A 72,089-nucleotide genomic window follows, 5' to 3' on the forward strand; every position below is an offset into this window, starting at 1 on the left:
TCCCGACCTCGGCAATTCGGACATTCGGAAGTACCCGAATGTCCGAATTGCCCGAAATTCGTCCGAATTCATGTTCGGACCAAAACGAATTGCACATGTCTACTGTGTGTCATTTCCCATTGGAAAGACCCTTCAAGCAGTCAGCCACCTACACCTACATTACATGCTCAGTTACTCCATCTTAACTATGTGTACAATGAATATATAACTGTTAAAGCATATAGAAAACCTGTTGTGACAATCACACTACAAAACAAACACAATTTCAAATCATACTGGAGGACCTTAGGTGTACTCAGCACATTGCATTATGGTATTCCCCCATAGAAAATGATCATCCAAATGTTATTGAAAAAATATGCTAATGCTATATCTGTACCCTACCCCCAATGTCAGTCCACATTGTTAAACTTCAAACACAAGCCGTTGAGAATCGACAAGGCATGGCTCCTTGCAATGCAAAACAGAGAGTAGTTACACCTAACACAGGTCCAGAGGAAACTACCAGACAAAGGAAGTGTATCTTTTTGTTGCAATACAATGTATTTGTCACGACTACTAGTGTGCTCACGCATGCAGAAACTATGTAAACATATACATATACAAGTAAAGGAAAATAAAAGGACAGAGCGTAAACCGGACCTTATAATGGGCGGACTAATACGCTAGAGACAGAGAATGGTCAAAGGGAAAGCCGAGGTCAAGGAAGCCAGAAAATACACAATACCGTTTACACAAGCCAAGTCAGGGAAACCAGAAATTCGGAATAACCAGGGAAAAGCCAAGATCAGGATACCAGGAAATCAGATTCACAAATATAAAGCACTCTCAGGAAACCAGGAACAGGAAACCACGACAGGGCAAGGTACTGGGGTGAGTTAGGGATTTAAATATCCCTCTCTATGCTCTGATTGGTCAGAGGGCGACCTCTGACCCCAAAACGTGCGTGTGCGTTGACGTTGTGACGTTGTGACGTTGTGACGTCATGCACACGTTAGTATAATTTTCGGGGGCGGAGCTAGAGATGGAAGCGACCACGCGGTCAGCGCCATCTTGGATTTGGGCGCGATGCCCGGAAGACCTGGGGAAGTGGTTGCCGGCTCGCCGACGAGCAGGTAAGCTCATGCTGTCGGCGAGGCTGTGCCGGTCGGGCATGGCCCTGTGACGCGGCGGGCCAGCGACCGCAACAGTATTGCTTGTTTGAAAAATGATTAGCCCCTGGCATTCCTCTTTCTTTTCTGTACCCCGGAAAATGTAATACAAATTGTCAAATTGAAAAAAGAAAAAATATGCTAATTTTTTATTTTTGATAACGACACCCAGGACATTTTTTTCACAAACCTACGATTCACACAGCTAACTCTAAATTATTTTAATAGGTTACTTAGACTGCTTCAAGTTTTCTCAGTTGATGGGTGGCTATTCCAGGGATCTACTACCATTTTTGTAACTTAGTGCTTTTACATATTACCTCTTAGTTTTCCAACCTCAAAAAAAAAATTTCCTACTCTACTGGACTCTTCTTTTTTAAAAAATGAATAAAAGCAACCAGACACCACAGTATGGTCAGGTCACCGGTGTGAAAGAATGCTGTATGAGCACATTCTTTGACATGATATCATCACATACATAGAATCCCTACTTACTATACACAGCTACACAGCTAAAACTGAACAGGAAGGCAGGAAAGCATTGTGTAAGGAATGAATACTATCACTGCATTTACAAGAAATTATTTAATTCCCGTTATGTGAATACAATCTACTTTTGGTTTTATGTATGGGTTTTTTCGGGGAGTTTTATTTTTATTTTTTATTTTCTTTATGTATCTGATGTCTGGGAGAAAACAGGATGCGGAAAATATAAGATTTCTCAAAATAGTATTTCCAAGTATTTCACTGACAATAAAAATTTGATACAATATATAGAGAGAAAGGTTATTGATTTAAAAAGATTCACTGGTAATATTCTGCAAAACACTCGTAGTTCCATATGGATTTAGATATATTATCAAAAAAGAATAAAGCTATGTTTAAACAAGGCATACTGACTTTAAAGATTATAATAGCTAGGAAATGGTGCAAACCTGATATTATAAAAACTAAGGTGATAATTAATCAAATTAGACATCAGGCTCAAATGGAAAAGGGGTATTATTCTGCCCAGCAGCAGTATAAAAATTTCTGATGTATATGGCAATGTTGGTTACTAAAGTTTCCAACATAATTGAGCCCTCTTTTCTTTGTTAAGGCAATAGATATTGTTTTGGCTGTTCTGCATCCCCCGTCGTGCACAACTCAATATGTCTTGGTCCAGTATGTATAAGTAAGTATTGTATCGTGGTATGCATTGTTATGCTAGATATTAAACTATATTGTTGATGGTTAACATATTATCATGTCTAACACAACGTTGTTCCTCGCTGTTCTCATCAGCATCCGATGTCTGAAATTCAGCTAGAGGAAGCATGGATGCCGCTGATTGGCTCAGAGCGGTAATTTGACAATCTAAGCCAATCAGTAGCTCCCCGTTTATAAAAAAAAGGTACTTAATGAATGGTTTAACCCCTACGGGTAACAAGCACCCGGGACCTTCTGGTGCTTCATGTAAATGAGGTTGGTATGCTACCAAGTGTTCTTTTAATGTCTACATTTAAAAAAAAAAAAAAAAAGTATCAACTAATTAGATATGTTGTTGTGTTTCACCCCACTGGGGCGAGTTTGGGGAGGGAGGTATTGGGTTGTTATACACAAGGAAAAAAGCATTCACCAGGAAATACCACATTATAAACTACTTACTTACAGTAAGCGATGTCTAGCTCATTCATTTACAGTTATACATGATCTCTTCTGTATAAGTCACAATCTCATGTGAACTGACCGCATACAGCTAAAATAACCTCAGCCACAAACTCGAGAAATGGAAAAGAGCTGTTAGACCTATCAGACAGAAAGCAAATATTTTCATAGTTTTGCAAAGTGTAGCACTCCACATAGTTTGCTAACAGAGAGAGTATCTAACAAACAGGGTATTGAAGTTAATGTTTCCTTAAAATCATTACGTTAATAACTGGTCATCCAAAGTCAACCCCATGCAATTGCAGCACGTAATTCTTATAACCCAGGTTTGTGACAAAGATCACTGTTCTTATCATTTAACTGAAGATTACTCAACGTATATAAAGATCCCCTAGTATTAAATGTAATCTACAATTCCGAAAATAAAAATGACTTCTCTCTGCTGTAGCCCCCAGCTCCACCTTAGACATAGTCACCCGTGATCTTGGAGATGAGAACATCAATCCTTGCTCTCTTCCAATCAAATGTTATCCACGGCATTTGATTGAAGAACCAAGTTTTACTCAGTTATGGAGGTGGAAGTGTCAGAAAGACAGCCACTAGAGGCGTGCTAACTCTACTTTAAAGGGTTAAAATTATAGGACCATTGAACATAGACCACTTTGTTGGTATTGATTGAGTGAGTGAGTCCGAGTGGCTTTAGTGATCCTTTAATCCATCTTCTAATGGGTTTGTACAATGTTAGAAAGGCACCTTAAGAAATACAAAATTAGAAAATAATAGATTCAGCAAGCAATTAGACACCATGCAACTTCTTGTTTGCCTTGTAGCTTAATTTAGCTTGGTTTTCTTTAAATAAATAAAGAATAAATTATATCAGGAAGTATTACTTTACAGAGATGGCAGTGGACGCATGGAATAGCCTTCCAGCTGAAGTGTTAGAGGTTAAAGGGACACTATAGTCACCTGAACAACTTCAGCTTAATGAGGTTGTTCAGGTGAGTGCTACAGCTACCCGGAGCCTTTTTCTTGTAAGCACTGTATTTTCTGAGAAAATGCAGTGTTTACATTGGAAGCTTGGAACACCTCTTGTTGCAGTCAATCAGACGGCCACCAGAGGGACTTCCGAGTTCAGAGGCCCTAAAAAGGCCTCCCGTCCGATGCATTCTGGGTGAATGCATCAGACGGGCTATCAGCACACAAAGCACTGTGAACGCGCTTTGTGTGCTGACAGCCTGTCAGCACTGCTGTGGGCGTGGCTTCAGCTGACAGCTTCAGCTTCAGCTGACAGCTGAAGCCCGAACCCACAGGGACGATTACTGTCCACAATAGTGGTTGAAGGGGGGGGGGGGGGAGACCTACTCTCCTTCCCCCCCCCCGGCCCCCACCGCTGTGCGGCGGGTGGGGGCCCTAAAATTATCAATAAGGGGGGGACCTACTGTCCCCCCCCCCGGCCCCCACCCCTGTGCGGCGGGTGGGGGCCCTAAAATTATCAATAAGGGGGGGACCTATTGTCCCCCCCCGGCCCCCACCCCTGTGCGGCGGGTGGGGGCCCTAAAATTATCCCCGGCCCCCACCCCTGAGCGGTGGGTGGGGGCCCTAAAATTATCAATAAGGGGGGGACCTACTGTCCCCCCCCGGCCCCCACCCCTGTGCGGCGGGTGGGGGCCCTAAAATTATCAATAAGGGGGGGACCTACTGTCCCCCCCCGGCCCCCACCCCTGTGCGGCGGGTGGGGGCCCTAAAATTATCAATAAGGGGGGGACCTACTGTCCCCCCCTGGCCCCCACCCCTGTGCGGCGGGTGGGGGCCCTAAAATTATCGATAAGGGGGGGGACCTACTGTCCCCCCCCGGCCCCCACCCCTGTGCGGCGGGTGGGGGCCCTAAAATTATCAATAAGGGGGGGACCTACTGTCCCCCCCCCGGCCCCCACCCCTGTGCGGCGGGTGGGGCCCCTAAAATGATCAATAAGGGGGGGACCTACTGTCCCCCCCGGCCCCCACCCCTGAGCGGCGGGTGGGGGCCCTAAAATTATCAATAAGGGGGGGACCTACTGTCCCCCCCGGCCCCCACCCCTGTGCGGCGGGTGGGGGCCCTAAAATGATCAATAAGGGGGGGACCTACTGTCCCCCCCGGCCCCCACCCCTGAGCGGTGGGTGGGGGCCCTAAATACAAAGGGGGGGGGGACCCTAGTTAACCCTCCCCCCCCAAAAAAAAAATTATCTCCCTACCTACCCCCCTCACCCTAAAAATAATGAGGGGGGGAACATTAACTAAAAACCTGTAAAAAAATAAATAAATAAAAAGAGATAAAAAAAACTTACCATTCAATGTTTTCTTTCTTCTAAAATCTTCTTTCTTCAGCCCAAAAAAGGCCAAATAAAAATCCATAATAACCGACGCAATTAAAAAAAAAAAAAAAAAAAAAAAAAAACGAGCGCAAAAAAAATAATCCATCTTCACCCATGGAGGGCTCCGCGCAGACTGAGCTCCGCAGGGTGGGGAAGGCTTATAAAGCCTTGCCCCGCCCTGCAATTAGGCTAAGAACACTCTGATTGGTGGGTTTAAACCAATCAGAGTGCTCTTTGTCATTTTACAAGCGTGGGAAAGTTCTTTGGAATTTTCCCACGCTTGTAAAATGACACAGAGCACTGTGATTGGATGGATTTCAAGCCATCCAATCACAGTGCTCTGTGTCATTTTACAAGCGTGGGAAAGTTCTTTGGAATTTTCCCACGCTTGTAAAATGACACAGAGCACTGTGATTGGATGGCTTGAAACCCATCCAATCACAGTGCTCTGTGTCATTTTACAAGCGTGGGGAAATTCCAAAGAACTTTCCCACGCTTGTAAAATGACAAAGAGCACTGTGATTGGATGGCTTGAAATCCATCCAATCACAGTGCTCTGTGTCATTTTACAAGCGTGGGAACATTCCAAAGAACTTTCCCACGCTTGTAAAATGACAGAGCACTGTGATTGGATGGCTTGAAATCCATCCAATCACAGTGCTCTGTGTCATTTTACAAGCGTGGGAAAATTCCAAAGAACTTTCCCACGCTTGTAAAATGACAAAGAGCACTCTGATTGGCTCAAACCCACCAATCAGAGTGTTCTTAGCCTAATTGCAGGGCGGGGCAAGGCTTTATAAGCCTTCCCCACCCTGCGGAGCTCAGTCTGCGCGGAGCCCTCCATGGGTGAAGATGGATTATTTTTTTTTGCGCTCGTTTTTTTTTTTTTTTTTTTTATTGCGTCGGTTATTATGGATTTTTATTTGGCCTTTTTTGGGGCTGAAGAAAGAAGATTTTAGAAGAAAGAAAACATCGAATGGTAAGTTGATTTTATCTCATTTTTTCTTTTTTACAGGTTTTTAGTTAATGGTCCCCCCTCATTATTTTTAGGGTGAGGGGGGTAGGTAGGGAGATATTTTTTTTTGGGGGGGGGGGGGGAGGGTTAACTAGGGTCCCCCCCCCTTGGTATTTAGGGCCCCACCCACCGCTCAGGGGTGGGGGCCGGGGGGGACAATAGGTCCCCCCCCTTATTGATCATTTTAGGGCCCCCACCCGCCGCTCAGGGGTGGGGGCCGGGGGGGGGACAGTAGGTCCCCCCCCCTCATTGATAATTTTAGGGCCCCCACCCGCCGCACAGGGGTGGGGGCCGGGGGGGGACAGTAGGTCCCCCCCCTTATTGATAATTTTAGGGCCCCCACCCGCCACTCAGGGGTGGGGGCCGGGGGGGGGGACAGTAGGTCCCCCCCCTCATTGATAATTTTAGGGCCCCCACCCGCCGCACAGGGGTGGGGGCCGGGGGGGGACAGTAGGTCCCCCCCCTTATTGATAATTTTAGGGCCCCCACCCGCCGCACAGGGGTGGGGGCCGGGGGGGGACAGTAGGTCCCCCCCTTATTGATAATTTTAGGGCCCCCACCCGCCGCTCAGGGGTGGGGGCCGGGGGGGGGACAGTAGGTCCCCCCCTTATTGATAATTGTAGGGCCCCCACCCGCCGCTCAGGGGTGGGGGCCGGGGGGGGACAGTAGGTCCCCCCCCTTATTGATAATTTTAGGGCCCCCACCCGCCGCTCAGGGGTGGGGGCCGGGGGGGGCAGTAGGCCCCCCCCCTCATTGATAATTTTAGGGCCCCCACCCGCCGCACAGGGGTGGGGGCCGGGGGGGGAAGTAGGTCCCCCCCCTCATTGATAATTTTAGGGCCCCCACCCGCCGCACTTATTGATAATTTTAGAAAGCGAGCTGAGCTGTCAGTCAGACAGCTCAGCTCGCGAACGCGCATTCCGCGCACATGCGCGGTAAAGCGCTCAGGTTCTTCATAGGGCGGCATTCAATGCCGCTCTATGAAGAACGCGATTGGTCCAGCGCGAAGCCGTCCCATTGGGCCCCGCGATTTCGTCATTTTGACGAAAAAGGAGGCGCGGCCTAGCGGGGAGCTCGGCGCTGGAACGGAGGTAAGTTTTTAATATAAAACCACCGAATTTTTTTTTTTAATTAATGAAAGTTCATATAAAAGCAAGAAGGAAGGCTGGGGGACCTGTCTTTCTTGCTTTTATATGGTGACTATAGAGTCCCTTTAACACAGTAAAGCAGTTTAAGCATGCGTGGGATAGGCATAAGGCTATCCTAGATTTAAGATAAGGCCAGGAACTAGTAATTCAAGTATTTGAAAATTGGGCAGACTAGATGGGCCGAATGGTTCTTATCTGCCGTCACATTCTATGTTTCTATGTAAAGCTATGCTATCACAGTTATGGCATAGTTGCAACATTGAGAAATAGATTGAAGGACAATGTAATTTTAATATAAAGTAAATGTATCAGGAAGATACATTTACCTTTTGCCAGCTTCCAAATACATCACAAGGTCCCAACAGTACTCATTTTATCAACCTTGGCAAGATGACAGAGTGAGCTAACCATGTGACTGAGAGATGCTAGGGAGCTCCTTACCCTTTTTACACTTTAAGAAGTGTAAAAATTGGTAGGGTACTCAGAATGTAAAGTATTGCATCCAATTTCTATGCTGTTTTTCCTGGAGCTTCACATATTTATGCCTAATTATTCTATTATTTGTTCCATATTTTTTACAGTTTCTCTTAACTCTGTATTTTAATTCAGATTACAAATTTCCAAGTAATATTACTTATTTGCAAATGTAATAAATGGTAAAATCATTTATAAAACCAGTGCATACACTGATGAGCCACATTAAAAACACTGTCAGGCGAAGTAAATAACATTGATTATATTGTTACAACGGCACCTGTCAAGAGCTGGGATATATTGGGCAGCAAGTCAGCAGTCAGTTCTTGCATTTCATGTGTTGGAAGCGGGAAAAATGGGCAAGTGAAAAAAGTGTTGGCTACAAGACTGGGTCAGAGCATCTCCAAAACGTCAACTTATTGGGTGTTTCCAGTATGCAGTGGTAGGTACCTACCAAAAGTGGTGCAAGGAAGGACAACCAGTGTATTAGCATGGGCACCCAAGGCTCATCGATGCACATAGTGAGCAAAAGCTAGCCCATCTGTTCTGATCTACTGTAGCTCAAATTGCTGAAACACTTAATGCTGACCATGATATAAAGATGTCAGAACACACAGTGCATCACAACTTGCTGCATATGGGGCCAAAAGCACCTTCAGTAGAGATGTCAGCATCATATCTGGACCATAGAACAATGGAAGTTTTATTTTAGATCAGGGGGGTGGCTATGTGCATGTGCATCATTTACCTGGAAATAGATGGCAGCAGGATGCACTATGGGAAGTAGGTAGGCCAGCGGAGGGAGTGTTATTCTCTTGGAAATGTTCTTCTGGGAAATCCTGGATCCTGATATTTATGTGGATTTATTTTGACATGTATCACATGCCTAGAGATTGTTACAGACCACATACACCCTTTTCATTGCAATGATGTTCCCTGACGGCAGTGATCTTTTTCAGCACAATAAGGCAACCTGCCCCACTGAAAAACCTGTTCAAGAATGTTTTGAGGAACATGACAGAGTTCAAGGTGTTGCATTGGCATCCATATTCCCCAGACCTCAATCTGCTGGAGCATCTGTGGGATATGATGGAACAACAAATCTGATCCATGGAGACACCATCTCACTTGCTATTGTCTTGGTACCAGATACCACAGGACACTTTCAAAGAGCTTGTGGAGTCCATGCCTCAACACACAAAATTAAGCCCTGAAGTCAAACTCGCACTACTGGGTGACAGCAATAGCCATAGCATTCTTTACCCCCCTTCCCTCCAAAAAAAGGTAGCTTGCACACTATTTTAGAAATAACACCCATTTTTTATGTTATGTAACCCTTTTGCAGGACAGTCCGTGTACCACTAACATGAATCAGTCGTATTTTAATTTACAATTGTTTACCCTTTATTCTATCTTTATAATGATTTCATGAACAACTACATTGTATACACAAAACAACTGACATTTCCTTCTCAAATATAATATGTTCAGATACATAGAATGGAAAAACAGGGATTCTGTTCGCACAAGCCAACCATTCTATACATAATGTATTTTAGTCAATTTTTCCACCTTCCTGAATAACCCAAGGCAGTTCCTACAAAAAGATCGGATTCCTTTGGATTGAGATTGTCTGGCTTTGTTCCAAAACACCCATTATCTAAATCTAAACAGCAGTCCTGTCTTCTTTTCCTTCTCTAAAGCAAGTTCAGCCTTGTCTGTAAAAACTATTAATGTGGTTTAAAGGGACACTAGCACAGAGCTGTATGATGTATAGCATGTAGTTCAGGTCTTGTTATTTAATTTTCATTTTTTTCCCTTTGGTTAAAAAAAAGCTCTGCTTAATAAGTTCAGTTTTTTAAATAGTATAGTTGTATATGACATCATAACGTGTAGCTCTAGAGTAGTAATTGACTTTAAGGACTCTCATCTCTCCTAAATGAATAAAATGGAATTTAGGCTAATAAGAGCTGCACAAATCTATTACAATTGTACAAATAGCTTGGTTCATGGAAAATATCCATATACAGTCACCTCCTGTGCAAATCACAGATTTCAGTGGAAAACCAAGAACTGTATTTACAGAATATATATAGAACAGGAAACTATGGAAAGGTACATATGGAAAAAGAATATTACTCTACGTTCTAATGCAAGCTATAATAAATTATTCTTCAAAGCTACATTTATTTTCAACAGTACATAAAAATATGGTAAAATGTTTCCTCAAAGCACCTACTATATACTTTCCTTTAACCTAACATTGTCACTTTAAACATTTAAAGGAGAGATCACTGGAAAGCTGGGATTATTGCAATTAGAGGATGTATGTGGAGGCCCTTCTCGCCAGTACAGATCTTGACCAGAATTCCTAAGGAATGTGGGCATTAAATATCATTATGTTAATTCACACGCCTTCAGGCTTTTCTTTTGTCAAGGGAATTAAAAGTTAAGACTTCAAAAGAAAGCCAACCCTATGCTTATATATTGTAAAACTGGAGACATTTCTAAAACCAACACATACACAAATAAATGTTACATGCGACTGTATTTTCACACATAAGCCTATACTGTGTATATGAATGATGACTTACTTATTTGATCACCAATATAGCACACGCATACAAGGATCTCCTGTTTTTCCTTATCAGTTTTCTAGTAGTTGTTTTTGGATGGTGACATTTTTGCTCCATTTCAGGGGAAAACTATTGAAGTGGCTGGCTGTTGAATGTAAATCCCAACAGTTACTTCAAGCACCATGACCACTTCAGTAATCTGAAAAAGGGTGCTTTTGCTATTAAACGCTGCACATATAGAGTTAAACTCCCTTGCTGCTGGAAGTGTAACTGAAATGTATGTAATGCCATATTTATATGCAGAGTTGCATTCATTGGCTAAGCGCAGTCAACAGCCATAGAGGACCACTCTGGTGGAGACCAGGGCAAACTGTAAGGTAAAAAAGCAAACCGTTGAAAACCAGTTTACTCCATTGGACAGGATACTCCTACCATAATAAGCACAGCGGAATGTAGTGGTTATGTTGCTTAAAATAACCTTTTAAAGCAGTGGTAGTCAATCCTGGGCACTCTAAATGTTGTGGACTACATCACCCTTAATGCTCTTAAAGCCAGAATGCTGGCAAAGCAACATGGGAAATGTAGTTCCCATCTGGAATGTCATATGTTGCCTATCCTTCCTTTAAAGCATTATAATATCTGGAGTGTCACTCTTCCAGAGTAATTTGTTAAACTAGTTCAGCATGGCTACCTTCCAGATTCTCCTTGCATGAAAATTCAGTTAGCTCCACTGTGTTAAACAGAGTACTTTAGAGGGCACTTTAATTGGCTGAGAAAGATAAGAGTTCTTAAAGCCAACACACACCCAGGAAACCCAGTTCCTAACACTTTGACAAATTACGGCACTAGGACACACCTGGCACCAAACCACTACAGAAAGGTCTAGAGGTATGGTGCTTGGTAGTCCTTTAACCCCTTAAGGACACATGACATGTGTGACATGTCACAATTTTTATTCCAGAAGTTTGGTCCTTAAGGGGTTAAGGACTAATAAAATGTTCAAGCAACAATGTAATTAGTGTACTTGCCATTTATTCTTAGACATCTTAGTATTTTGGCCACATGCCATTACCCTCTTGAAATTTACTCTGCATCTTCATTTGTGATCAAAAGGTTTCCTCATTTTTACTTGTTCAATGTAACTAGGATATGTTCCATTAAAATTATGCCCACATGCGATATGTTGTCGAAAGAAAAATAGGTTTTAATTGAAGCTAGTAAACCGCTTTGGCCAGTTATCAGGTGAAGAATGACAGACAAAACTATTGAAATACAATATTTAATCTATGGACTTATTTTTTTTTTTTTAGAAGGATCATGCAATTCCGATTTCTTTGGTCTGTATACTTTTACAACAACCAATGAGAAAGTATAGGTTTTTGCCCATCATGATTTAATTTTATTGGTCATACGAGATTTCCATTCAACAATATTTTATGACCATATTTAAGAATCCATCACTGCCATTTCTACTTATTAAAGCACCTTTATTGTAAATCCTTCAGGTTTTGCAATAGATGTAATGTTGGGACCCATTTTATGTGTCATATATTACGGTCATATTAAAATGTGCTATTTTACTTGCTCAGCATACATATTTTTAACACAGAAATAAAGCAACTCACCAATTTGCTAATTTTGCATACAAACTTCTAGGCTTGCAAGTTAAACAATCCCTGGTGTACAGAGTCCTTACAGTTCTATGTTTTTTCAAAGCCTTAAGTCTGACATTCCACACTTTGGATGTCTTACAAAAATCAAGATCTAGAGTGCTCCATTTCTTCTTACAGAAATCTGGAGTTGTGTGCCACCAATTCCTGTACATAAGTAAAAACCTAAAATTGTAAGATTCTTATTAAACACTTTGTTGTTTAAGTTTAACATACTTAAGAAGATCTAATATCTGCATTTAGCTTGGCTTTCACTGGCTCATTGAGTACGACCATCAATAAGAGTTTACTGTACAGTGAGACTATTTTGGAATAAAGAATTGTGTGTTTGCACCCACTGCCAGTCAAGATGAGGTTTCTGGCTGTATATCAAAACTGGCAACTACAAGAATACTTGGTCAAAAGAAAAAGGGATTCTAATTGTAAATGTTTTGTAGTTGTATAATGGTTTCCTATTCCTAAATTAACTTGATAGCAATCAATTGTAACATTTCAAACTACAAAGCAAATCTGATTTATCAACTGAATCTATAACCCTTCGGGGAGGAGGAGGGCAAAACAGTTGTTTCAGGAAGTATTTTAAGAATAGGTGGTTATAAACTTAAGGCAGCCTTTCGTCCATGCAGCCATTCACTTGGTACAGAATAGGAATCCTGCACAACATTCCACTGCCAAATATTTCACATGCAGAAAGAACAGATGTCTGGGATTTTTGATTTTTATTGTACTTGAAGACGTATAGCTGTACAGAACAATTTACAGAAACCGCTTATTTCATGTATGTACAATTTCTGAAATCCCATCATGGTATCACATCCAACAGAAGGAAAATGTTACAGTATATGCAAAGTACAGCAGAGTAAATTGGATGGGCAGGGATTATCTTTCAAACACTGTATCAACATTTTCAGCATTAAGTTTTGTTGCTTATTGCTATATACTATTATTTCACATTATTGAGCTTGACTTCCTTATCTTATCTGACAGACATTTGGTAAAATCATACTGCTATCAGGTTTGTCCACTTCACCTTCTCTTTCAAACTCTTTAGAAAAAAAAATAATATTTACAACATGCCCTCTGACCTTCTACAACATACAAAAAACCTTCATAATCCTATCCTTGCCATTTCCATGGCCCACTAAGCATCAAGTGGTTTGTCTTTGGAACAAAAAAAACCTCACTTCTACAAATTAAGTCTAACATTGCTTAACTCCTTCACTAGTTCCAACTCTGAATTCCTACTGACCTCTAACACAATAGTGCCTACAAAACAAATAAAAAATTAAAATATGATTAAAGGACTAAGTGTTTTCTCATCCAGCTGCCCTTTAAGGTATGTAAATATGATCCAAAATGTTGGATACATGTGATTCGAGAAAATCAAACCCATCTTCAAAATACAAAAAAAACATAAAAAAAAACAAAACCTAAGCTACTTAAAAAAAAATTAAATACTTGTCAGGATACACATATAAAAGGAGGAATGTACAGTAAACAAGAAACATTTCCAGTAGGTAACATGTAAAACCTGTTAAAATCTCAGAGTCTGTTCCTTTAGATTTGTTTTGTATTAACCCTAAAAGGACCAGGGACGATCTACTCCATTGCCAAAATATAGTGTTTAAAATGACCTCTTTCCCCTTTAGTAGCTCTAGAATTGAATGTGATTGCTTATGACAGAGTAGGGCCTATACACACTGAATTGGTTTGATTACAAATAATTAACGCTGGTCCTTACAGAGTAAAGTTTTGGGATACTGCAAGAGGACATAAAATAGTGGCTCAGGTTACAGCTTAAATATGCTTGAGCATACAGCTGGAAAAATCCCTGGAAAACATTGAACACAACTATAGATGCTAGATGAAATTTCACTTTAGGAATCTCTCACTCCACGTGCAACTTCCTGCATGCATAAATATTTACATGTGAAAATAGAAATTGTTCCATGGGGGGGTGGGGGGTTTCTTTATTTTCACTTAGGATTATTCAAACATCAAGAAAACAGACTCCAGTTTTAACAATGTCAACTGCATACCAGTAGCTGCCACTGAAAGGGGAAGAAGGCAAACAGTACAGTAGGATCAGCAAATATAATCCACACATTCTGACGTTACAAGGGGGAAAAAAAATGTACACATTTATAAATAACAAGTCCCTCCAAATGTCAACTTGGAACTTAAACCAAGGTTTCTTTTCGTTTAATGCTCTGCTGTGTGTTCTCTCGTATTTTACAGCTGCCAGTCTGTGTTCTTTGTGTTTTCACAATTTTAATGTCTTTTGAGGTGTCCAATACAGGACTTTGCTCATTTTTGTCTAAGTCTATATCCATAACACCAGATATGGTTGACGCCCTTCGTTGTACTTTGATGTTTGGCACTGGTGGTTGGTTTTCTTCACATTCTTCATTGACATCAGGAAGCTCCTTCACTTCTGTTGGAGATGCTTGCTGGTATGGAGAAATCGCTGTTCTAATGCAATTGAGCCACTGCTGTTTGTGAAAGACATCATTTGCTTGAAGGGTATGACTCTGGCCATGGCAGGCTTCTTGGAAACGAACTCTGAATATATTTTTGGCTAGAATTAATAAGAAAAAAAAGATATATTAAAAAATTACATAATTTAAAAGTAGCAAACCTCAGGGCTGAAAAATGTTCATCAGGTACAAAATAAGTGTAATCATGTAAAAAAATAAATATATATATATATATATTTTTTTTTTTACAAGATTACACTTAGTCACAAAGTTATATAATTGGCTATTATTTAGCCAATTTAAGTATTTTATACAAACTATAAAAAGTTAAGGCTAACTAGGTTGGAAACTCATAACTAAACTATTTGACATGAAATGCACAGTGGTAATTTCTTTTAGATTAATGGTACACTATTTGCATTACGCAACATAGCATGATTTGCTATTTAAATTGTATAATTTTAGACATGGAATAACCTTACAGAAAGCTACATACCTTTATCAGAATTAGTGAATGCTCCTCGAAAAGAACCCCCCATCCGCACATCCCCATCTTGGAGATCTTCTAGAACCAGTTCCTGAACAGGGATAGGCTGCCTGTAAACCTGATAATAGTGATGCTCATTTCTTGTAACTGGACGTGTTAAAACCAGGATGTCTTGGAACAGAAACAGATACAACTTCTGCAAGAGAGAGAAAACAAAAAAGAATTACATTTTGAGTATCCAATCTAGGTTCAGCTTATTTAACGATTACACAGCTTTGCAAATGTGAAACCTACATTTTATTAAAATAATCTGTTGCATTAAATTAAAAAAACACAAAAGAAAAAAAACACTGTGTGCACAATTTGTGCAATGGGATAAGATGCTTAACTAACGTAAATCCTTAATATATATTCCATAGACAAAAAGTCAGGAAAAGCAAAAACAAACCGTATAGGTCTATTTCCTATTAAACATAATTCACTATTAGGCACCATAATCATGTCAACAAATTGAAGAGATTATGGGGCTCCAATAGGAGCACAGTGCAAGCGCTTTTTGTCCCCAATGTTTTCTATGAGGAGCATTAGATTGGCCTTTTAAAGCTGTTGGCATAACATCGCTGGCAGCTCATTGAGCGAGTGCAAAGGCTATACCAGTGCTGAAAAAATAAAGCTATTTAAGAACACTAGAGCATTTTTCAAAACTACTTCCTAATGCTATTGGGTTCTCTTAGATTCTATATACACCCATAAAAGCAGTAATAGAAAGAAACATTTGGAATATAGTCAATTAAAACACCTACATGTCCATTTTTATTTTTCAACTCCCCATGACAAAGAAGCACTTTGCTGGAATCTATTCGTGGATCCTTTTGTTTATCCTCAAGGTACTCCAATTGCTCAATGTAATACTGACATTCAGATTCCCCTTTTTTCAAGTTGATGTCTGAAAGGACTCCTTGAATTAAGCATAGCTGCAGAAGAAAAAGAAAAAAAAAATCCACAGTGAACTCAGGAAAACTGTTTTAAATATACACAGACAAGTAAATAAGGGACCTCTGTATTATTCCATCTAAAATCTAAAGATAACAGAAGAAGCCCCATGTAGAGAATAGTTTGCTATAACCAAGTGGAGGCCACAAAGGGGAAAGACTGACTTAACCTATACATGGGCTATAATAATATTTTTATATTTTATAATATTTTTCATCAGCAGGAAACATGTCCCTCTTTTGGTTTCCCTAACTAGTCAAAAAAACACAAATTAAAGTATGATGGCAAAGTTCAAATTAGATTTTAATAATAGTCTGCAATTAACCAAACACGCATTACTTTATCTATCAAAACGTAAACCCAGCTGAAAGGCCAACTTAACATCCAAGCCAATGTTTTGCATAAAGCCCAGATTCTGACACTACTCACCGCTTTCTCCAAACTTGAGATATCCGGGTGGTCTTTCGACGTGTGCCGAAGGATCTCTTTCAGTAAGAGGGGATATTTCACAAGACGGCTTCTAGGAATATCAAGAAAGCTCCACAGGTCCAGCTTACGACTGAAAGGAGACTCGAGGCATCGCTGCAGAAAGTCTTGGACTCTAGGGTCCAATTTCTTCTTGTCAAGAAGAGCCTTGGCTGCTAGTTGGTTACTACAGTATCGTTTGTAAGCATTCAGGCGAGGCAACTGTAAAAAATAAAATTGGTATTGTTAGTCTAATGCAAGATGTGATGACATTTATTAACAAATAACCATCTTTAGAAAAAAAGTTTCATATTTTACCCAATTAACAAGAATGTGCCCAATTTGGCCCACTGTCCCATCTGCTTTCGTAGCCTCTCCAAGTTTAGCCAGAAATTCTGAAACAAAAATAATAACGAACATGACCACCACATAGGACTTTTTGATGAATATTAAACACATCATGTTGATCAATCAATTGCTGTACCTTCATGCAAGGGAATATAGGCATCCAAATCACCAAATATTTGACCCAGTTCGTCTTCAGACATAATGGACAGTTTCAACATCGGGTCATGGTAGGCCTTTCTTGCCAACTTCAAATCTTCAATTAAGTCTTGCTCACCTCTGGTCATTTCAAATATAGCCTGCATTGTGCAGAGCAAACATGTTAAATATACAGTAGTAGATAATAAAAAGTTATTCATTACAAAGTTGCATTACATTACATGTTGAAGGTGCTCAGTAAGCCGTAGAACACACATGGTAACTTTCCTATTTTCCAGGTTGCACTAGATGAATCCAAATAATATTTGACCTGCATCAGAAAAAAATCTGAACAGCCCTGGTGGACTAGCCATAGGAATGTTAACATCTGTGCAAGCCCACACTTGCCAGTGCCAGAGAGAGCTTGGATGTTTTTTTGGGCTAACAATATGCTCAAAATAATGTGTATAATTTAAATAGCTTTGTTAGAAAAGTATTTTAGGATGAACTCCGTTTGAAAGTTCAGGCATGGCTTACCATGACAGACATAAAATAAACCCAATTTTATGTATACTTATTTACACACGACTGGCCGAGCATCAAGTGAAATTTGTTCACAAATATTTGAGGGGCCAGGCCAAGTTTAGGCATTATGGAGGATGACTATTAATTGTTTCAACAAAAGGCAAAACAGCAGTAAAGACGGAGCAGGACCTGACTTACCTCTTGCCGTTTAATTTCTTTGGCACTCAGAGATTCCTTCATATTGATATCCAACATCTCAGACCAGAGGACACTATTCCTTCTTTTTGGAGGGGTGGGTGCAGCCATCCTGCTACAGGATTTCTGTGCACTTGTGGGTGATTTGTTTTCAGCTCGCATTGTGAATGACTATAAGAATGAAAAAAGGAATTAATTCCTGCTTGAATATAAACTATATACACACTTGTGTGAATGTAATTGCATGAAGAAAAAAAAAATACTATTTAAAGTTATAACAATATTCTATTAAAGAGTGTTTCTTGCTGCAGTGATTAAGCCAAAGATTTCCAAATATGATTTGTACATTAAAAAACTAAATAAAACAAACCACAAAAAAAAACCAACCACATTAAAAGGAGTTTTACCTGGATAGTTTGCCCAAAGCGCCGAACTGCGCCATTTCTTACAGGAGAGATTAGGTTTGCCAATGATGTGACACGTGCTAAAGGCCGTACTCTCTTATTGCTTGGTTCCTAAAAATGTAAAAATTAAGATGTTATTTCAAGTCCCAAAGATATTTGTAAGTCTACGAACTATAAACAGGTTATCAAATAACAGGCAAGTTCAAATATGAAATGCTAACTGACATGCAATGGAACTCTGACAATGCAGATTTACGTATTTCTCTGCACGCTAACTGCATTCTACTGTGGAACAAAAGTTGGTGTAGTTAATGTTTAACTATTAAAAACATACCCTGAGAAAGTATGTATAGAGAGATTGGCCTTTTGTTCATGAAAGGATTGCTTCTGCTCACATACAGTTTAAAAAAGCATTCAGTAAAACCAGACAGTGAAGGCAGACAATACATGTCAAATAATGCATTTAACAGTCACGCTAACTTTCTGGTGTAAGGAAACTACATTCTCAAAAAAATATATTAAAAAAATAGCACCTTTCCCAGGCACATTCAACGCCCTAAATATTTGTTCTACATGCTTCATTAGTAAATGAACTGCTCATTTTAGTAAAATCTATGATTAAAATATAAACAAACACACTTGGAGCTTACAGGCTCTTTATATGCTTACTAGTGACAGTACATAACTGATGGACATCAAACTGCACATCAAAGGAGCAGATATGTGGATAATCTATAACATCAACCAACACCAGCCTGGAATTGTATTTTTCCCAGGAACCATGGAGTGGATAAAGCCATTGGAGACATACACTTGCATTAGGCATAATGATTTCAGCTAAGACCACTACACAGACCAGAATTTCTTCCTTGTGTCTCAAACTGCTGAGGTTATAATGTACATACTGTCCGATGTAACAAAACACACAGAATTAACAGATTATGGTGTTTCTTGACAAAGTTTTAGAAAATGCATGAACACATTGAAGTTTCTATTTCTTTTAAAATTTTAAGCAGTTACATTGCACATTAATACACCATGCAACAATACCTTCAGACTTTATAGCAAAACCATGTATTCCTTCATTTCATTGTCACAATACATGAATACAAGCAGGTGATTGCTGAACATTCATCTCATCGCAAACCAAAATATTCCTTTTATCCATAACCAGAAACATGTAACTTTAGGACTCTCCACTGTGTCCACAACTTGCGAAATTATATTACTCAAATATCACTGAAATGTCATTTGATAACCTCACAGACTCCAGTTACTGAATATCTACAATCGCTAAATAATAGCCAGCAAGGTGGTGGTATAAGTGTGAAAGGTTAAAATCACCCTTAGTACAGAGTACAAGTCACAGATATGGCAATTGCGTTTAATGCACAGTGAAAGACAGGTGTGAATGACTGCATGGCACATTGGTGTCAGTTTCCCATACCAGATATTAATGAAAGCCGTCTGGCCACATTTTATTCTGACCAGTTGGTAGAGTTGCAACAAGGAGCCTCTCTTGTTCTAGGACTCCAGTTTAAGACAGAAAAATTTATAAAAATATTCATTTTAAAATACCAGAGTGGAGACTGGTTTTGTTCAATGTAATCTCTTCAGGAATGTCAAAGTGACAATGGAATTGCCTAACTCTGGTTCCTAAAATTGAGAACTAAAATAGATATTTATATTTTGGGCAAGAACACCAATGTAAAAAGTTCCTATCTCCCCAAGAAAAGATCAACCATATGTTTGGTACAGATTGTGGACGTTTTACATTGAGGGCACTAGCTAATTATCAAAAGAACATGCCATCCACTTTAAAAATAAAATAAAAATAAAAAAAACGGGGGAGGGGGAAAATGTGGGACGGGAATAAATAGCTAGCTAGCTAAGGCATGGGGTAAATTTAGCATGATGATGCTATGTAGTTCATATTTCTACTATAAAAGAAAGCATAACAATGAAGACTTCTGCAAAACTATGAATTCAGCATATGCCAACCAGGCTTAACCTACACATTTTCTAAAAACAATTCTCTCACTTTGTTCTTCTCTGAAAGGGCTCATTGAGGAAACTGCTTCAAAAGATTAAACCTACAACAAAGGGCAGGAAAACAATCTGATGACATTGATAGGAGCTTGGAAAGAACAGCAGCAACAGAAACAAAAAAAGAAAATGCTGTCAAAATGGTCTGTTCCTGTGTCTTTATATTCCTGCTGCCAAAAACGGCAACGTTCTGAAACCGGTTTCAAAAGCAACAGTCCATTAAAATAAATATATCCAACAGTCTACATTCCCTGCATTAATCCTTAGATCCAAGGTTTTGAAACAAATATATTCTTCAGACTTAAAATAACCCAACAGGTTATCTGAAATCGGCCAGCCACTGAAAACCTGGCTAATTTCAAATGCTTGCTAATGTGATTAATATCTGCATGTCATACATTGCTTTCCAATCAAATCCCAAATGTGAACACGGCACTGTAGAGAACCACAAAGTAAAAACCAAACATTAACAACCATAGCGTGATATGTAGCTCAATGTATCCAACACGTACCTCTGATTCCTTAGAAGCTTGATTCTGAACTGTAATAACCTGGATAGTCCTTTTTATAGGCAACAGTCCTCCAATCTCATCATGAGCCACCATATTTAATATCCCCCTTACAGGAGCTGAAAAGAATCCACTGTATAGGCTTAGCTCCTGCTAGATGTGTTGGTTTTTCATACACAAGCTGCCTGTGTGCTAAAAAACACTCACAACTCCTTCCCATACTGCATACTTCCCTGGCAGCAAATGAAGTAATGTCTGACTAGTGCTCTGCTTTCAAGAACTTAAAAAGGTGGGAGGAGCGGACTCAGCTGCCTTCAGGGCGTGTTTCAGAGGAATACCGTGTCATTTGTCTCTGACAGCTGGCACACCTACTAGTCTGCATCTCGAATTACACACAGGGTAAAGTTCTGAGCCACATAGAACTTAAAAACGTACAGCCAGGCGTGTGGGGCAGATTTCACGATAAAACAGCCATGTACACAGTGCAGTAATTCCACCTAGAACTAGGAGAAATTGGTTAACGGGTGTGTGTAAATTAATCTAGCCACTAAAGTACTTATGTATACGTTTTCAGCGTTTATACATAATGCTGATGTACAGTGTTAGAAAAGTGGTGATTTACTCTTCATCCTTTCTAGCACTGTTCATCATGCAAGTATGAACATGCCGAGAACACAGACGGCTGGCTACATTATTAAAAAAAAACTAAACAAAAATCCCTTACACACAGTCCTCAGTAAAGTTGGCAACAGCTGTATACACACAAAGGAGTGGCTTTGGTCATAGATTCTGGCAAAGTTAGCCTAGCCCACTGCATCGCTACGCTCCTTATAAAAGAATCCAACATTCACATAGGCACACAAACCTTCTCAAAAACAAGACATTTGTTTTATAAATGAATTACAGCATGCCAATGTATGGTTAATATGTGCCAAAGATTAGAGACTTGGTTAATCTGCATGTACACACCGATAAAAGCCACATGAAACTGCATGTAGTGTGTTTCTTTTTAGTTTATCCCACTTATCTAGCGTAGATATCCATGCTCTAAACAGGGCAGCTCTTGTGCCTCTAGTCTAGAGTAAATTGGCCTATACTTAAAGCAGTTTGAGAGATTGGCATACTGGTGTAGAGACCAACAGTTATGTTAACCCTCTGCATGCCACAAGCAAGTATGCACCAAGGAGCAATGCCAAAGCTACATCTGGAGTATTTCCAATCTAGTAGCAGGGTAAGATGTGGTGTAATATTTTATACACGTCAAAATTTCAGTGGTCCAAGTCATCTAAACTGAGATTTCCATTCCTTTCTCTAATCTAAGTAGGAGGGAAAATAGAATTATTCCCACATGTGCCATTGTAAAATAAATACAAATATACTAGTTTATATCAAGAAATTGCAAATAGGCACCTACCCTGCAACGTTAAACTGCACTTTACAAAACAAGTCTTGAAGGGAAAAGACCAAAACAACAACAACAAAAAAACAAAACTGTAAAACGAAACTGCCCAACACAGGGCTTCCCAAACTTTCATGGGCAGAGATCCACTTTTGATATTTGGAGACCCACTTGCTTTTAATGCAGATTTAAAAAAATGAACACCATGGCAATCCGCTTTAGAGGCATACAATTGGCCCACCATGGCAATCCGCTTTAGAGGCATGCAATTGGCCCACCATAGCAATCCGCTTTAGAGGCATGCAATTGGCCCACCATAGCAATCCGCTTTAGAGGCATGCAATTGGCCCACCATAGCAATCCGCTTTAGAGGCATGCAATTGGCCAACCATAGCAATCCGCTTTAGAGGCATGCAATTGGCCCACCATAGCAATCCGCTTTAGAGGCATGCAATTGGCCCACCATAGCAATCCGCTTTAGATGCATACAATTGGCACACCACTGCAGCTTTAGAGGCATACAATTGGCCCACCATAGCAATCCGCTTTATTGGCATACAATTGGCCCACCATGGCAATCCGCTTTATTGGCATACAATTGGCCCACCATAGCAATCCGCTTTAGAGGCATACAATTGGCACACCACGGCAGCTTTAGATGCATACAATTGGCACACCACTGCAGCTTTAGAGGCATACAATTGGCACACCATGGCAATCCGCTTTGGATGCATACAATTGGCACACCATGGCAAACCGCTTTAGATGCATACAATTGGCACACAATGACAGTTTTAGATGCATACAATTGGCACACCATGGCAGCTTTAGATGCATACAATTGGCACACCATGGCAGCTTTAGATGCATACAATTGGCACACCATGGCAGCTTTAGATGCATACAATTGGCACACCATGGCAGCTTTAGATGCATACAATTGGCACACCATGGCAGCTTTAGATGCATACAATTGGCACACCATGGCAGCTTTAGATGCATACAATTGGCACACCATAGCAATCCGCTTTAGATGCATACAATTGGCCCACCATAGCAATCCGCTTTATTGGCATACAATTGGCCCACCATAGCAATCCGCTTTATTGGCATACAATTGGCCCACCATAGCAATCCGCTTTAGAGGCATACAATTGGCACACCACGGCAGCTTTAGATGCATACAATTGGCACACCACTGCAGCTTTAGAGGCATACAATTGGCACACCATGGCAATCCGCTTTGGATGCATACAATTGGCACACCATGGCAAACCGCTTTAGATGCATACAATTGGCACACCATGGCAGCTTTAGATGCATACAATTGGCACACCATGGCAGCTTTAGATGCATACAATTGGCACACCATGGCAGCTTTAGATGCATACAATTGGCACACCATGGCAGCTTTAGATGCATACAATTGGCACACCATGGCAGCTTTAGATGCATACAATTGGCACACCATGGCAGCTTTAGATGCATACAATTGGCACACCATGGCAGCTTTAGATGCATACAATTGGCACACCATGGCAGCTTTAGATGCATACAATTGGCACACCATGGCAGCTTTAGATGCGTACAATTGGCACACCATGGCAGCTTTAGATGCATACAATTGGCACACCATGGCAATCAGGTTTAGATGCATAATTTGGCATATCATGGCAGTTTTAGAGACAGAAACCATGCATATAGCAGTTTTAGAGGCATGATTTTGGGTATCACGGCAGTTTTAGATGCAGAAACTTGGCACATCATGGCAATCTGTTTTAAAGGCATACAGCTGCTTAGTCATAGACTCCGTCCGAATCAGAAGTGCTGTGCCCTGCTCTTTCATCCAGGCACCTCACGTTTATTATCCCAGTGGTGGAACTAATGTAGCGAGGGCCCTGGTGCAAGTAGGTTTTCTGGGCCCCCCCCGAGTGCAAGTGTGGCCAGAAGGTAGATTCCATCTATCAGAAAACTTCAACAATGCTACGCCAGCTGGGGATCTACCATTTGACCATCATTGCAGGGTTATATTTGTGAGCAGTGTTTGAGCATTTGAATGTAAGCATGTTTTTGTATTAAGTATATGTGTGCATGTATGGGTGTATTTGTATGTACTGTTGCCATTGGAATGTAGTGGTGTACTGGTTTGTAATGTTTGCATCTGAATGCAGGGGTGTTTGTATGTGGTGCTGGACTTTAAATGTAGGTTTGATTTGTGTGTGTAGTGTTGGTGTTTGAATGAAGGGCTGTTTGTATATAATTTTAGTGTTTTAATACAAGGGTATGTTTGTATGTAATGTTTGATTGCAGTGCGTGTATATTGTGTATATAAAAAAAATACATATACACAATGTGTGTTTGAATGTAAGCATGTTTTTGTTTGGAGTATGTGTGAATGTTGGTGCTTGAATGCAGGTGTGCAATTGTTTGCAGTGTATATACACAAACACGGACCCCGCAATACACAGACACACAATGACACCTAGTTTCCCACACAGATACACAGACACACACTAACACAAAAGGACACACAGACAGGAGGTGAGGGTGACCGTGTGGGAGGGAGTGTATGTGCTGATGACAGTGTGAGGGCAGGGTGAAAAAGGTTTACAGTGTGGGGGGCAGCGTGAGAAACTGTTATAGTTGGAGGGAAGGGGCAGCAAAAGGGTCACCGTGTGGGGCAAGGTGGAGAGGGAGAGGGGGAGAGGAGGACAAGGAGAGGGAGGAGAGAAAGGGTCACAGTGTGGGGAGGGAGACAAGGAGAGAAAGGGTCACAGTGTGGGAGGGGAAGGCAGGGTGTGGAAGACTGTGTCCTACCTTTGTTTTCAAGACCGTGTGATCGAAGTCTCGCGAGCACCCAGAGTGTTGCCATCGCAACGCTCAGGGAGCTCGCGAGACCTCTATCACACGTTTTGCAGCTCGGAACCTGGGGGAGCTGCAGACCGGAGGTGTTGGGCAGACTGAATGGAGGAGGCCCGGCGCCAGGCCCTCTCCTAGTGTCGATCCTGCGGTAATGGTTCAAGGACCCGACTAATCAGTCTGCCTCACAGTCTCCTTAGTCCCCGACAGTCCTGGAGGCGTGGGTCAGTGCGACCCACTGGGAATCACCCGGCGACCCGTGGGTTGTGACCCACACTTTGGAAAACCCTGGCCTAACACACTTAAAACAGGCACACATATCCCTTACCCTAAATCAGGGTAAGCAACTTTTTTTCGCATGAGGGCCAGATGCCATATCAGTGCATGGAGGATGGAAAGAGGGCTGCATTCATCCAGCTAAAAATGTGATATAGTAATGATAACAAACACAGGAGAGAAGCACATTTCTCAATTCTCATCTTTGCACAGGTTAATAGATGGTCCCTTATTTGATTTCCTTATGAGTGATTGAGATAGATATATATACATACACACACACACATATACATACACATACACATATATACCGGAATAGATGGCTCTCTACTAAACAGCGAAACAAATCAAGGAAGAGCCATTTTCTCCCCTACTTTCTCATTCATGGCATACTTTTTCTCTTTGCCCCTTCATCTTTTCATCCATATCCCAAATACTTTTGAATATATACAATTCTTCCAAGACAACAGCTCAAACTTAATTTTCAGAACACTTAAAGATCCCCAATTGAGCCATACAAACGCACATACACACAGTCATAGAGAGAGACATTAAGGTACACACACTCATACTGACAGATACACACAAATTAAGTGTGTGAGAGGGGGGGGAGGGGGGAGGAGGGGTTTATTAGACATCATGAAGCAGATCAGTCACTTACTTTTAGAAAGGGCCTCAACCTTGGTGTCCGGTAGCACAAGGGAGCCTGGAGGAGCTTGTATGAATTCTACACACAGCTCCCTCATAGGCTGCTCTGTGGGGACGTCATTCATCGCTACAGTCCAAGCTGCCAGGAGCAGTGTGTAGAACTCAGCTGTCCAATAAGTTATGATGATAGAAACAATCAGCTGCCAGGCAGTTTGCGACCTGCAGGTTAATATTCCCTGCCCTAAATAATATACACATTAAGGGTGACTAGTCACTTCTCTGGGATTTACACCATAGAATCAAAACATCGCAAATCACCTATAACCTGTGCTAATGTTGTACTGCTCCATTTTCATTAAATTGATATTAAAAGGTTTGACAAATGACATCCAGTCCGGGCAAACACTGCAATAGAAGAGAAAATAAAACATGATTTCATTTCTCCTCTTGTCTGTAGGCTCTCTATTGTAACTGCCAGAGCTTATAACAATGATTGACAGGGGCTAAGATGGAGACCCCTTATAGCAGGGAACAGAGGTATAGATTTTTACATTTAATTTTATTCTCTACACCTTACATATTTGTATAATATAGGAAACAATGTTAAAAATCCTGAGAAGTGATGTTCCCTGTTTAAAGGGTAACTGAGAAACGTTACCTATACTTTAGTGCCATTATACTGCCAAGAGGTGATAGGTGCCATCAATTTTTTTCCCCCCTTTATACAATCTGTTAACCACTTTGCAACTCAAGATGGAGATTTTGCATAATTTCAGACCTACCCTTAAGGACATGGCGCAAAATTTCTGTCATTTACAAAAATTAGCCCTAGATCGCGGCAATCGTGGGGTTAATGCTGCTGCAGTCTGTCTCAGACGGACAGCAGCTAACCATGTGGTCCCAGCTCATGTGACCAGTCTGACAACCAGTCAGAGTGAGAATATGTGCTGTAGGAACTGCTGACCCACCTCTCTGCACTACCATGTTCAGTGTGAAGTGCAGGGAGACTGATCTGTGCTGATCACTTTCTCCCTGCAAAAGAAAATATGTTAAGTTAAAATCCCACCCAGCCCTCCCCGCTTTTCAATCAAGTTTAACCCCTTTCCCTACCCTTTGATCACTGTATTTTACCCTCATGGGATAAATTCGTTGTTTAAATATTTAACTGGGCTAGGAGGAAGCTAATGGGAAATTGGAGGATTGCCCCAGGAAGCCCCTCTAATAGCCATCTGAGGAGTGGCCAGTGGATTACAATAAACTGTAATTGTTCTGTGCGACAAACATCGTGCAACATAGAGATATTTAAAAACAACAAAGCAGAATTACAACATGTAATTGATAAGGGTAGATGAAACACAAAACAACGCAAATGTAGTTTTCCATGTGTAAAATAAACCAATTCAACACTACATGAAGATGCAAACCACTTCTTACTGGGTTCAAATAATGATTCCAGGTTGTAGCAGCATTATCCTAATAAGTTGTATAATTACAGCACAAAAGTGCATGCCAATGACTAAGCAGCTTTTTCTAACTTGATTTTGTGTTGGATATAGTTGCTACAAAATACAGATAACACCTACATAAGAGTAAACATTATGTTGAGTGAATCACATGTGTTGCAAAACATCTGGGTTGTAACACTAATGCTGGTACATTACTCAGATGTGGCACACAACTAGCTGGAAAAAACATTTACCTGACATGCAATAACATACGTGTAAGAAAAGATTAATATAGTATATTTTTGGTTTCTGTAAATTAATACAACTTTTCCTGCACAAGTACAGGATGACGGCACTTTGTATTACAGAACATAGTTAAAAGGTTACTCCAAGACACATGACTACCTCATGCTGGAGTCTATATGTGCAGGGTTTCACTATCAAATGCTGCACACAAAGTTCAACCCATCAGCAAAGCAAGTTAGAGTTCTGGGCTGACTAACGTCAATTCTGTCTAGTTCCAGGTTGGCTGATGACACCCCAATGAGTTGCCCTGCAGAAGCTGGAAGCATGTCACAGGACCACCTGAAAGGATTGAAGTCCGGCATGGATCCATTGCTTAATGATTTACCCAATTAACAGAAACAGGGCCAGGGTATTCCTTAATTCATAACCTCTACCGCAGGCTGTAGTGGTTATGATGATTGAATCAACCCATTAACTACCAAATATTTGCATTAAATGAATGCATCCCATTTTACGTTAAGGGGTATTTGCACACATACATGCATTAGGCAAAATGGGAAACCAAACAACGTAAATGCCCACTAGTGGATGGGTTAGCATTACAGCACAATATTGGAGGTCAATCAACAATAGAATTGCCAACTACCATATGAAAACTAAATAAAACATGTTATTTACATATTTGCAAGCAAGAGAGCCATAACTTTTACAGAATTATTCACTAAAGTGTGAAATGCTGGAGAACACAGCCAAGCTTGAAATTTTTTCCAAATTAGCTGTTCTTAAAATATATAACGCACTTTAAATTCTGAGGAATTTAAGCTTTAGTAAATAATTATGTAATGATTGTATCAGACAGTTACTAGAGGCGCCTCAGGGATTCTAACAGACTATAGGTCCCTTAAAAGACTTTGGAGGAGCTCTGTCCTGAAGCAACTGACCTGAGCGGAACGCACGGTCGCTGAGTTTCGGGCTAAGATACCTAAACCCAGCGATAAATCCCCCCCCCCCCCAAAAAAAACTGATTTTCGAGCCTCACTGCCGCAGCTCCATCACCCCTAAAAAACATGGGCAGGATTACTAAAGTTGAAACCTGACAGACCCAAACGAGGCATGAGTATTGACGATCTTCTCCTCCAAGCACATGGCGCATATGGGCTCAAGATGGCCGCCAATGGTGCGACTTCTCAGAAGACTCGGAGGAGCTGTCCCCAGACGTCAAGGACGGCTGACAAATGCCAGCATTACAGCCTCCACCTAAGCCCAAGACCGGAGACTCCAGACCGGTGACGGCAGAAATGCTCCAGAAAACCATACAGGCAGATGTAGCCCTGCTACGCACCAACATCGCGGGCCTGGTAGGCCGCTTCGGCGCAGTGGAAGTCACCTCCGAGCAGCACACCCAAACCATAGCTCAACTCTAGCTGGACATCCAAACACTCACAAAAAGACAAGCAACCTCTGACCTGCGATTCATCCAGCTGGAAGACACGCACCAATTTGAAAATCCGGGGACTACCAGAGGGCATACCCACGGCAGAGCTCCAACATCTTCGCCGGAGACTACTAGTCCAAGCAGTCCCGAAATGTACACGTGGACAGCATCTTCCGAGTTCCGAAACCCAAGAGAGTGCCTGATTCAGCGCCCAGAGACCTGATTATAAGGTTCTGCAGCCGAGGCCCTGGTTCAAGCTGCACTAAAGGGGACTACCTCACTCGATTTTGAGAACATGGCGCTCTCTTTCTTCGCGGATCTCTCCGGTGAGATGCTACAATGGCGCAAAACTATACAACCCCTCACGGCTTTGCTCCGCCGCCATGACAAGGAATACAGCTGGAGATCCCCATGTGCCTTGCAAGTGAGACAGGGAGATGCGGTACACTCAATCATGGACATATCCAAAGCCCCCGCACTCCTCATCAAACTAGGCCTTCCAGGGGACTCCCTACAACAGCCTAGTACCCAAATGTCGACATCAGCGGGTCACCGCTGGGACCGGACCACGATCACGCTATTCATCAAGAGAGCAACACCAGAAGCCCCCGTTGGTGCACATACCTGAGGTGGCAGTAGGCGACCTGCGCTTTCCTCCCCCCATATACAGGTCTTACACTTACGCTGCGGTTCGAAATTGGTTAGTCTTTGCTTTATGAACTTTTTTTTTCCTCTTAGCTGGCCCACCTGCCAAAACGACAGGTCGGAAATGCAAAGGTTTTATCTGCCCCCCTCTGATGCCATAGACCCCAGTTACCATACAGTGATGCAGGTGTAAGCTCAGTACAAGCCATAACCAGCTGACTTGTGTTTCACTGTTCAGGTTCACCATTGGCAACCTCTGGTCAGGAGGAAAATATGCCCCTGACATGTCTCAAGCTTATTTTAATGTTTATCTTCTCTATTGCACTCCTAAAATGTTCATAGAAGTTACACTAGTTATGTACATGTGTATGTTTCTTATAACCCTTTTCCCCTAAAAAATATGCATGTATAATATGTGCCACAACACTGTTATGACTCGTATGATTCCCACTGTTTGCCATGAATGTTGGGGCTTTGCAAGCATGTTGTACCCTGCTGCACACAAAAATAAATTATAATAAAAAAAACACATTTGGAGCACGCCCAGCTAAAGTATAAACTCTAAAGGAAAGCACTGAGACAAGGCTTTCCTACGGGAAGGGCCTAATGCACTTGCAGCACCGACAGATGACCACAGAATGACATGAGGTATAAACAGCAGAACGCAGTAAGGAGACTGGTAGTAAAACAATAGCATAGATCACAGCAAAAATGTTGCACATTTGTCAGGCTGTGGGTTTTTCTGTATAGCTAAGTGCTAGGTGGTGGCTGGGTTAGTGGTAGATATGCAGCATTTATAGAGAGGGTGACAGTGCCAGTGTTTACCATAGAGGTGTGAGAGTAAGATGGGCCAAGAACTAGTAACCGGAGCTTGTTGGTGGAACATGTGTGTGTTCTTGTCTAGCATTTTCAGGAGTGCAGCTTACACATTCCTAGCCTAATTAACCCATAGGCAAAAGGGGGGCAGAAACAGTGGAGGAAATAGCTATTCGGCATGAGAAGGGTGGAGGTAATTATCCTGCTCTATGTTTGAGTAAGGATGTGGGCTTTTGTGCACTGGGGAAAGAGGATGCTTAATTGCATGAGTCCTGAACTAGGCCTGTAAGAGGCAGTCCTGTTTGAGGTCAAGTTTTGGCTTCAACATGAGAGCCTGATGTGGCCAGCTTGGGCACGAGTTCTGCAGCAGTCCCTGGGTTCCATCTGTGGGACATCAATGTGGAGGTAATGTTGGGGATTCCCAAGCGCTGCAGGATCGTTGCAGTTTCCTGGAGGTCTCGATTGATGTGGGTTGAATCCCCTTGGAGGACTGACAGTGATGGGGAGTGGCACAATTGCTAGCGTATTTTGTGATGTTATAGAAGGAAGGGAAGTGGTCGTAGTTCTTGGCGCCATGCCAGAGTGCTGCCGCATAGGTCTGCATAGAATGCCAGTGACATGTCTCCGAAGGTGTAAGGTGACTTGCCCCTTAGAGCATTCAGGACTGCTGCTTTGTCTTTTCCGTTTTGGAATTGGATTACCAGGTCCCTTGGTGTTGTAGGTGGTGCTTTTGGCGGTTTGGGCACCCGTAATATACCTTCGGTCACTATTGCAATGGCCTGTTTGGGCATCAGTAAGGCTGTCAGCAACAGTCTAACCACATGTGGGAGCTCTGCTTCAGGTATATTTTCAGGAATCCCCCTGACTTTCAGATTATTCCGGCGGCTGGAGTCGTCTTGTGCAGCAAAGCGGCATTCATAGGAGTAATTTTGCTTTTGCAAGTCGCTGACCTCTTGTTGAAGAGTTTTGATCTGCTGTGTGCAGGAGTGTGAGTTAGTTTCCAGTGCTCCAATTCGGCCTGTCTGCCAGTAGCTCTTTTAATATTGTAGTGGTCACCGGAGCAGAGTCTGGCGTCATTAGAGGGGTCGGCGGTGGAGGCGCTTGAGCAGGTATGTAGCCCTCCTCTGATCCACAGGAGAAATAGTCTGAGAGGTCCGAGCAGTCCCCAGTGATGGACGCCATTTTGGGCCCATGAGCACCATGAGCCTGCTGCCACAAATCCCCAATATTCCTGCCCAGTCGGGGTGCATCCTGACGTAGTTTTTTCCCCATGGGGCTTAAGCACGCTGGGGAGTTCTTCAGAACACAATAAGGCTGGTCTGGATGCCGAAAATTGGGTAATTATAGACTTCGTGGACCGGACCTCCACAAACATGCGACCGCCTGCTTTGGCTGTCAGACACCGCCCCTTTATTATATTTTTAAACCATTTAAATGCAGGGAAAGGGAAATTAACAGTTTTTTGTTTTTTTTTTACAACATGTGCACAGTAGGATTATCTGGACATGCCTATGTTAGAAAACTAGTTATGGTGCTTGGTTATATTTCAACTACTACATTTAGTTGCTTATAGCTGCAGTGATATACAAAGTTGAAGTACTATAATGTGATAAAGGATTTTTTTTAATTTGTTGATTTTATTCTAGATATGTCAGTTACATTTACTTTAGAAATGTGATTTCACCACTACTATAAGAGCAGGTTACCTTGAGATCAAAGCTATAAAGACTGACACTGTCCTCATCCTTTTCTCGACGCTTCCTTTTCTGTTGAAAGAAAAATAAAGTTTATCCAGAATTGCCAATAAATGCTAAACACCAAAATTTGTCCAAATCTCTAAGTTAGTATGTCATACTTACTAGGTTCACGTTTTTGGTATATAATGCAAATTATGAATATGAGAAAGTCTTTTACCCATCAGAAAATGTTGTATAATTAGAATAATGGCAATTATTTCCAACCCTTTCAATGAACAAAATGTTGATCAATTCAGCTCAAACTCTAGCACTGTTTAACAAAACAAAACAGCAGGGCTGTACCTACAAATATCTTGTTGGATTGAATCTAAGGGACACAGGTGTACTTCAAGGAGGCTAGATTCCTCCCACCACAAACAAACAGGCATTATTAAACGCTTTGAGCCACCCCAGCTCATAGAGGGCTTAAATTCCCTTTTGTAACTTACCTGATAACGGTATCCCTCTGCCCAGGGTTAGTGCTCCGCCTCTTCCAGGGAGAGGGGGCCTAATACTGATGCGCAGCAAAAGCATTAGGTCATCCCCATATTGATTCAATGCTTTCCTATGGGGTTTTAATGGACACTGGATGTCCTCATAGAGCATGAGGATGTCCAGTGTCAGTTATGCAACCAAAAGTTAGCCACCAGAAAGTGCCTCTAGTGGCTGACTGACCAAAAAAAAACCCTCTCAAAAATGCAATTATTTACCATGCAGGACTAAGCGGGACTGGGACACTGCACCCAGACCCCTTCAATGAGCTGAAGTAGGTCTGGGTGAATATACTGTCCCTTAAACTAACCACTCTAGACCCATTTAGTTTCCCTACTGGATCTAAACATTTAGATGGAGGGAAGGCTATACTGCTCAGTGCACAGCTGTCTTGTTTCTCCAATTCCAGAAGCCAATGACTCCCAAATTGAGCCTCTCTACTTACATAAACTAAGGAGTACAGGATATTAATTGACCTGCAATGAAAGTGTGAATGTATAGCATGTGTTATAATATTAGTGCGTGCTGCAATGTATTTGTGGATGCAGATGCAAGTGGCTAGTTACGTTTATGCCACACACAAACACTAACTCCTTCAGTTAAATGATGGCGGTAAATGTGCGTGACTAATGACATATTGGCATGGGTTTAGAAACTATTTGGTGAGTGTAGAACACCATTTTGTCCATTGACCCAGCAAATATACATGTTTTGTCCCCACCTTGCAAACAAATTGACATCCATTTTAAGACTGCTTTGCATTTTGCCCTTATTAAACAAGTATAAAGTAAAATATGATATTGGAAACAATGTCAACAATTGAGTGGCAAAGCCTGATTTGAATGACCATGTGAGATTAACGGTTTGATTCCTGCATGTATATTTAAGTGAAATAGCTCAATTTTTAAAAAGAATTCTTAGAGCACCATAACATCATGAACATAAAGTTGTTATGGTGCCAATAGGTCCCTGGTGCAGGCTCAACTTAAAAGGTTAAACCGTTCTCAAATGGTTTAGTGCCCTTTTCAAGCCAGTTTTTATGAATGGAGATTCACGGAATGTCTGAGAGCGTCAGCTGACCGCTCAAGGTTTAATCAGCAGTGCAACTGCCTTATTCTGCTAGAGCCTTCAGTTTTAGAAAACTAAAGGGCAGAGAGGCAGGAAAATATGGCACTGGAAAAGAGATATTGGAGTTTAACACCTTAAGGTGGCCAGCGCCAGGGACCTCCTGACACCATAGAATCTTCATTTTGATCAAGTTGTAGATTTTGCCTGGCTACATACAGGAGCTATGGAATAGATTATACATACAACACAAAGAAAGAATTGTGTTGAACAAATACATGTCAAATAACATCTTGTAAAAATGTTAGTCCAAACTACAGTGATCACAGTCAGTCACAGGTGTCGAATTAATGTGCCCCACACTAGCATACAGGAGCATTTAAGCAATGGAGTGTCTATTCTCAACTTGCACACAAATTGGAATCAAACAGAACTACCAATTCCCCACTGCTGAACCAGACTTGTAAACTGAACTCCAGCCAATACTAAACCAAACAAGTCTGGTAAATCCCTTACTTGATGGCTAGACTATAGGAACATCTGGTATTGATTTGGTCATCAAGTTGAATTGCATTCTTCATTTTCCTTCATTCAAAATACGAACAACGGCTTAGTCCCTGATTGCAACATATTAGAAATCTTTAATACCCAATTTAAAAGCACTATCTTATCCCAAATGACCAGTAGGGAGGATGTAAAATACAAGGACTGAGTTATGAATCAAAATTAAAGCCATTAAAAGGAACACTACAGCTTTAGAAATATATACAGGCCTCCCCCCTCAACATAAACAAAAGTTTTTTCCTTACTTTTTTCCCCAGCTCCAGTGCAGCTGACATATTCTCAAGCAATGTTATCTGTCTGTTGATGCTTCTCGTCCAAGCAAATGCTTCTCATAGGTAAGCACCGAATACAATGCTTTCCTACGTCCATCATTAAATGACATTCCGCGTTCTCATGGATATTGAACGTCATATAATCGAGTGAAACTTTGTTCTCACAAGGAAATAGCCATTCAAGGTGTGTTTAACCCTGCAATCATAACATTACTGTATCTACTGAAATGTTTTAGATTGCAGAATTAAAACTAAAGAGCCACTCCATCCAGAGCTCTCTGGGTACCAGGAAGGGCCTTAGTTTTTGTCTAACCAATCCAAAACCAGTTTGAGACACACACACACAAAAAGGAATTATTGGAAGGGGATGCTGGAGGGCGAGATATTTGTAGATGGATGAAAAATAATTTAACGTTTCAAATCTACTTTAATTGTTCAGATAAATGCATAGTTCAGATGATCACTTTACCCAATTTACAAGCATTACTTCAATAATACTCCGCTAGCCTTGAGGCACAGTTAGCTCAATATGTAGTTTGTGTATTGCATTATTTAATATTTTAGCCCCTCTCCCAATCAATATATGAAATATGCAAAATATTAAACAGCATATTGAACACACTAGTTTAGACACATAATGCATATACATACATAATACACATTGGACATACCAGTGAAAAATCCCAGTGAGGTCCAGGGGTTAGAAAGGTGAATGAGCTGCCTCTTCTGAGAGAACGTCTAGAAAACAAAAAGTGTTAAGCATTAACAAAGTGCATGTAAAAGATTATTACACATTTGTCTCCCCTAATCTATTCACATGGCACCCTTAGGGATTCTGGCATTCATACTATTAAAAGGATATTCTAGACACAGATGGTATACCAATTCACCTGACACAAGGACAAATTCAAACGCATAGTCTACCAGACAGCCACTCCCAGACTGCAGTTTCACAGAGATTGACCCAGTGAAACGACATTTGACATCCTCACATTTTGCATAAGATGTCAATTCAATGATTTTCTATGGGGAATGCCTAATGTTCGTGTGCATCGAGTTAAGCGTACGCATTAGGTGTGGAGGGCCCCCCACTAAGTCAAACTAAAAGTATGCCATTGCTCGAAATAGCCAATCATAAAAATGTATTCTTCATTTAAGTGTGTGAAAACAAATGTGATCACTAATGATTTGAAGCTGAAATTTGTTTTTGCACTCTACATGGGATATGTTTTAGCATTCCACATTCATCATGCGTCCCTTTTAAATGCAGTCTCTCTGCGCCATCTAGTGGACAAATAACTCAGCTACAAATTATAACATTTATCAGAATCTAATCATCTTGGGCAACTTCTAATTTTATTTTTAGTTGAGGACGATGTAATATTAACCAGCATAAAGATGCCACTAGGTCAAGCATGTCCAATAAGATGTTTTGAAGTCTGTCTTGAATTAAATATAAGCTGGGACAGTTAAAGATACACTCCAAGCAGGCCTCCACTAATTATGGAAGTTTTACTGCTCAATCCAGGGCTTGACAAAATTGTTTGGAATCTATGAATCAGTCATTTTCATTGAGAAAAATGCAATTCTTAAAGGGACACTATAGTCACCAGAACCACCACAGCTTGATGTAGTTGTTCTGGTGACTATATACCATGCAGGCTTTTCAGCGTAAACACTGCCTTTTCAGCAAAAAGTCAGTGTTTACATTGCTGCTTAGTATCACCTTTAGTGACAGTCACTTAGACGGCCACTAGAGTGTACTGGGTCACTGCTTCACCATGTGCAGCACCGATGTTCATGGTCTCCAAGCTCTGCATGGAGGCGCTGAATGTTCCTAAGAGATTCATTAATTCAATGCATCCCAATGAGGAGATGCGGATTGGAAAATTTGCTGCGCATGCACAAAATCCTCTCAATGCTTTCCTAAGGGAAAGCATTGGCTTAGCTGAGATCATAAAGATTGATAATCTCAGCCACTGAGGTGGTAACAGACGCGGCAAAAGTGGCACGGCGTGGGAAAAAAAGGTGAGTAAAAACACCTTCCTCATGCGATCGGAGGGAGCAGGTACCAAAACACGCGCACAGACACTAACTGACAGGCAGACTCACACTTACATTTTTGTATTAATTAAAACCCCTCTCAGCCTCCCTATCTTTAGGAGAGCTGAGTGGGTCTTTCCCTGGGGTCCAGTGGGGCTGCTCTCTAGCTGCAGTAAGAGTACTGCTCCCTCGCGTACTGCCTCCTTGCTGTCCATTGGCGGCCGCCTTCAAAGTTCCCTCGGCAGCCACATTAAAGAGCTGGCCAATCCCTGGCACCAGGGTGAAATTTCTAGTTGCCGTGGCGACCTGGGATTTGTCGAGCCCTGGCTCAATCCACTGTAAATTTAGGAATTAAATTACTTGTTTGTTTATGCAGCCCTAGCCACATCTCCTCTTGCTGTGACACATTGCTTGCATGTAAACTAATGGTTTTATTTTCAATAAGATGCAGCTTACTTTAAAAGGTTTTTTTTTTTTTTTTATTACCGTATATACTAGAGTATAAGTCGAGTTTTTCAGCACGTTTTGTGCTGAAAAACCCCAACTCGACTTATACTCGTGTCAAGGTCTGTATTATGGAAACTTACATTGCCATAATACAGACCAGGGGCTGTGTAGGAGGGGGGCTGGCAGGAAGCTGTTACTTACCTCTCCTGCAGCTTCTGTCAGCTCCCTTCTCCTCCGCGCCGGTCCGGTAAGCTCCCAGTGTAAGTCTCGCGAGAGCCGCGGGGTCATAGCGCGGCCGTGAGACTTACACTGGGACTTGCAGAGGGAGCTGACCGGACCGGCGCAGAGGAGAAGGGAGCTGACAGGAGCTGCAGGAGAGGTAAGTAAACGCTCTCTGCCAGCCCCCCCTCCTACACAGTACACACCACCAGGCAGGGAGGGGGGGATGAAAAATATAAATAAAAATAATAAAATATTAATATAACAAAAAAAATATATATTAAAATTATAATAATTTAAAAAAATAATAATAATGCCCACCCCCCACCAAGGCTCTGCATCACACACACACAGCATTCATTATATACACACACTGTAAATAAATATTCAATTAATATAATTTTTTTAGGATCTAATTTTATTTAGAAATTTACCAGTAGCTGCTGCATTTCCCACCCTAGTCTTATACTCGAGTCAATAAGTTTTCCCAGTTTTGGGGGGTAAAATTAGGGGCCCCGGCTTATACTCGAGTATATACGGTACTCTGTAAATTGAGCTGTAATGACATACAGGTGGCTTCTGCATCCTCCAAAAATCCATTAACAGAGCAGGAGATAAGAAAATTCTAAACTTAACAGAATTTGCAATAAAGCAACATTGATGACTTTACAGGAAGTGTTTAGAAAGACCAGTAAGTCACATGCAGGTGTGACTAGGGCTGCATAAACAAAGTGATAAAACTCATAAATGGCAGAGTATTGAGCAGTGAAACTGCAGGGGCATGATCTATAAACCAAAACTGCTTAATTAAGGTACAGCTGTTTTGGTGACTATGGGGTCCCTTTAAGTTTAAGAAAATGAGTAGAGGCGCAGTCAGAGACACAAGTCAAGAGGGATGGCGAGAGATCAGGAAAGGACAGGTAGATTTGCGTGTCATCCGCATTGAAAGGATATTGGAAGCCAAAGAGAGAGTTGATGAGCTTACCAAGGGAAGCAGTATAGCTAGAGGACAGTAGGGGACGATGGACAGAACCTAGGGGAACACAGACAAAGGAGTTGCGGAAAAGAGGAAGAGTCAGAAAAAGATCCACTGAAAGAACGCTGAGAGAGGTAGAAGGAGAATCAAGAAAGAGCAAAGTCTTGTAGACCAAGGTTACAGAATGTGTCATCAGTGTCGGGAGCAGCAGAAAAGTAAAGGAGAATCAGGAGAGAGCAGCAATTAAATAATTGGATACTTTAATCAGGGCAGTTCGACAGAGTGACAAGCGCGGAATCCAAACTGAAGTGGGTTGAGCAGAAAATTTGATTCACAGAAGTCTATCAATCGTTCGAGGATAGTAGCTTATAATAGGGGAGAAAGTAATAATAAAAGTAGCTATACGTTTAAGATTTCTCTGAAAACAAACTTAAGATTACTTTATCATTCGTCATGAGAGATCCTTCAAATAAGTGTGTGCCAAGCATGTCTCTTCCCAGCTCAGGAGAGAAATGAAGACACTACATGATGAGTGAACAGCTTGTAGCAGCTGTTATCAGTTTATTCACACTTCTGTTCAGTTTGTGAAGAGGGCTGTGGCCAAGCAAATGCCAAAGCAACCACTCCACAGCTTGAGCTCTCTTCAGAGCTGCAAAGAGGAAATATGTGCTCAGCATGCACACAGCTACACTACTGATGTCACTGATCCAGAGGACAATTTTCATTGTTTCAGCAATTTTCACAAATCGCCTTATAATCCTTACTGATAAGGGTATTTAATACACCATAAGCAAGTAAATTAGGTGGACAGCGCTAAGAATTATTATAATAAAATCATACATACACAGGTAGCAGCAGATTTCGCAATTGTGTGTCTTACTCTTAAAAAAAGGGAAATAAAAGTACAATGATAGTGCAGTATGTTATGAATAATATGGTTATAAAGATATATTGCAAAGGGGCACTCACGTTTTCCAGAGCTTATAAAGCTCTATTTTAGGAGCCTGGACAGAACAATCCCCGTCTAAGGATTGTTCTGTCCAGGCTCCTAAAATAGAGCTTTATAAGCTCTGGAAAACGTGAGTGCCCCTTTGCAATATATCTTTATAACCATATTATTCATAACATACTGCACTATCATTGTACTTTTATTTCCCTTTTTTTAAGAGTAAGACACACAATTGCGAAATCTGCTGCTACCTGTGTATGTATGATTTTATTATAATAATTCTTAGCGCTGTCCACCTAATTTACTTGCTTGTTTTGTTCTATTGTTCACAAGGTAAAAGGAACTCCTTGTTGGTGAATAGCTGCTTTATTGGATAGAGAGCACTTATCACTTTTTTCACTATTTAATACACCATACCCTAAACAATGTGTTGGCTTTAAAATTATGGTTCCTAAAAAGTGGGGCAATTAAAACCAATAAGTCAGTTTGGAAAGAAGTATGCATATACTGAGATCTCTAAGACTCCGAGCATATGTGATGTTTATAGGCTGATGAAGGTAAATAAATAAAAGCAGGTGTGGCTTGGCCCATACAAGATTGGGAACCCCTGCTGTATGGAATAAATACACAAAGTCAACAGGAAGATGAGAGCAGAATACAAACGCAGTGCAGTAAAACAAAGCATGCACTGACTTTAGTTTTCTGAAAGTGCATTTTATATTTTTATGAGATTTTTAAAATCCCAATGCTTTTAAAATATACAAGACATAATAAGGCTTCTTTGTCTTACGCAAGCTGATTGTTTGGCAAAATGGCGAGGTTAAAATAGCTTGCCTCTACCACATAGTCATTTCTCATCAGAAGGGACTTAGCAGATATTTTCACTGGACATGCAATAGAGGATTAGGATTCAGAGGGGTGGAAATTTATGGAGAATCCAGCAGGACCTTATACAGGTTCCTTAGTGAACACCAATGACTCTGGCCAGGAGCTGAAGATGAACATTCCAGTAAGAGAGTTTTAGATACTCAGATCTCCCTTCCCCCTCAACCTACATGTACAAGGGCATATTTCACAAAGACAAACAGGAAAAAAGAAATTATTTAAAAAAAATGTTTTTAAAGATCTCTGAAGTCATTACTACTACTATAAAGGGACACTCACAATGCAATCTGTGCTTTTCTCATACATAACCTTGTAAACTTACAGCACCTTGCATGAAAAAGAAATAAAATGTGCAGTTATCTTGATCTTCCAGAGAGAAGATGGCAGGCAAGGGGGTTGGTACATTTTTCACAACTTTAAGTGAAATAAAAAAAATATTCCTACTTTGCCTAGTCTGTGCTTAGTCTTACAATAGCTTGAAACAGTTTAAAAGAAATGTGACTACAAGACTTAGTTTTTTGATAAGTCATTACATTGACTGAGCGAACTCTACATCAGAAATAACCCCTTCAATCCTCCTTCACCAGTAACAAATCAGTCCCTCTTGCAAAGGGCAAATTTCAGTTTTCTTCAAAAGCATTTCTGAATGAATCGAGAGTAATGTTAAAGGATCACTACACAATCAAAAACATGTGGGGAAGAGGGGAATCATCATTTACTAGATGTAACCCAAATACATACATGCATTCACTTATTAGGGGTATTCCTCTTGAAACAACCAAATGCTTCTCATTGAGAAACAATCTTCCCATGTGTACGGGCACACAGTTCACAGCATTCAGAATGTGTGCTGGTCTGATCTGAGAAGAGGCATGTGGGGGGAAGCAGGTGCAATCAAGTAGAAGGTGCCTGCCACTTGCTAGCTCTGAGGAGCTAGCTGAAGCAGGAAGAAACCCCCTGGCTATTTAATGGGTAGGGGAATGTTCCATTATTTAATATAAATTGAAACAAGTTCAAAATACACAAAAATGTGGAATAGGTGGCGCTTTTTTATATTCGTGTACAATTTAGAGAAAATAGCCGCTAAAACACTCCGTGGGTACTCCTATAAAACCCACCACATATAAAAGATCACCAAAAATCAACAATTAAAACCTGCGTTTTCTTGAGTGTAGCGCTAAATGTGATAGAATAATACAATAGTGAATAGTGCTCTTAATTGCACTTACCCTCTTTTACACACTTGTATACATGAAAAAAAGGGAAAAAAATAGACAAATAATTGTGCAGTATGTTTAAGCTGAATTAGAAAATTTTTTGTGAATTCTGAAGATAGAGTCAAGTTCACTCACATTTGTTAGAGCCTTTTATAGATATAGGGCTCTAAACTTCCTGGCATCTGTGTCTTTTAGGGTAGACCACACGACCCCCCTCTCACGATATACGTATACGTGTTTTCCTCCAAGTTTAGATAGAAAAGAGACACAGGTAATCTGATCTGAGCGTAGTATTCCCAAATACTATAAATATCAATGAAAAATTAAGATATAGTATTGCTCACCTTTTTTAGAGCCTTTGTTAACCGGCTCTAAGTATATTAGCCTAGTGTCAATTTGTGGGGTGACACTACCCCTTTCTGGAATCACTTCGACAGGATACAGCAAAGAAGGTTGAGTATAAAAATATATTTATTATAAAATGAATATTCTAAAATTATGTATACAGTTTTACTAGAAAATAATAAAATCTGAAATATCATATATAAAATACAAATATTTGTTGCCAAAACGCGTTTCGCCGTCACACGGCTTCCTCAGTCGGCTTCTGATCTTCTTCTGAATAAAATCGCTTATATGTCTTTAAATCGACCGCCAAAATCTCCTAATTTTTAGTCCGGTGTGTTTCCAGTGGCTCGGGTTGATGTCGTCGCGTCACTTCCGGTCCTCCGTACTACATCTCCCATGGTGTTGTGCGGATCTCGGCGTCACTTCCGGTGTGTGTCAGCGGTGTTATGGGAAATTGAGTCCAAAGTGACATCGTTGTATAGTTCGTTTTTAGTCCGTGATTGTATTTCAAGCATATAAATCATATGTTCCGGGTAGAAGTAGAACGAGATAATTGTAACGTTAGTATTCAGGAACAATTTGACAGAAATGTGCAAATATTGAGATGACAATAAATAGAAATAAAATTATAAAAACAGAGAATAATCTATTATAGATTTGTCTATATTTGATTCCTTTGTTTAGTGTCATATGTCCACCTCTGCAGGTTTGGCTGGGGGTTGTTTTTATCCTTTAGACAGTGAAAGTGGAATACGATAAAGGTGCAATAGAAGTAATTGGATCCCTTAATATTTCTAGCAGCATACATTTTGAAGATTCTCAGGGTTACAAGTTATTTCTATTCTAAAGAGTGTAGAATTTGTTCTGACATAAAAAGTCTCTGAGTCTTTTCCAATATGGGTTGTGATCATATGAATGTCCTTAATTGTTATTTAGTCTGGGGTGGGGAATCGATATTAGTAATGTGATATATTAGTAATAAAGTTTTTTGGAGAATACAGTCTGTTGAAGGAATATTTGACTTTGAATTAGTCTTTGAATTTATTTTCAAGAAATTCTTAATTTGGTTACGGTGCAATTGCTGTAGGCGTAAAATTCTTAGAAGGGTTTGGTTTTAAAATTAAGATTTTAAAATTTAAAATTTTAAAAAGATCTTTTGTATATAAATATGAACTGGACCTCACCTTTTTTAGAAAATTATTAAAAAGTCTAAAAGGTTAAGAGGTTAAAGGAAATGGCAAAGTTCGAAATCCGCATTCAAACCATGGGGGGCTAGGGTGTTCAAATTAAAAATCCACTTTGTCTCGATTTTTCCTAGCTTCTTTATTTCATCCTCCCCTCTCCAATTTAAGGTGATTTTCTGTATAGCTGAAAAACTTAGAAATTGGGGATCGTTGTTGTGTACCTCTTTGAAATGGTTGGAAACGCTATGTTTATCATATCCTCTCTTTATGTTTCGTATGTGTTCATTTATTCTCACGTATAAAGGACGCTTGGTTCTGCCCACATATAGGAGATTGCAGGAACATTGTAGTAGATATATCACTCTCTTTGAAAAACATGTAGTCATTTCTCGTATTTTGTATTTGTTTTCTTTTTTTGAATCCGAAAATTCTATAACGTGTCTTTTTACACTCTTTGTGTTTTTACAGGCTGAGCATAGGCCACAGCCGAAAAAACCTTTCTTTTGAAAGAAAGGGGTGGGTTTTTTGTCTTTTATATGGTTGTGTACCAGTTTTTGTTTCAGATTGGGTGCTCCCCTGTATATAAATCTAGGCTTCTCTGGTAGAATCGAGTACAGCATTGGGTCGTTCCTAAGCATCGGCCAGTGTTTACTAATTATTCGTTTTATTCTGTTACTTTCTTGATTAAAATTACTAATGAAGGGTAGGATGTTGTGTTCTTTTGTGGTTTTCTGTTTATATTTCAATAGAGAGGATCTGTCCATTGTTTCTATTTGTTTAATAGTGTCCACAAGGGATTTTTCTTCATAACCCTTCTCTATAAACTGTTCTTTTATTCTTATGGCTTGGGTTCCAAACGTGCTTATGTCTGTGCAATTTCTGCGGATCCTCATTATCTGTGCTTTTGGGATATTTTTTAACCAGGGTGAAAAGTGACAGCTGTTTAGAAAAATGTAATTGTTTACATCTACTGATTTAAAAAAGGTTTTTGTCTTAATTTGGTTTTCTTCTATAAAAATTGTGAGATCTAAAAAATTTACGCTTTCTTTACTGTATTCCGTGGTTAATTTAATTCCCCAGTCATTAGTGTTTAAAAAAGTTAAAAATGACTTTAAAAGATCCTCTGAGCCCTTCCAAATAAAAAATATATCATCTATGTACCGCTTGTAGGAGACCAGGTTCGTCTCCCAGTCCTTGTTGTTATTTATGAATCTCTCCTCCCAAAATGCCATGAAGAGATTTGCATAGCTAGGAGCGAACCTGGTCCCCATAGCAGTACCGACTTTTTGTAAAAAGAATTCGTTATTAAACCAAAAATAGTTATTATTTAAAATGAGTTCTATTCCCTCTGTTATAAAATTAATTTGTTCATCTGGATAAAAATCATCATTCTTCAGAAAAAATTGTGTGGCTTCTATTCCTCTAGTGTGTGAGATGATTGTGTATAGTGAGCTCACATCTGCGGTGACTAGAATGTAGTCTGGTTCCCACTGTATTTCTTGTAAAATTTGAATAATATTGAGTGTGTCTTTGAGGTAGTTTCTAGTTTTTTGTACGATTGGTTGTAGGCACTTGTCCAGGTATTCCGATAGTCTACTTGATATCGAGCCTATGCCTGAGACTATCGGTCTACCTGGAGGATTGGTGGCATTTTTGTGGATTTTTGGTAAATGATAAAAAACAGGGATTTTTGGTTTCATGATGTTGAGGTATTTATATTCTTTTTCATTTAATATCTCTATTTCTTTTCCCCTCTGTAATAAATTTTCAAATTTTGTCTTAATGGTAAATGTCGGGTTTCCTGATAACTTTTCATATGTGTCCCCATCTCCAACTAGTCTTAGGCCTTCTTGTAGATAATCCTCCGTTCTCATAACTACAATCCCACCTCCCTTATCGGCTGGTTTGATTACTTTTTCTTTGTTCTTCTGAAGTGCTTTTAGTGCTAACCACTCCTCTTTGTTTAAATTCATTTGTCTCTTATTTTTGGGTTTGATTTGATTTATTTCTTGCATGACCGCATTCTCAAACGAAATCATCTCTTTGGATACAAAATTATTTGGGAAGAAAGTGGACTTTTCCTTAAGGTCAGTGTGTACATATTTTGAAGGTGAGGTTTGATATGTTAATTTGTCTGTTCTCATAAAACATTTTTTTAAACATAGTTGTCTTTTGTATTTATTTAGATCTATAAAAATGTCGAATTTGTTTAAGGGTTGTGTAGGAACAAATTTTAGTCCTTTGTTTAGAACCTTTTGTTCGGCCAGTGGTAGGGGATTCCCCGTTAGATTAAAAATAATTGATTGTGATTGTGCTAGTGTTTTTCTTATCTTGTTGTGTGTCTTCCCTCCTCGTGTGCCCCTCCCCTTAAATTCCTTTGTCTTTTGGGGGTGGTATTCTGAGGGGAATTTGTATTTTGTGGAGATTGTGCTGCTTTGTACTTCCCTTTTTGGCGTCCCTCCTGAAAAAAATCATCTTCTTCAATATTTCTGTTTGTTAAAATGTCAAATCTGTTGGAAGTGAAATTGTTACTTTTTTGTGTTTCTTTTCTATTTCTCGTGAGGATGGGTGATCTTTCCCTGGCTTTTCTATTTAGTTCATATCTTTCCTTTGTAGGGGTTGTTGCAAATTTATTGGTTCTTGGTTGTGGTGGAGGGAATCTTAAATGTGGTGACCTAGCTCTAGAGTGGTGTCTCCTATCATGTGAATTGTTGTGCTCCCATTGAGAACGTGTGGGGTTTGATTTGTAGTTGTTTTCCCTTCTATTTGTATGGACATGGTTATTTCTGCTCTGTTGTGGGGAGTGGTCTCTTCTAGTGTAGTGTTTTTGGTGATTATTGTTATGTGTATTAGTTTGTTCTTTTGTTGCATAGGTGGTAACTTGATTATTGTCATAATCGTACCTGTCCCTCTTATATTTCTTTCTTTTGATATTTATGGTCTCAATTTCTGTTTTGTCTATTTGTTTTTGGATTGTCTTTGTTATGGTTTCATATTCTTCAGAGGTAGTATGGTTTGCAAGTTGGGTTTGAATTTCATTTATGTCTTTATCTAATTTCTGTAAAGTGAGTTTTCTCCTTTTGATTATCATTTTCATAGTTGTGAAGGAGAAATTCTCTAGCATCTCCTGCCATTCTTCTATAAATTCTTCTTCCCCTTTATCAAATGTGGGATATTTGTTGTATCTTAGGCCTCTAGGGGTGATTTTTTCTTTAATATATTTTTCTAGGGTCGCTACTTCCCAAATTATTTTAACCTCTTGGTTCATGCATTTGGTTAATTTGTATTGACATTCTCTTAGGTCATGGGTATTGGTCTGAGGTTGAGAGTTGTGCATTAAAGTGGGGGTGTCAAACATAGTGTCTATATTTGTGCAGTAGTTCTTTCTTCTTTCAAATAGTGACATTTTAGCTGCCTCCACACTTACAAGGAGTAAGATATACAGAAACAAGTTCAAAATACACAAAAATGTGGAATAGGTGGCGCTTTTTTATATTCGTGTACAATTTAGAGAAAATAGCCGCTAAAACACTCCGTGGGTACTCCTATAAAACCCACCACATATAAAAGATCACCAAAAATCAACAATGAAAACCTGCGTTTTCTTGAGTGTAGCGCTAAATGTGATAGAATAATACAATAGTGAATAGTGCTCTTAATTGCACTTACCCTCTTTTACACACTTGTATACATGGAAAAAAATAGACAAATAATTGTGCAGTATGTTTAAGCTGAATTAGAAAATTTTTTGTGAATTTCCCATAACACCGCTGACACACACCGGAAGTGACGCCGAGATCCGCACAACACCATGGGAGATGTAGTACGGAGGACCGGAAGTGACGCGACGACATCAACCCGAGCCACTGGAAACACACCGGACTAAAAATTAGGAGATTTTGGCGGTCGATTTAAAGACATATAAGCGATTTTATTCAGAAGAAGATCAGAAGCAGACTGAGGAAGCCGTGTGACGGCGAAACGCGTTTTGGCAACAAATATTTGTATTTTATATATGATATTTCAGATTTTATTATTTTCTAGTAAAACTGTATACATAATTTTAGAATATTCATTTTATAATAAATATATTTTTATACTCAACCTTCTTTGCTGTATCCTGTCGAAGTGATTCCAGAAAGGGGTAGTGTCACCCCACAAATTGACACTAGGCTAATATACTTAGAGCCGGTTAACAAAGGCTCTAAAAAAGGTGAGCAATACTATATCTTATTTTTTCATTGATATTTATAGTATTTGGGAATACTACGCTCAGATCAGATTACCTGTGTCTCTTTTCTATCTAAACTTGGAGGAAAACACGTATACGTATATCGTGAGAGGGGGGTCGTGTGGTCTACCCTAAAAGACACAGATGCCAGGAAGTTTAGAGCCCTATATCTATAAAAGGCTCTAACAAATGTGAGTGAACTTGACTCTATCTTCAGAATTCACAAAAAATTTTCTAATTCAGCTTAAACATACTGCACAATTATTTGTCTATTTTTTTCCCTTTTTTTCATGTATACAAGTGTGTAAAAGAGGGTAAGTGCAATTAAGAGCACTATTCACTATTGTATTATTCTATCACATTTAGCGCTACACTCAAGAAAACGCAGGTTTTCATTGTTGATTTTTGGTGATCTTTTATATGTGGTGGGTTTTATAGGAGTACCCACGGAGTGTTTTAGCGGCTATTTTCTCTAAATTGTACACGAATATAAAAAAGCGCCACCTATTCCACATTTTTGTGTATTTTGAACTTGTTTCTGTATATCTTACTCCTTGTAAGTGTGGAGGCAGCTAAAATGTCACTATTTGAAAGAAGAAAGAACTACTGCACAAATATAGACACTATGTTTGACACCCCCACTTTAATGCACAACTCTCAACCTCAGACCAATACCCATGACCTAAGAGAATGTCAATACAAATTAACCAAATGCATGAACCAAGAGGTTAAAATAATTTGGGAAGTAGCGACCCTAGAAAAATATATTAAAGAAAAAATCACCCCTAGAGGCCTAAGATACAACAAATATCCCACATTTGATAAAGGGGAAGAAGAATTTATAGAAGAATGGCAGGAGATGCTAGAGAATTTCTCCTTCACAACTATGAAAATGATAATCAAAAGGAGAAAACTCACTTTACAGAAATTAGATAAAGACATAAATGAAATTCAAACCCAACTTGTAAACCATACTACCTCTGAAGAATATGAAACCATAACAAAGACAATCCAAAAACAAATAGACAAAACAGAAATTGAGACCATAAATATCAAAAGAAAGAAATATAAGAGGGACAGGTACGATTATGACAATAATCAAGTTACCACCTATGCAACAAAAGAACAAACTAATACACATAACAATAATCACCAAAAACACTACACTAGAAGAGACCACTCCCCACAACAGAGCAGAAATAACCATGTCCATACAAATAGAAGGGAAAACAACTACAAATCAAACCCCACACGTTCTCAATGGGAGCACAACAATTCACATGATAGGAGACACCACTCTAGAGCTAGGTCACCACATTTAAGATTCCCTCCACCACAACCAAGAACCAATAAATTTGCAACAACCCCTACAAAGGAAAGATATGAACTAAATAGAAAAGCCAGGGAAAGATCACCCATCCTCACGAGAAATAGAAAAGAAACACAAAAAAGTAACAATTTCACTTCCAACAGATTTGACATTTTAACAAACAGAAATATTGAAGAAGATGATTTTTTTCAGGAGGGACGCCAAAAAGGGAAATACAAAGCAGCACAATCTCCACAAAATACAAATTCCCCTCAGAATACCACCCCCAAAAGACAAAGGAATTTAAGGGGAGGGGCACACGAGGAGGGAAGACACACAACAAGATAAGAAAAACACTAGCACAATCACAATCAATTATTTTTAATCTAACGGGGAATCCCCTACCACTGGCCGAACAAAAGGTTCTAAACAAAGGACTAAAATTTGTTCCTACACAACCCTTAAACAAATTCGACATTTTTATAGATCTAAATAAATACAAAAGACAACTATGCTTAAAAAAATGTTTTATGAGAACAGACAAATTAACATATCAAACCTCACCTTCAAAATATGTACACACTGACCTTAAGGAAAAGTCCACTTTCTTCCCAAATAATTTTGTATCCAAAGAGATGATTTCGTTTGAGAATGCGGTCATGCAAGAAATAAATCAAATCAAACCCAAAAATAAGAGACAAATGAATTTAAACAAAGAGGAGTGGTTAGCACTAAAAGCACTTCAGAAGAACAAAGAAAAAGTAATCAAACCAGCCGATAAGGGAGGTGGGATTGTAGTTATGAGAACGGAGGATTATCTACAAGAAGGCCTAAGACTAGTTGGAGATGGGGACACATATGAAAAGTTATCAGGAAACCCGACATTTACCATTAAGACAAAATTTGAAAATTTATTACAGAGGGGAAAAGAAATAGAGATATTAAATGAAAAAGAATATAAATACCTCAACATCATGAAACCAAAAATCCCTGTTTTTTATCATTTACCAAAAATCCACAAAAATGCCACCAATCCTCCAGGTAGACCGATAGTCTCAGGCATAGGCTCGATATCAAGTAGACTATCGGAATACCTGGACAAGTGCCTACAACCAATCGTACAAAAAACTAGAAACTACCTCAAAGACACACTCAATATTATTCAAATTTTACAAGAAATACAGTGGGAACCAGACTACATTCTAGTCACCGCAGATGTGAGCTCACTATACACAATCATCTCACACACTAGAGGAATAGAAGCCACACAATTTTTTCTGAAGAATGATGATTTTTATCCAGATGAACAAATTAATTTTATAACAGAGGGAATAGAACTCATTTTAAATAATAACTATTTTTGGTTTAATAACGAATTCTTTTTACAAAAAGTCGGTACTGCTATGGGGACCAGGTTCGCTCCTAGCTATGCAAATCTCTTCATGGCATTTTGGGAGGAGAGATTCATAAATAACAACAAGGACTGGGAGACGAACCTGGTCTCCTACAAGCGGTACATAGATGATATATTTTTTATTTGGAAGGGCTCAGAGGATCTTTTAAAGTCATTTTTAACTTTTTTAAACACTAATGACTGGGGAATTAAATTAACCACGGAATACAGTAAAGAAAGCGTAAATTTTTTAGATCTCACAATTTTTATAGAAGAAAACCAAATTAAGACAAAAACCTTTTTTAAATCAGTAGATGTAAACAATTACATTTTTCTAAACAGCTGTCACTTTTCACCCTGGTTAAAAAATATCCCAAAAGCACAGATAATGAGGATCCGCAGAAATTGCACAGACATAAGCACGTTTGGAACCCAAGCCATAAGAATAAAAGAACAGTTTATAGAGAAGGGTTATGAAGAAAAATCCCTTGTGGACACTATTAAACAAATAGAAACAATGGACAGATCCTCTCTATTGAAATATAAACAGAAAACCACAAAAGAACACAACATCCTACCCTTCATTAGTAATTTTAATCAAGAAAGTAACAGAATAAAACGAATAATTAGTAAACACTGGCCGATGCTTAGGAACGACCCAATGCTGTACTCGATTCTACCAGAGAAGCCTAGATTTATATACAGGGGAGCACCCAATCTGAAACAAAAACTGGTACACAACCATATAAAAGACAAAAAACCCACCCCTTTCTTTCAAAAGAAAGGTTTTTTCGGCTGTGGCCTATGCTCAGCCTGTAAAAACACAAAGAGTGTAAAAAGACACGTTATAGAATTTTCGGATTCAAAAAAAGAAAACAAATACAAAATACGAGAAATGACTACATGTTTTTCAAAGAGAGTGATATATCTACTACAATGTTCCTGCAATCTCCTATATGTGGGCAGAACCAAGCGTCCTTTATACGTGAGAATAAATGAACACATACGAAACATAAAGAGAGGATATGATAAACATAGCGTTTCCAACCATTTCAAAGAGGTACACAACAACGATCCCCAATTTCTAAGTTTTTCAGCTATACAGAAAATCACCTTAAATTGGAGAGGGGAGGATGAAATAAAGAAGCTAGGAAAAATCGAGACAAAGTGGATTTTTAATTTGAACACCCTAGCCCCCCATGGTTTGAATGCGGATTTCGAACTTTGCCATTTCCTTTAACCTCTTAACCTTTTAGACTTTTTAATAATTTTCTAAAAAAGGTGAGGTCCAGTTCATATTTATATACAAAAGATCTTTTTAAAATTTTAAAATCTTAATTTTAAAACCAAACCCTTCTAAGAATTTTACGCCTACAGCAATTGCACCGTAACCAAATTAAGAATTTCTTGAAAATAAATTCAAAGACTAATTCAAAGTCAAATATTCCTTCAACAGACTGTATTCTCCAAAAAACTTTATTACTAATATATCACATTACTAATATCGATTCCCCACCCCAGACTAAATAACAATTAAGGACATTCATATGATCACAACCCATATTGGAAAAGACTCAGAGACTTTTTATGTCAGAACAAATTCTACACTCTTTAGAATAGAAATAACTTGTAACCCTGAGAATCTTCAAAATGTATGCTGCTAGAAATATTAAGGGATCCAATTACTTCTATTGCACCTTTATCGTATTCCACTTTCACTGTCTAAAGGATAAAAACAACCCCCAGCCAAACCTGCAGAGGTGGACATATGACACTAAACAAAGGAATCAAATATAGACAAATCTATAATAGATTATTCTCTGTTTTTATAATTTTATTTCTATTTATTGTCATCTCAATATTTGCACATTTCTGTCAAATTGTTCCTGAATACTAACGTTACAATTATCTCGTTCTACTTCTACCCGGAACATATGATTTATATGCTTGAAATACAATCACGGACTAAAAACGAACTATACAACGATGTCACTTTGGACTCAATTTCCCATAACACCGCTGACACACACCGGAAGTGACGCCGAGATCCGCACAACACCATGGGAGATGTAGTACGGAGGACCGGAAGTGACGCGACGACATCAACCCGAGCCACTGGAAACACACCGGACTAAAAATTAGGAGATTTTGGCGGTCGATTTAAAGACATATAAGCGATTTTATTCAGAAGAAGATCAGAAGCCGACTGAGGAAGCCGTGTGACGGCGAAACGCGTTTTGGCAACAAATATTTGTATTTTATATATGATATTTCAGATTTTATTATTTTCTAGTAAAACTGTATACATAATTTTAGAATATTCATTTTATAATAAATATATTTTTATACTCAACCTTCTTTGCTGTATCCTGTCGAAGTGATTCCAGAAAGGGGTAGTGTCACCCCACAAATTGACACTAGGCTAATATACTTAGAGCCGGTTAACAAAGGCTCTAAAAAAGGTGAGCAATACTATATCTTAATTTTTCATTGATATTTATAGTATTTGGGAATACTACGCTCAGATCAGATTACCTGTGTCTCTTTTCTATCTAAACTTGGAGGAAAACACGTATACGTATATCGTGAGAGGGGGGTCGTGTGGTCTACCCTAAAAGACACAGATGCCAGGAAGTTTAGAGCCCTATATCTATAAAAGGCTCTAACAAATGTGAGTGAACTTGACTCTATCTTCAGAATTCACAAAAAATTTTCTAATTCAGCTTAAACATACTGCACAATTATTTGTCTATTTTTTTCCCTTTTTTTCATGTATACAAGTGTGTAAAAGAGGGTAAGTGCAATTAAGAGCACTATTCACTATTGTATTATTCTATCACATTTAGCGCTACACTCAAGAAAACGCAGGTTTTCATTGTTGATTTTTGGTGATCTATTTAATATAAATTGTTCAGATTTCTCATAGAAATCAGCACTTTTATAAAGTGCCTTTTTAATGATATACTCCTCACCCATAAAGCACTTCAGCAAGCTGGAGTGGCCCTTTAAAAAGGACCACTCCAAGCATCATAATCAATTCAGAGCATTCAATGATTTGACATTTTACATGGAGTCCGTTGGGTGCCATTCTTCACTTCTGCTACCTCAGAGAGAAAGCCGGAAGCTCTCTGAGCTATGCATGAAAAGGTCTAGGACTCTAGGTCAAAGTCTGAAACAGATCATCTGAAGTTGCCAAGCTCGTTAAAAAGTTACAGAAAATTCACCATTTGTAAACCTTTTCTATTTTTATGAATCCAGCTCAAAAAAGAATGCTATCTATAGACTGCTATTGCAACAAAACAAGTTGATACGTAGGCAATTGTCCATGTTCTGGACCAAATAGATATATTAACTTAATCGAAAAGTATTTAAAACGTCCATATGCAAGTCAATTGTTAAATGCCTAATTTGTGGTCTGTTAATATAGGGACCGTGAAATACCTTGCGTATACTGCAGATTTCTAATGTCCCAACTTTTTGATTATGTGTACTGGTGTATTGGTATGGTATGCGGCCCCAACCTAATCTAATGCACAGAGTTCTGATGTAGAACATGAACTTGGAAGTAGTGAGGGGACTGCCTAACAGTGTAAAAAGTGGACAGTGGCTGGGATTGTCCCTAACCTTCACTAGATAAGTGTCTAAAATTTTAACAGGGCACCAGTGATTCTCGGTAGGGTAGAAGGGCACTTCTAGCGGATGGCATAATTGTTTGGTTTTGGAATGCCTAAGTGACAAAGGATAGTGATTGTTCACCTTTTTTAAGTCTTTCATAATGAGACCTAAATGACTGTCTACAAACAAAGGTCAGGTGAGTGAGGAAAGAAGTAAAAATAACGTGCAGTCAAGCCTCTGTAATAAAGTCACTCCCAACTTCAAAATCACAATGAAGAAGTACAAGGGCGCCACACAAATGACTGTCTGACTGGGCTGTTATTGTGAATTCTCTAGGTCTAAGGAATCCATAGAAAGCTATGTACATAGAGGTTTTTATAACCAGGTTTGTATGGGGGTCAAATTAAATGTGTCCAGTAAGTCTGATAGAGCCCGGAACCGTTATTTGTAGAGTGAGGATCTAATTTCTTTATGCCTTTCAATATATTCTTCACAGGGTCAGAAAGCAAAGGAGTTTGATTTGGCATGGTTGTAAAAATGTGGTGTTGAACACCTGATAGTTATATGAAAGTTTGAGATAAAGGTGGCAAAATGCGTCAAATGCAACCATGGTTTGATCAAATGAACGTGTATGTTGAATTCTAAAGAGAACTTCTGAAAAATTACCATAGCTCTATTGTATGTTTTCTGTGCGTTTCTTTTGTTTGTGGATAAGACTACTTATGCCAATTCCCTGCCATGCGCCAATAGCCGGGCTAGTCCAGGATTAAATTGTTGAACTGCGAAGTTGTGTCGGGTATTTGTTGGCTGCTGGGTGAAGAACAAAGAATTCCTAAAATTTACAACGGGACAAAGCGTCAGCAGCAGAGTTGGAGTAGTCTGGTATGTATTCGCAGAAGAGGAAAAACTGATATGTGGCAGCCAACCAGGTCAGCCTGCGAACTAACCTCATGATGGTCAACCCTTATGTCACAGGCTGTAATGTTGTCCGTATAACATTTGACTGCCATGCCCGACCAGGATTTGACCCATGTAAACGCAGCCGCTACTATCGGGTAAATTTCGAATAATGCAGAAATCTCGCGAAAGGAAGGTAGATAGAGTGTCTTTCGGCCAGCAATTTCTCAACCAGTGATTTTTGTAGATTACTGCAAACCCGGTGTGAGCAGCTGCATCCGTCCAAAAGACTGGGGATTGGTCGGATACCTGGGGAACGAAAAAAGGAAATCCCATTCCAGTGTTCAAGGAACTCTTGCCACATGAACAGATCTGCCTTTGAATCTAAGTGACCAGTATTGCCGGCTGGCAGACCTGGTAATAAGCGTAGCAGCCTAGAAATAAATGATCTCCCCGTGGGATAATGTGCATGGCGAAGTTTAATGAACCTAACAAAGATTGTAGGTCCTTCCGTGTGCAAGATCCTGGTTGTAGGAACCTGTTCACATCTTCACGAATGCGTATGAGTTTATCCTCGGGGAGACTTGACTGCATGGTATTGGAATCCAGTGTGATACCTAGAAAATCAAGTCTGGTGGTGGGTTCAGTGGTTTTGTCTTGTGACAGTGGAACGCCTAGAGTTGCAAATAGTGCTGTAGTGCTCTTTAGACTTGGAGTGCTATTGCTACTTTCTTTCATTAAAAAGTCACCTAGTGATGTTGATGCCAGCAGAGAGTCTCGGCAAACATGTGAAAGATTTCGGGGTTACTTTTTGCCCCAAAAGCAAGTCTGGTAGCGAAGTAATATTTCTCTCTCCACTTAACCCAATGAACATGCCATAAAGAGGGAACATGAAAGAATTGGTGATATCGGTCTTGCTGAGCCATGCCGCTTTACCAGCTTTCAAGATTGCCTGTATAGTATTATCCACAGTGGTATAGTGTAGAGAGAACTCAGTGGACAGTATGGAGGGAGTTTAGGCTTGGGTTTGCAGACGAATGAGGAGCCGACAGATCAATCATAAGAAATTTATTAGAGTATTTACTAGTAGCTATTCCAATCGGATTTGTGCGCCAGGAGGAAAAGGGGCCTGTCGTGAAACCCTTTTGAACTTCCTTCCCAATAAGATCATCCACTGTTTGTAGTTCGTGTACCGCGGATAGGAGGTTAGGACATTCTAAAGTACTTACGGAGAGTGACACTAGCCCAGTGTGGAAACCTTGTGAAAACCTGTGAATTACGTATTCCACCAAGTGAGTGGATGGATGAGTATTCAAGTAGAATGCCAAATTCCCTATGTTCACCTCAGTTAGACATTGTTTTGGGATTTAGCATGAGCCCTAAAGCACATGGAGCACATGTGCAGTAATCTGCAGGCACTGAAACTGCACACTCCTGCATTAAAAATTATTGCACACTTGTGCTCTGCCCAGGTAAACAATGCGTCGTCCGAGCTTGTCTTTTAAGGTTGGCTTGTTGGACCCAACTGGGTGGTTTGAGTATAAGGAGGGATCGGCTTCTGAGGGGCACAAATTGATGGTATGGAAGGTGGATGAGCAGACTGCACAAGATGGGGGCACCGAGCCTGCAAAAGAGTTGTGTGTCCAACAGACTCCAGTCAGTGCGGATGTTAAACTGGGCCAGGGTTGCAGCTGCTTTTGCCGACACAGACTTGTAGTAGTCATAAAACAAAACCCCCGTTACTTGTGGCCCAAGTCCACCAATTTGTCCATGTATAAATCAAACTCTTCCGGCGTTGTGGATAAACAGAGCACACAACATCCCTTCGGCATGTAAATACCGAAGGCTAGGACAAACTCTGGTATGGTGAGTTTGTTGTTGAGTCGTGGGTCTCTAGCCTTCATTACGACAGCTAGATCGCCATAATTGTATGTTCTGTTTTCCACGTCGTCTTGGGAAGCAATTAGCAAAGGGACTAGGTTTACATCTTTACCATCTAGAATGTGCTTACGGAGAGCGGGGAGTGAGGGGGGAACCCATGTGAGCTGGGGTAATGAAGTTGGTGGAGGGTGAGTGAAAGGTGAGGCAGAAGTCCTACCCTGTGTGTTGGAAGGAGTAAGTGCTTGTGCAGATCCTATGGGAGGAGGATCCATGCGAGCCAGGCAGGCATTTTCCAGTTTTGTCAGACTATCATTTATGGACTGAAGAGATGACAAGATGGTGTTTAGAGTTCCTTGTACGTTTGAGTTTTGCCCCTGTGAGCTGGTACCCAACCCAGTATCCTCCTGATGAGCTGTGAGCAGCTTGAAGAGTTCCACTTTCCTTGATGTAGCTGGGAAGGGGATTCCCCTCCGGCGCAATTCAGCTGGGATCCTGGGTTCTTGGAATTCACTGGCGGTATTATGCCTAACAGGGGTACTAGACTTAGCGGGTGTGTTAGGAGGGGATGATTCTTCTCCTGCAAGAAAAGAACAACACAATAACAAGGGTCTGATTAATGACACCCCGTTGAGCTACGTAGAACTGGCTGTTTAACTAGTGCCGAAGTGAAAAGCTATCTGCCCCGTGACAGGTGAGGCCCTGCTAGTTAGTTGCAAAGCGGCAGGTGAGATGATCCATCTATGATTTGGGCCGTGGGGCTCGAGCCACTAGCGTGGTGGTAGGGTTTTGGCCTCTCGGTGACAGTAAAGATCCAAAAACGTGTGGAAATGACAGGTGAGGCCCTAACTTTAACCCGATCGGTGGGTGAATGCGAGGCTCTATGATTTGGGCCGAGGGGCGAAAATCTCTGTGTTTTCGATTGGGGAGTTGGTCTTGCGGGACCAGATATAAACATAACTAAGGCCAGCACCTAACCCTGAACAGTCAGTTCTCTGGCCCTGGACGGGGGGGGGGGGGGGAGAGAGAAAAAAATATAATTGATAAATCTAAGCATAGTATTGTGGAGTTTCTTAATAATAGTGCTGATAGTATTGTAACCTATGACCCGGGTGTGCTGGAAAGTCCAGAGATAGCTACTACATTCCAAACACTTAATAGTGACACTAATACCAGTATATATGTTTAAATCCTAATGTTAGACTCTAGAGGATACCTTTAAATAAAGTTATACTATAAAGAAATAAGAAAGGGACACTACAGAAATAATAAATAAGAAGTTTAGAGTAACAAAGGTACACTGTGGTTAACATAACTAATTTAAGTTGTTATATAGTGTCAGGAGGCACACTCATACTTTAAAAGGGACAAACAGTTTAAGCTGAAAATGTGACTCCAGCGCCGATCTGCACGTCCACCAGGCGGCATCCGGCTTCTGAATCTCAGTTTCAGGAAGTGTGGAGTGTCGCTGCACAGTGGCGCTGCTGATTGACTTAGAGCGTCAGCTGACACTCTCAGCCAGTCAGTAGCTCCCCAGTGATGATTTAAAAAAAAAAAAAAAAAAAAAGTTATTATTAATTTTTTTTTTTTAAATCAATGGGAAGCTACTGAATGGCACAAATGGAAAGACATCACACCATGATGACCAGTACCAAAGTTCCACATCCTTCTCATCAGGCTCTGGGTTAAAAGCACAAATAAGCATGAAGACGCCAACAACAGATGGATGACTCAGGATATCACAATCATTTTCTCCAATATGAAGGATTCCATAAAGTCAAGACAATTATTGTTTGAGGTATTTGGTATGACTACGCTTATTTATTCTATCATTTTACACTCTAGTTATGTGGCAATGGCAACATAAGCAAAGTAGATGTCTAACCTTTTTGAATGATCCTTGGATCCACATACACAGTAAAAATTGGAAAACATTATCAAAATATCACCTGTATTGTGGTATTACATATTGAAGAAAACAGATTATGCTGAGGTATCATAATCCTGCCAAATTTACTAGGAGAAGATTGCAGTGCCATAGGCAATGCTTCCAGCACATTGTTGCTATATTATCTCACTTGTTTTCTCCTGCACTTCTGTTGTGCTCACAGATGTCACTAATATATATCTATATATATCTATATATATATATCTATATATATATCTATATATCTCTATATATATATATATCTCTATATATATATATATCTCTATATATATATATATCTATATATATATATCTATATATATCTATATATATATATATATATATCTATATATATCTATATATATCTATATATATATCTATATATATCTATATATATATCTATATATATATATATATATATATATATTTATTTATTTATTTAAACCCCCCAAATGGATAACATACATTTTAAAGCTACATAATAGACATAATAGATTGTAAGTTATTGCTAGAAAGCCCCTTTTTTTGTATCTTAAAAATGTATCTATGTTAGCTTGGTGAAGAGTTGTGTGTGAAGATAATCTGACAACCGGTCCTGTTACTTCCTGGTTGTTTAGTTTAGTGTAATCTGCAAAGACTACAAGTTAAAAAATGCGTGCATTTTATTATTGGAGGTATATCTACAAAATACAGAGATTGTATTTTTTTTTTATTTGGGCGGTGGACTGTCCCTTTAAGCATAGAAGCCTTAAAATATAAAAAGGTACGGTAACCTGAAATGTTGACACAAGAAAAACACACACAAACCCAACCATACTCAAGCTTGTAACTGTAAATTGTCATAGGTCATTTGCATCCTAACAGTTCATGAATGAGGCATACTTGGGCCAATTTTGCTGTACAAAACGTAAATGCTTTTTTTCTCCCACTTAGATCTACATTGCACTTTGTAGGTTTTTACACACAACACAAAGAAAAATAACAACAACCCAGTGTCTGACTACCCATCCCATGTCACTGAAGCACTGGGTCCTGCCTGTCACTGAGCAGAGAAGGCTTGCTTACACATGGAGGAGCCAGGGATAATCCTGGAATAAATGGTCTCTCTCTCTATAGGCTGCCAACCTACAGGTCACTGTAAAGCAGTGATGGCTGTCCTGCTGGGCATTATCTGCTGTGGGCCACATTACCCATGATGCTCAGCCTGTTTCCTTATTGAGAGTGCAGTGCATGCTTTGATTTGGTACTCTACCCTCCTTGCCCACAATGCTCAGCCAGCCAGATCATCCATGGAGCTATTATTGAGGAGTAATCCAAGCAGGACAACAAAGCTCAGCCATCACATCATAACTATATTATAACACAGTAACAGGACATGCTAGGCTCGGGTTAATGTGCAGCTTATCTGGTTTAATAAACTATGTAATTAGTCATTCAATCAGTGAGTGACTGGCATATCACCCCCAGCATGCCCTCCCCCTCCTGTCCCATCACCCCACACTGTGTGTGTCAGTCCGTACCTCCTGGAGCTGGCTCCCTCCGGGGTGGTCGGCCCCGCCAAGCTGCTGACGGAAGCTTTCCTTCTAGGACCGTTTCTTTTTTTGGGTTTCACGTTCTCATTGGGCGGAGAGGGGTCTGCTGGGGGCGCCATGACCTCATCGCCCTCCATTTTGTATTTTATAATAGAACACCGGAGAGATGGAGCGCTCGTCACAGCAACACCAACCGCCGAGCCGCCAGTTTGAAAAAAAGCGGAAGGGAAATTCTATCCAATCAGGAGACAGAAAAACTGTTACTAGGAGACAGGTATTCGTTTAAAGTCCCGCCCCCGAACGTCAAGATGCTTCTTGGCTGCTACGTCTCTCGATGACAAGAGGGTGAAGTCTCCATTTAAACTGTGGGCATAAGCCAAGGCAACAGCTAACAGTTATCGAATTTCTATTATTAGTAGTTTAATTCACCTTTTCAAAGATATATAGACAGGGCTGTGCGAACTGTCAGAAACGGAGAGCAAATAACACTAAAAAAAAATTAAAAATATTAAGAAATAGCAGAAACAGAAATAAACATTAAAAGGGTTTTAATTACTGAACTCTGATTTGTAGCTAACAGAAATCTAAATGACAACATTTAGGTAAAATAAGCTGGCCTGGGAATGGGATGATTCTTTAATACTACGGTCATAGCTTTGCTGTTTTGATCTACATTATGCAATTTAGATTTTAATTTGCTACAATTTGGAGTTTAGTGAATAATCCTGCAAACAGTAGTAAACTGAAAACAAATTTGCAAAATTTAGATAACAATGTGCTGGCTTGGAAAAAAAATCTACAACACAACTATTGACACAACTTGGCTATTTTAGCTTGAATCTTGCAATTCATTAAATTTATTACCATGTAATCATCATCTTTTAAACATTACATATTTAGTTCATACCTCCCATCAGAGCCCATACGTTTGAGGCACCTTGTGCAAAATGTAAAGGAATACAAATCTGTAGTCCGTCTCTTTAATATCCCTATGTCCAATCCAATGCTTGTCATAGACCCTATGCACATGCGTGGCAAATCCTGCACGGGCATCCAAGCTTCCCCATAGGAAAGCATTGAATCCGGGAATGGGGGCTTCCACATTGAGTTTTATTGTCAATATGACAGCCAGTAGAGGAGGATGTAACCCTAAAATGTAAATATTGCAGTTTCTTAACCCCTTAAGGACACATGACATGTGTGACATGTCATGATTCCCTTTTATTCCAGAAGTTTTGTCCTTAACCCCTTCAGGACGGGTGACGGACGAGGTCCGTCATCTTGGGGATACCCTTAACGACGGATGACGGACCTCGTCTGTCATGCAGTAAAATTAACCCCAGATCGCCGCAATCGCGGGGTTAAGGGTGCCCCGGTCTGCCTCTGTATTAGAGGCAGACCGGGAGCACCCGATCAGGCTGCCCCAGCACATGTGCCCGCTCTGACAGCATGTGCTTAGTATACTCACCTTCTGCCTCCCTGCACTTCCTGGTTCTGTGTGAAGTGCAGGGAACCAGAACAGTGCTGATCCTGCCCCCTGTGTAAAAAAATAAATAAAGTTTATTTAAAATCCCACCCCCCTTTACCGATTTTAATAAAAAAAAATAACCCCTTCCCTGCCAATTGATCACTGACTACAGTGATCAATTGGCAGGGATTACATTTTACTGTCATCTGATTTTATATTTTAACCACTGAGGGTTAATTCTTTTTTTTTTTTAACCCTCAGGGGTTAGATTTATTTTATTAATTAATTTAAATATTTTAGAATTATATATTTAGCTAGCTGGGGTGGGTGGAAGTTTTTGGGGATTTTTGGAGTTAGGCTAACTAGGGGTTAACGTTAAACAAAAGTTTTACTCTAAAACTTGAGACGGCAGCCAGCCGCCTTAGGCAGCACTATCTCGTATTATTGACTAAGGCAATTGATAGCATTTTATATTTGCCTCACCAGTCCCTTCACTATGGTTAACATGCCGACGAATATACACTACGATCAGTGTATTTAGTCAGTCCTGGGATTTTGACGGCGGCTTGCCGTCAGGGGCACATTTGACGAAACTTGTATACCGATCAGGGTTTCAATAGTATAATCAACTCATCACTGGGTTGGTTCATTATCATTCTTTCTCTACTAGCAGGACTTGTCTTGAAGTCTATTCCTATCTACCTTTCCTGTACTAGATGCCCTTGAAGGCATCTTTCCTACTTTTCGTTCATATACACAGTATACTTGACTTTGTCTACTAGGATCTCTTTAGGCAGCTGATGCACGACATGTTTATCGTTATAAATTGATACCTCAGTATCTAACTACAGACTTGGGCACCTTTTTGAGTGTTCAAGCTACTCTGTATCATATCTGGGAAACATCCCGGTTTACTTGGGCGTTCAGCTACTCTACATGAGATCCTCCTTTTTAATATCTGGCATTGCATTGCATCATAGTATACTGCATATGTTATGATTTTCATCAGCAGTATCCCGTTAGGGAAGTAGACTAGGGCACATCACCGTACAGTTAGAGACTAAGATTTTTTGCTTAGAGGAACACCTTGTTCCGTTTACCTTTGTGTGTACATTGTCAATGGCATTACCTCCACACCTACACACCCTAGTTTCATTATCTCAGTATATCATACTGCCTATTTGACTACTTTTGACAAGCCTCCTTGGAGTATTACTGATGCGTTCACTCCTGTTAATTACGATTTTTTGGCACATCGCTATGGCGATGCCCAACCTACCCGGTCAAACATTGTCTTATATGTTTGTATAATTATTATTATCAGTATACTATCTTTTCTTCACTTATTCTGTGTTTTGACTTTGTGTATCCTCGGTTTTGACTGCTATTACTGACTCTGTTTCATTGTCAGTTAGTCATCGCTGGGATAGCTCTTTTTGATGTCCCATTATTTACCAATAAAGGACTTTTAATTGTTTGTTAAATTCAATATTAGGAACAGACCCTTTTCCCCTTTTCCTTCTCCTCTCTTTTCAAGTATATATCTATGTATAAATAAATAAATAAATAAAAATAATACGAAATATACATATGTCCATATACATAATTACATAAATAATTTCCTAAATATACACGTAGACGTCAAATATATAAATATGTATATATATAAAAATTCTACGTGCGTATTTATGTAATATTTTTACCTAATTAAGTAATTTTAATGATTGCAATTTGGGGGACCTGCCTGCCAACCCATGGTTTTTTTTTTCAATTTTTCCCATATTTTTCATTTTTTTTTAAAAAAACAATATATAACTTGTATGGGAACCGTAAATGAGAGAGAGGAAAATTACAGCTAAACACAAACACTGGTCCTTAACGTACAACATCGCAAAAACAGGCCGGTCCTTAAGGGGTTAAAAGTCCTTTCTAGTTTTCTGTTTTATTATTTCTAAAGTCTTATTAAGATTTTCTAGAGGGTATTTTTTGTTGACAAATTTTTCTTTAAGAGTATTGGATTGGTCTTCAAAGTCTGTCATTAGGGAGCAGTTTCTGCGAAGGCATAGGAATTGCCTTTTGGGGATTGCATCTAGCCAAGGCTGATGGTGACAACTAGATTTGTCAATAACTGTATTGGTACATAATTAAAAAAAAACAGTATACCTGTTTGTGTGCATTGCATGTCTGTGAGTGTCTGCCCTTCAGTGTCTATGTAGCAGGGCCCTAATCCTAGCAGGGACTTCCTCTCCGTTGGATCACCCAAGAGTAAAATCAGGAGCAAGAAAATACCAAGTAGATATTCCACCTCCTCCCCAGCAACACACAGTTCTGGGAGTACAACCGTTTTTATTCCTTCCACATATGGCTTTTATACATTGCCCCTAGCATATCACAATTACAGGACTTTTCTTCCCAAAATCCCCTTTGCCTGAGATAATTTTATTAAAGACACGGAGGCTCCTATTATGCATAACTCTTTCTTTATTTCCTCAACAGCAAAGATAGAGGAATATAAATATTATCAAAATGAAAAGAAAAAACTGTATAGGCACAACAGGCAACCAATCATATAACAGAGGGAGTAACTATATAAGTCCTGTGTCTCCCACAATCCTCCTCTTTCTTTGCTGCTTCCTCAGACAGATAAGTGTTTTACTCTTAGCTCTTGGTTCTATTTTCTGTTTGCATTTTATTTGTATGTACTTAATTTTATATTGTACTTGAGTGCATTATTGTGCAGTTCTTCTGTTTATTTTCCCTACCGTTAGTGTTGCCTCAGGGACCCCTGGGGGGGTTTTTCTCCCCGACCGGGAGGTTCTTTCCCTGCCCTCCCCTGCTCTCTCGTGCTCCGCACGGGACCCGGCGCTACCTCTCTGCCGCGGCCGTTTCTTCTTCCACGGACGCGGCTGAGTGCTCTTCTCACCCCGCTCGCGGGCTACCCGCGCGGGTAGGGTGCACGCGCCCCTTCCCCCGCCAGGGACCCGGCCGCGAGCACTTTCCTCACGTGCGGCGGCCATTTTGGACAGACCTCGCTCTGCTCCCTGTACTGCCGTGCGGTCGGTCATCTCGTTGCCTCTCTGGGTCCCCTGGGAACACTAACGGTCTTATCCTTTTTTGTACTCTCACTGTTATTCTGTGGGTTAATCAACCCTGTTCTCTTAGTGCTCTGTTTTCAGTTATTTTTCATTACCCTCACTGTTATTGCCCAATATGCAGGATAGGGAGGATGGCCCTGCAGGTCCCTCTGCGGACTTTCACATAGATAATGCTGAGGGTGCAATGGCCTCTCAAGAGTTTCAGGCCCTGCTGGAGGCCACTATGGCTTCTTCCATACAGAAGGCTATTGCCTCAGCCATGGGGGCTGTTTCTTCATCATTTTCACAGTCCCTGCATTCTATGGTTTTGACTGCTCTGGCCACTCCTACCCCCCTGGGTGTGGGATCCCCTTCCCCTGCACAGACTGTGCCTGGAGCCCATAAGGCAAGGGCCAAGTCTAGACATGTCGGCTCCCACTCCTCGATGCAGGTGCTACCTGCCAGGACTGACACGCTGGAGGCGGTCACAGATAGCGCGCACCCCACGCGCAAAAGAGCCCCTGGCCGGGCTAAAAAGGCTAGATTGTGGAAACGGGCTAGAGCCCTTGATGATGGGTCGGATACCAACCGGAGTGTGGAGGACGAATCTGACTTAATGGAGTACGACTCCTTTGACGAGGGTGAATCTGGCGAGGATTTGCCCCTTACGGGCGTGATCCCCTCGGGGTCCTCTGCCAAGGCCCAGGGTCAAGTATTAGGCCCCTCTGGGGATGACAAAACGCTCCTTGACCCACAGGGTAACCCCCTGTTTGACCTGGACGACCTACGTCACCCCCGGTCCGCTGAATGGGTCCCTCCAGATCATATTGCCCAATATATGGCTAAGCGCATTCGCACGCCCCTTTCTGAAGAGGGCCGCAATAAACTGCGCGCCGAATGCCCACGACCTTCCCTCCCGGGCGCTGCTTGTAGGACCCCGGACATTGACCCCCAGTTCCTAAATAGTCGGGCTGGAAGCCCAAGAAGGGTCTTGATCATTTCCTGAAGGGATGCCAGGACAAGATCCTGGATACTCTGGGGCCCCTATCGAAGCTTTACGAGCTTCTCGATGCTGCCAGAACTGGGGACTCAGTTTTGGATGTGGACGTGGCCATTGGTTGGGTCCAACGGGCTGTTTGCTGGGGAACGCCAATACGGCTATGTCTACAGAGAGGCGTAAAGCGATCCTCCTAAAGATCGACCCTAAACTGGCCGCTATGACTGTGGCAGAACCTGATCCGACCGATGAGGGCTTGCTATTCGGCACCTCCTGGCATGGGCTCGTATGTCAAGACCTTTACGGCAATTGATAAGGCGCAGGCGAACATGAAACGCGTGTTCGCGCCCAAGGTTTTCGGAGGGGCCGGGCGTAACAGAAACCGTCCGCCCGGCCGTGGTTTCCGAGGCGCATTCCGTGCAACCAGAGGTTCCTTTTTTCCCTCCCGGGGATTTCAGGACCCGAGAACCCCTCCCTTCTTTCCAGCCAGGGGACGGGCTTGGGGCTCCAGATACCCCCGCGGTGCCGCTCCCAGCAGACGTCCGTACGGTGAGTACCCTTTCTTCCCCTCTCGTTCATGTACAGGTAGCGGGGAGGTTGGCCTTGTTTTACCAAGGGTGGGCAGATATCATCTCAGATGCTTGGGTACTGCAATGTGTAAGGGGATATCGTCTGGAGTTCGTTTCCATGCCTGTCCAGTTTTATACCCCCAGAGAACTGTCTCTCCCGCCAGACCAAGACGAGATGATTTCCACGGAAGTCGTGGAAATGTTGTCCAAGGGCGCAATAGAGGAGTTGCCGTTCGGCGCCCGAGGCTTTACGAGCAATTTGTTCCTGGTGCCAAAGAAAGGGGGCGGGGTCCGCCCCGTGATAAATCTCCGCCCTCTCAGCGCGTTTCTCCTTTACCAACACTTCCAGATGGAGGGCATACACTGCCTCAGAAACCTTCTGCGTCAGTCAGACTGGTTGGCCAAACTAGATCTAAAGGACGCTTACTTCACTGTCCCCATCGCGTCGGAATACCGGGACTACCTGCATTTCACATGGCACGGGCAGCGTTGGCACTTCACCTGCCTTCCATTCGGACTCTCCTCGGCGCCTTGGTGCTTCACCAAGCTCATGAAGCCTGTGGTGGCGTTCCTCCAAACTCGGGGGGTTCGCCTAATTATTTACCTGGACGACATTTTGATTTTGTCCCAATCGAAAGAGGATCTCCTGTTACATCTGGAATGGACGATCAGCCTTTTTCACAAATTGGGTTTTCTGAACAACTGGGACAAGTCGGTCCTGACCTCTGCCCAGTCAATAGAGTTTCTGGGCTTCAGGGTGGATTCCGTCCAACAGTTCCTATTCCTACCGAGATCCAAGGTAAAAGCCATCCAGAAGGAAATTCGGCGGGCTCTTCGTGTTTCGGACTTGTCCATCAGACAATTGGCGCGAATCATTGGTCTTCTGGCGGCCTCTATTCAGGCGATCTTCCCGGGCCCGCTACATTACCGAGCCCTCCAGCGACTCAAGGGGTCACACCTTCGATCGACTCACTCAAACGAATCTCGGATACACTTGGACGCGGAGTCCAGAGACGAGTTGGTGTGGTGGTTGGCACACATGGAGGCATGGAACGAGAGAGACATTTTCGGTTCCATCCCGGACTTGGTGATAGAGTCCGATGCCAGCTTACACGGCTGGGGTGCTCGTTGTGGCGACGTTTCCACAGGTGGCAGATGGTCCGACATGGAGAAGTCGTTACACATCAACTGCTTGGAACTCCTGGCAGGGGCCTTCGCGATCCGCAGCCTTACCCCAGGACGGGCGAATTGCTGCGTTCTTCTCAAGATGGACAACGTTTCGGCTGTCCGCTACATAAATCCCCTAGGAGGAACCAAATCCAGGATGTTGGCGATTCTGGCGAGGGATTTCTGGCAGTTCTGCCTCTACAACAACGTCTCGGTGACGGCGGAACACATCCCAGGTCTGGACAATTCGGGAGCGGATTGGAATTCCAGACACTTAAGAGACTCTGGGGATTGGCATTTGCACGCCTCGGTGTTCCTAAGCCTGGACATGCTATGGGGGAGATTCAAGATGGATCTGTTCGCATCCCGACTGAACACCCAACTGCCGAAGTTCTACAGTTGGAAACCAGACCCAGCAGCGGTGGCGACGGATGCTTTCCTCCAGGACTGGCCGCAGGGTCACCTGTATGCCTTTTCCCCATTCAACATGATCGTGCGCACGATCTCGAAATTGGTCCGTCACGACTGCTGTCTGGCACTAGTCACCCCCCTATGGAGATCCCGACCGTGGTTCCTCCGCTTGATAGAGTTGTCGATAGACTACCCTCGATTGATACCGGTCTTCCAGGACCTCCTTCTGGATCCGGATGGGAACTCGCACGGGCTGGTGTTGCAGCACCAGTTGCCCCTGGTAGTGTGGTTCCTTTCAGGGGACCCTGGGTTATCCCAGACGTTCCGCAAACAACTCTCCTGCTCCTCGATAACGCCTGGTGCTCCGGGTACACGGGCGGCTTATCGATCTTCATGGAGATGATTGATGCATGGAACCACCCAAAATCTCCTCCAACCTTCTAGCCATCCTATCCCCCAGCACAGCAGACCCTCTTCCATTTAGGTGCAATCCATCACGGCTTTACAGGTTGTACCCAAGCGCAAAATCGGCCCAGTGCTCTAAAAACCCCAAACCCTCTTTCCTGCACCAAGGCTTCAGCCACATATTGACCTCTGATCTAATCTCCCGCTGCCTTTCTGCTGTAGGGCGTGGCACAGGTAATATTTCTGAAAATGTTACCTTGGAGGTCCTTTTCTTTAGCTTTCTTCCTTGTTCCCTGAACTGATTCACTAGGACCAGGGCCGGCCTTAGGGGTGTGCAAGCTGTGCGGCCGCACAGGGCGCCATGGCAGCAGGGGGCGCCATGTGGCCGACACAGCTCGCACACTCCCTGTCCTCCCTATCCTCTACCAGGGCTTAGCAGAGAGTGAGAGAGAGAGAGACTGTAGGAGGCGGAGCCAAGCGGCGGACGATGGCAGAGCCAAACGACCGGTGGGGGCGGAGCTAACCGAGGCCCAAATCTGCTGCCTGGTAACTGAGACCATAGTGCCCCTGCTCCCCCTATGGTACCCCTGTTCCCTATCTATCCCTATAGTGCCTCCCTCTACCCCTATAGTGCCTCCTCTACCCCTATATTAACCATGTTCCCTATCTATCCCTAAAGCGCCCCCTCTACCCCTATAGTGCCCCTGCTCCCCCTATAGTACCCCTGTTCCCCATCTATCCCTAAAGTGCCCCCCTCTACCCCTATAGTGCCCCTGTTCCCCATCTATCCCTATAGTGCCCCCCTCTACCCCTATAGTACCCCTGTTCCCCATCTATCCCTATAGTGCCCCCTCTACCCCTATAGTGCCCCCTCTACCCCTATAGTACCCCTGTTCACCATCTATCCCTATAGTGCCCCCCTCTACCTCTATAGTGACCCACTCTACCCCTATAGTGCCCCTGCTCCACTTATAGTACCCCTGTTCCCCATCTATCCCTGTAGTGCCCCCTCTGCCCCTATAGTGCCCCTGCTCCCCCTATAGTACTCCTGTTCCCCATCTATCCCTATAGTACCCCCTCTGCCCCTATAGTACCCCTGTTCCCCATCTATCCCTATAGTGCCCCCTCTACCCCTATAGTGCCCCCTCTACCCCTATAGTACCCCTGTTCACCATCTATCCCTATAGTGCCCCCCTCTACCTCTATAGTGACCCACTCTACCCCTATAGTGCCCCTGCTCCCCCTATGGTACCCCTGTTCCCTATCTATCCCTATAGTGCCTCCCTCTACCCCTATAGTGCCTCCTCTACCCCTATATTAACCATGTTCCCTATCTATCCCTAAAGTGCCCCCTCTACCCCTATAGTGCCCCTGCTCCCCCTATAGTACTCCTGTTCCCCATCTATCCCTATAGTACCCCCTCTGCCCCTATAGTGCCCCTGCTCCCCATCTATCCCTATAGTGCCCCTCTACCCCTATAGTGCCCCTGCTCCCCCTATAGTACCAATGTTACCCATCTATCCCTATAGTGCCCCCCTCTACCCTTATAGTGCCCCTGCTCCCCCTATAGTACTCCTGTTCCCCATCTATCCCTATAGTGCCCCCTCTACCCCTATAGTGTCCCTGCTCCCCTTATAGTACCCCCTTATAGTACCCCTGTTCCCCATATATCCCTATAGTGCCCCTGCTCCCCCTATAGTGCCCCCTCTACCCTTATAGTGCCCCTGCTCCCCCTATAGTACTCCTGTTCCCCATCTATCCCTATAATGCCCCTGCTCCCCATATAGTACCCCTGTTCCCCATCTATCCCTATAGTGCCCCTGCTCTCCCCATCTACCCCTATAGTGTACCTACTCCCTCCATCTACCCCTATAGTGCCCATGCTCCTCATCTATTCCTATAGTGTCCAATCTCCCCCTATATTACCACTGCCACTGCTCCCCTCATCTACTGCTATAGTGTATTGCTCCCCCATCTACCCCAGTGCACCCGCTCCCCCCATATGCTCCACTTATAGTACCCCTGTTCCCCATCTATCCCTGTAGTGCCCCCCTCTGCCCCTATAGTGCCCCTGCTCCCCCTATAGTACTCCTGTTCCCCATCTATCCCTATAGTACCCCCTCTGCCCCTATAGTGCCCCTGCTCCCCATCTATCCCTATAGTGCCCCTCTACCCCTATAGTGCCCCTGCTCCCCCTATAGTACCAATGTTACCCATCTATCCCTATAGTGCCCCCCTCTACCTTTATAGGGCCCCTGCTCCCCCTATAGTACTCCTGTTCCCCATCTATCCCTATAGTGCCCCCTCTACCCCTATAGTGTCCCTGCTCCCCTTATAGTACCCCTGTTCCCCATATATCCCTATAGTGCCCCTGCTCCCCCTATAGTACCCCTGTTCCCCATCTATCCCTATAGTGCCCCCTCTACCCTTATAGTGCCCCTGCTCCCCCTATAGTACTCCTGTTCCCCATCTATCGCTATAATGCCCCTGCTCCCCATATAGTACCCCTGTTCCCCATCTATCCCTATAGAGCCCCTGCTCCCCATCTACCCCTATAGTGCCCCTGCTCTCCCCATCTACCCCTATAGTGTACCTACTCCCTCCATCTACCCCTATAGTGCCCATGCTCCTCATCTATTCCTATAGTGCCCAATCTCCCCCTATATTACCACTGCCACTGCTCCTCTCATCTACTGCTATAGTGCATTGCTCCCCCCATATACCGCTATAGCGCCCCTGCTCCCCCTATCTACTGCTATAGTGCACAAAAATCAGACACGGTCAATACACCCATTACAAATATGGCACACAGCCAACACATCACACAATCACATCTGACACACACACATGATAAATGTAGCTGTCTTCCGAGTTCCGCCAATCAGAACGTTGCCGCGAATTACCACATAAAAGCTCTGATACTGTAAGTGCCTGAGCTCATGAGACAGTTGCTGATACCAGTGAAGGCACCAACCAGATTCCCAGCAAACTGGATCACCAGAGATCAGCATTCCCCCCTAAATGCAAGGTAATGACAGGGAAGAGGGGATAAATATTTGTTAATTTTTACATTTTCATTTAATAAATCCCCTATACACATGGATGAAGCGGGGGGAAAGGGGGCGCTTGAAGGCCTAAGGCCGGCCCTGACTAGGACCTTCCATTTTCCTCTGACTTTGTCATTGGTACCAATATTGACCATGACAGCTGGGTCATCCCCAGCCCCTCCCAATAATGTAATATATCCCAGGAGACTTCAGCACATAAAGAAATTGGCCATGGCTGAATGCTTCCATTGCTGGAACCACCCCATCATGGTTGCACACTTTTTTCCCCCAGTCATATAGCCAGCACCAGAATGCAACTGGCAGATAAATTGGTAACTTGGGCATGTCTACAAAGAGTGACCGGTGAGAGAGGAGTCATCTGTGCTCCCGCCGGTCACCCGGACATATTTGCACCACTCGGGTCAGAGCACCTTAGCTGTCTGTGCCACCTTATGGTAGCATGGGCCCTGGCTGTATTTTCTAAACAGCAATGCTAAAATTGCACAGCACTGCTCCAAGACCACTTTATTTTTTTCATTCTTTGTAAGATTTGCAAAATCTATGTTTTAAGCTAGAACACTGGACATTTTTTTTAAATTGTGGGTATTCTAATTGGAACAAGCGTATGTAATGATAGTTTTGCAGATGCGCAAGGAAGATAACTATTCTGAAGTGTTTTATATTTGCTTTGTCGTGAGTGATTAGAGAAGCACGGGGGATGAGAAATACATATGTGCCACTCTATCAAATGCTTGTCATGCAGGCATGCTATGAACAGCAATTGATTTCAAATGTCACTCTGAGTGGCAAAGCTCTTCTACCAGTTATCAAAGAGAGAGCCACTAAAGGTGTGTTTAACTATGCCAATTCTAGACCATATCTACTATATGGCAGTGTTTCAGAATGCACCGCTAAAATAGTGGCACTGCACCCAAAACACTCCATTAAGATGCAGCAGTCTGGGTACATTTAGTTTAAACACATTAAGAGATCACAGTCTCACTATGATGTCCCCAGAGCCCGTGCAAGGACTTTTGCTGCCCTCGGCCAAAAAATTTTTGATGCCTCATATGCTTCACCCACTCATGCAGACAGACACATACCGATGCACACACACTATGACTAATGCAGACTGATGCAAATACACACACACACTGATGAATGTAGACTGACACATGAAGTTGCACTGACTCATGCAGGCACATACACTGACCCATGCAGACTGACGCACGCACGCAAACACTGACGAATGCAGACTTACACACACACTGACAAATGCAGACACATACAGTGACTCAGACACACTAATCCAAGCAGACTGACATACACAAGTTCTTTGAAACACATTGTGATGTCCCATTGACCCACTTACCTTTATTGCATAAA

At 41.4% G+C, this 72,089-nt stretch overlaps 1 protein-coding gene across 2 annotated transcripts; it reads right to left on the bottom strand.

Annotated features, from left to right (window-relative positions):
* Positions 1-12,735: 12,735 nt before the first annotated feature.
* NET1 (neuroepithelial cell transforming 1) lies at positions 12,736-59,719 on the bottom strand. Of its 2 annotated transcripts, XM_063448292.1 has the most exons (11): positions 59,554-59,719; positions 35,187-35,253; positions 32,093-32,152; positions 18,066-18,173; positions 17,662-17,829; positions 16,940-17,099; positions 16,774-16,850; positions 16,420-16,677; positions 15,801-15,971; positions 15,007-15,193; positions 12,736-14,611 (listed from the first exon to the last, which is right to left on the bottom strand). In XM_063448292.1, the coding sequence occupies exons 1-11, from the start codon at positions 59,700-59,702 to the stop codon at positions 14,214-14,216; spliced, it is 1,803 nt and encodes a 600-aa protein (XP_063304362.1). In that variant the 5' UTR covers positions 59,703-59,719; the 3' UTR covers positions 12,736-14,213. The 2 variants fall into 2 exon arrangements, with proteins under 2 accessions (XP_063304362.1, XP_063304363.1); XM_063448293.1 differs by lacking the exons at positions 32,093-32,152; positions 35,187-35,253; positions 59,554-59,719 and adding an exon at positions 20,621-20,875.
* Between the last annotated feature and the right edge of the window lie 12,370 nt (positions 59,720-72,089).

Source organism: Pelobates fuscus, chromosome 3 (genome assembly GCF_036172605.1).
Source record: "Pelobates fuscus isolate aPelFus1 chromosome 3, aPelFus1.pri, whole genome shotgun sequence".
Taxonomy (NCBI): domain Eukaryota; kingdom Metazoa; phylum Chordata; class Amphibia; order Anura; family Pelobatidae; genus Pelobates; species Pelobates fuscus.

Bases quoted from the DNA above. Each gene is read 5' to 3' on its own strand.
- NET1 (XM_063448292.1), bottom strand. From the start codon at position 59,702: ATGGAGGGCGATGAGGTCATGGCGCCCCCAGCAGACCCCTCTCCGCCC. The intron at 17,830-18,065 runs GTAAAACTCCTT...TCATTCTTATAG, and splicing joins GCTTTGGGCAAACTATCCAG to TCATTCACAATGCGAGCTGA. The intron at 16,678-16,773 runs GTAAAATATGAA...TATTTTTTACAG, and splicing joins GGCACATTCTTGTTAATTGG to TTGCCTCGCCTGAATGCTTA.